The 54547-nt window shown below is 53.2% G+C and overlaps 3 protein-coding genes across 6 annotated transcripts; 2 read left to right on the forward strand and 1 right to left on the reverse strand.

Annotated features, from left to right (window-relative positions):
- Nucleotides 1–305: 305 nt before the first annotated feature.
- POFUT1 (protein O-fucosyltransferase 1) lies at nucleotides 306–27668 on the reverse strand. 3 transcript variants are annotated; one of them, XM_066384091.1, is made up of 7 exons: nucleotides 27468–27666; nucleotides 25531–25652; nucleotides 21375–21557; nucleotides 20085–20197; nucleotides 10502–10694; nucleotides 8736–8978; nucleotides 306–4727 (listed from the first exon to the last, which is right to left on the reverse strand). In XM_066384091.1, the coding sequence occupies exons 1-7, from the start codon at nucleotides 27613–27615 to the stop codon at nucleotides 4539–4541; spliced, it is 1191 nt and encodes a 396-aa protein (XP_066240188.1). In that variant the 5' UTR covers nucleotides 27616–27666; the 3' UTR covers nucleotides 306–4538. The 3 variants fall into 3 exon arrangements, with proteins under 3 accessions (XP_066240188.1, XP_066240191.1, XP_066240189.1); XM_066384092.1 differs by lacking the exon at nucleotides 306–4727 and adding an exon at nucleotides 8378–8595 and having other exon boundaries at nucleotides 27468–27668; XM_066384094.1 differs by lacking the exon at nucleotides 8736–8978 and having other exon boundaries at nucleotides 27468–27668.
- A 112-nt stretch (nucleotides 27669–27780) lies between these two features.
- PLAGL2 (PLAG1 like zinc finger 2) lies at nucleotides 27781–41982 on the forward strand. 2 transcript variants are annotated; one of them, XR_010751464.1, is made up of 4 exons: nucleotides 27781–27912; nucleotides 33989–34361; nucleotides 36976–38434; nucleotides 41364–41982. XR_010751464.1 is itself a non-coding variant. In XM_066384090.1 (3 exons), exons 2-3 carry the CDS (start codon nucleotides 34102–34104, stop codon nucleotides 38207–38209), a joined length of 1494 nt encoding a protein of 497 aa, XP_066240187.1. In that variant the 5' UTR covers nucleotides 27781–27912; nucleotides 33989–34101; the 3' UTR covers nucleotides 38210–40695. The 2 variants fall into 2 exon arrangements, 1 of the variants encoding a protein (XP_066240187.1); XM_066384090.1 differs by lacking the exon at nucleotides 41364–41982 and having other exon boundaries at nucleotides 36976–40695.
- A 1806-nt stretch (nucleotides 41983–43788) lies between these two features.
- On the forward strand, nucleotides 43789–46867 carry LOC136405103 (putative testis-specific Y-encoded-like protein 3). Its single transcript, XM_066384095.1, has one exon. The coding sequence runs from the start codon at nucleotides 44150–44152 to the stop codon at nucleotides 45218–45220; it is 1071 nt and encodes a 356-aa protein (XP_066240192.1). The 5' UTR covers nucleotides 43789–44149; the 3' UTR covers nucleotides 45221–46867.
- The last annotated feature ends 7680 nt before the right edge of the window (nucleotides 46868–54547 follow it).

Below are 54547 nucleotides of genomic sequence, written 5' to 3' on the forward strand. Positions count from 1 at the left end.
TCTACCACTGAGCCAACTGGCCAGGGCCGGGAAATCATTTTACCACTTATGATTTCTATTTGAATTTTTCCATGATGAACGTTTTTATATTTAAGTCTGTGACCCAACAAATCCACTTCTGGAACTTTAGCTTCATGAATACTTTAGACACAGAAAAACCTTATCAAACAGAAGAAGAAGAAAACAACAATGAAAAAGACCTTATAAATAAAAAATATTTAAAAAATAATAGTTGAAAAATTGGGAACATACCAAGTTCTCATAAGAGGACAATATTAACAAAGTATGGGACACCCTCAGTGGAATTTTACATCGTTAAAAATGTTTATTCAGGCCATGTACCAACATGGGAAATAGCATATACTACCAAGTGAAAGACATTAAATTGTATATACTGCATGAGTAAAACTATGAAAAGATTTATATCTTTTAAAAAAAATTGAAATGTAAAAATAATTTTACATATCCAGCATCTGACCACTTCCCCCCCTTCAATGCAGTGACTTTAGCCTGACCTGCTGTCTCTCTTGCCCACATTCCTGCGACAGCCCTGCGTGGGTCTCCCAGCTTCCTCTCTTCCTCCCTCCCATCCCTTCTCCACGCAGCGGCCAGAGATGTCTTTCAGACACGCAGATCCGACCATGACCCTTCTCTGCTCGGATCCTACAAAAGCTTCCCCTGCCTCTCCAATAACAGCCGGGTCTCGCCTACCCACTGCCCTCCAGGCTGAGTGATGAACGAACTCAAACTCATCCACTGCTCTGTTCCTTGCCTCCCCACCTGCCGCTGGGACCACGTGGGCCTCCTTGCTAGTCTTAATGCGCTCATTCCAGCTCCAGGGACTTTGCATGTGCTGTTTCTACTCTCTCCCGCTGGGAATGCGCTAGCTCCAGATATTGGGGTGAGCGCTTCAGAGAGGCCTTCCCTGAGCTCCTTACCTGAAACAGCACTGCTCCCCCCTCTTCACTCTCCATGCCCTTTGTTTTCCTTTACTGTGTCTTCTACTTACTAGGATGCAAATTCCCAGAGAACTAAGACATTATGTCTGCATCTCTGCTGACCCCCTAGGGCCTAGCACAGTGCATGGCACATACTAGTTGATTAATAAATACCTGTTCACTAAAAGGATGTTGGATAACCAGCCAAGGGAACAATAAGCTTCGTGTGGCTTTGTTTCTTGGACAATCTCCCCTTCCCCAAACCCCCTGGAGGTGGCCAGCCCACAGCAGGGGCCCGATGGGAGTAAAGTGCATCTTGTGAACCGGGGCCCACAGAGCACAGTGGCCACCAGTACTGGCTTTGAGGGCTCACATGCCGGCCTACTGCCACCCGCTGCGTGGCCTCGGGAAAATTCTGAGAATCTCCTGAGCATTCATTTTTCCTTGTGCAGAAAGAGGATATCAACAGTTCCTACTCCCCAGGGCTGGGGTGGGGAGGGAACCAGACACTGTCCGTAACTCACTTAGCAAGCACGGTGCCCGGCACAGGGTAGGTGTGTGGCAAGAGGCGGTCAAATGAATCAACAGCCACAGATGTGCCTTTGTCTCTTTCAGGTTTACAATGTGTTCTCATAAGGGCTTTATCTGATCTGAGCCCTTTTAACAGCCCAGTGGGTTTTATCACCGTTTTATAGGAGAGAAAACTGGGTCAAAGAGGAATAAAGTGTTTGGTTCTCTAACACACTGACTCTGACCACCAGCCCGGTGCCCTCTCCCTGCCAGCACATAAACTATGACCTGGTGGCCGGTGCTATCCACATGACTGAGATGGTCCTTGAGAGCCTGGACTCTAAGGCGTGTGCCTCATGTGAGGATGTGATGGGCAAGTGGATTCAGCAAATGAAATCAGCCAGTGAGCTACGCTTTCCCAACCCACTGGCGGCAGGGGCACTCGGGCTGTGTCCCTGAATGCAGCTTGTGGACAAGTCTGAATAGATAATGCACCTCCCAGACTCCACCTAGGACGGGGGTCGGGAACCTATGGCTCGCGAGCCAGATGTGGCTCTTTTGATGGCTGCATCTGGCTCACAGACAAATCTTTAATAAAAAAGTTAAAAATAGAAAACATTCTCATGTATTACAATCCATTCATTTCCTACGGCTCATGATCATGGTTGCGAGTGGCTGGAGCCAATCACAGCTGTCCTCCGGGACAGCACCACATTTTTACTGGATAATGTGTAACGTACACGGGTCATTGTATGGCTCTCACAGGATTCCATCTTAAAATATGTGGCGTTTATGGCTCTCTCAGCCAAAAAGGTTCCCGACCCCTGACCTAGGATGTAAAACATTTCCCTGTTTCCCGAGAGGGAGAACACAAAAGCTCTTTCTGCACAGTTTCTCCTGCTTCGAGTTGGGCAGCAGCAGCTCCAAGCCATAAATGTCACCGTTGTTGTTTGACACCCTTGTTGCCCTGCCACCTCTGACAACAAAGGATCCCTTCCGAAGGGTAACCTGAGGAAGGCGCCCCGACTGAGGCTCTGGGCCTGGCTCTCACGTGTCTCCTCCACCTTCCCGAAATCAAAGACCAAGAGAAGCCACGTGATGGTGAGAGATCAGCACGTGCCAGACTTGAATTCTGGAACCACGAGGCCAAAGTCAGACTCTCAGGGCTCATGGAATATTACAACCACAACCTCCAAGGGACAAAGAAACTTGCGACAGGAACAACCTTGAGCCTCATGGGGTCAGAGATTACATCGGCTAGGAAGGGGCAAAACTTGCTTCCAAACTGGAACTCCAATGGCTCCTGGGGCTGCGGCACCCTCTGTCTGGTCAGAGGCTTCCAGCAGACACTCCCCAGCGAGCATATGGTCAGAGGGCCCGGCTGCAGGACAGAGGCTAGGACAGGCCTTGAAACCGACCCGACGGCAGAATTCTACAACCAGGCTCTTGGGCAAGAGATCAGAAGAGATGGCAGCCTTCGGAAGGGTCCTGCCAGGCCAGTAAGCCCTGGTCCCTGGTGCTGTTGTAAGACCCTGAGGATGCCAGGTCTGTGGCAGGCCACCAACTACCAAGAGACTCTAACCAAGGCCAGTGCCGTGGTGGCCCGGCTCGCTGGCCGGCGCTCCTTGCGGGGAACGCGCTGTGTGAGCAGCAGTCGGCGGCCGTGCAGCTCTGTGCGGTGCCACGACTGAGAACTTGCACCTGCGTAGTGTTTACAGCGGGGGGCAGTGTTCACGCTCCAAACCCTGGGAAAGGGCCAAGGACTGGGGTCGCAGTGGCTCTGGCAGGCAGTGGGGATGAGTCTGAGGGCCAGCAGGGGGGTCATATGGAAGAGGGGTGACTAGCCTGGCCCCACCTCTGGCCTCATCTACATTCCATTAAGGTCACTTTAGGTACCTCTGTTAATGAACTTCACTGATTTTTTTTTTTTAAATGAGAGCTCTAAGGTAGTCATGACCTCGTATCAAAACTATAAAAATATCTCTATGTGTATATATATATAAAATCTCTCTCGTCCCAGGCTGCTTTGCTGGTGTGAGACACCCCCAGGAGAAACAGCCAGAGCACATGAGCAGGGGAGACGGTCTGGCTCCCAGGAGCGTGGAAGCGCTGTACCCTGGGAGACAGGCCGTCTTCCTCCTCCAGGAAGTCCCTGGTACTTTTCTCTGTCCTTGGCAGCCGAGAAGAGAAGCTTGTTCCTGTGGGGATCGATGCTGGGGGCGTCTCTGGCTGCCAGGCCGGGCTGGAGGGACCCGCTGGGCCTGGTGAGAGGCTCCCACCCAGGTCAGAACTCGTCCCGCGGCTGTGGGGGTCTGTCCAGGGACTGGTGAGAGGCTCCCGCCCGGGTCAGAACTCGTCCTGCGGCTGTGGGGGCCTGTCCAGGGACTGGTGAGAGGCTCCCGCCCGGGTCAGAACTCGTCCCGCAGCTGTGGGGGTCTGTCCAGGGACTGGTGAGAGGCTCCCGCCCGGGTCAGAACTCGTCCCGCGGCTGTGGGGGCCTGTCCAGGGACTGGTGAGAGGCTCCCACCCAGGTCAGAACTCGTCCCGCGGCTGTGGGGGCCTGTCCAGGGACTGGTGAGAGGCTCCCACCCAGGTCAGAACTCGTCCCGCGGCTGTGGGGGCCTGTCCAGGGACTGGTGAGAGGCTCCCGCCCGGGTCAGAACTCGTCCTGCGGCTGTGGGGGTCTGTCCAGGGACTGGTGAGAGGCTCCCACCCAGGTCAGAACTCGTCCCGCAGCTGTGAGGGTCTGTCCAGGGACTGGTGAGAGGCTCCCACCCAGGTCAGAACTCGTCCCGCAGCTGTGGGGGTCTGTCCAGGGACTGGTGAGAGTCTCCCGCCCGGGTCAGAACTCGTCCCGCGGCTGTGGGGGCCTGTCCAGGGACTGGTGAGAGGCTCCCACCCAGGTCAGAACTCGTCCCGCAGCTGTGGGGGTCTGTCCAGGGACTGGTGAGAGTCTCCCGCCCGGGTCAGAACTCGTCCCGCGGCTGTGGGGGCCTGTCCAGGGACTGGTGAGAGTCTCCCGCCCGGGTCAGAACTCGTCCCGCGGCTGTGGGGGCCTGTCCAGGGACTGGTGAGAGGCTCCCACCCAGGTCAGAACTCGTCCCGCGGCTGTGGGGGCCTGTCCATGCCAAAGAACGAGGACGGCCTCCCCTGGAGGTCTCGCTCCCGCTTCACGAACGCCGTGAAGGAGGAGACACAGTTGCCAATGAAGTGGTCGGCTTGGCCAAGGATGTACAAGTCGATCTGGGCCACCTCGGGCCTCAGGCTGACCACCTTCACCTGCGGGAGGAAGGGCAGGGGAGTTTCAGCCAGGGTGCAGCCATATTCCCAGGTGTCTGCGTCTGCCCTGAAGTTACAGACACGGGAGGAGGGGCAGGGAGGATTAAGAGGCGGGTGGGCAGGTGAGAGAGTGTTGCCAGGCAGCTGCCTGGCCCACCCCACAGGAACCAGTCCGGCCACTCTTCCCACCGCAGGCTCAGCTGCAAACACTCCACGCCCTCACGCAGGCCTCCACCTGAGTCCCCTCTGCACGGAAAACCTTTTCTCTGCCCACTAAAATCCCCGCACCCTCTCACGTCCCCTTTCAAAACCTGCCTCTCTCATGCAGCCCCAGGCGGGTGGGCTTGGCCTCCCGCACCCACTGTGACCTGCCCAAGGAGCCTTCCCCCGTCCAGTTCTGCTGCCCAAGGCCTCCGGCCTAGAGTCCTGTCTAATCTATTTGCCAAGATGGTCCCCAGAGGCGAACCCTTCTCCTCATGGACTACCACTTCCTGGCCAGACTTCACTTTTCTCACCTCTTCACTGGCCTCCCTGCTGCCTCTCCAGCTCCCAGAGCTGTCAGAGCAAGCCTTTTTTGATACCTCTAACCCCATCACCCTCTCCACCCCAAACTGAATACCCTAAAATGGTGCCTGACTGCTCTTCAGATCAAGATGACAAGTCTCAACTGTGGCCTGTAAAGCCCTGCTCAGGCCCCCTTCCTACCCCTCAGACCTCCAGCAGATACGCACCAGGCTCCCACCTACCTCAGGACCTTTGCATATGCTCTGACCCCATTTGGGGTGCCTGTCTCTGTGCCTGGTTAACTCCTCCTTAACCTTCACTCTGCAGCTCAAGTCTCATCTCCTTGGGAGGTCCTCCCTGGCCCCCCAGGCTAGGCAGGGGCCTCTGCTCTGCACTCTCACAGGATCACATTCCTTTACTTCGGAGCACGAGGCTCAGCCTCCTGTAGCTTCTACTCTGATGAATGTCAGCCTCTGCGCCTGAGGGCGGCTGGGCTGGGTCAGTCCCCGTGCTTGTTACTGCTGCCGGGAGCCTGCCTCAAGGAGCGTCTGGTGACTGGGCAAGTGAATGAATGAGCTCTTCTCCTCTCAGCAGGTATTATAGTTCTCTACAAGCTTATGATTTTTAAATTTATTGATTTTTTAAAGAAAGAGGAAAGGCCTGACCTGTGGTGGCGCAGTGGATAAAGCAAAGACCTGGAAATGCTGAGGTCGCAGGTTAGAAACCCTGGGCTTGCCTGGTCAAGGCACATATGGGAGTTGATGCTTCCAGCTCCTCCCCCCCTTCTCTCTCTTTGTCTCTCCTCTCTCTCTCTCCCTCTCCTCTCTAAAATGAATAAATAAAAATAAAAAATAAAAATTAAAAAAAAAAGAAAGAGGAAAGGGGAGGAGGGAGCAGAGAGAGAGAAACATCAGTTTGTTGTTCCACTTATTCCTGCCTTCATGCTGTTATTGGTTGATTCTTGTATGTGCCCCGACTGAGGATGGAACCTGCGACCTCGGCATGTGGGGACAATGCTGCAACCAACCGAAGTGTCTCTCCTTGAGTCGAGACTGTGAGCCCTGGAGGGCGGCACTGGCCAGGCTTAGTGGGGGAGCCAGGCTTAGTTCGGGAGGAAGCGGGGATCCAAGCCCAGGGAGAAGGGGGCTGAGGAGTGGGGAAAGGCAAGGACAGTGTCACAGCAACAGGAAACAGAAAGTGGCAAGAGGCTTGAGGCGTAACAAGCACATCAACTCTAAGAACTCACAAAAAACTCCCTGGGGCTCTCCACATGCTTCAACTTAGTACCGAGGTGGTGGTGTGGGCAGAGCTGGGGCGGAAAGTGCTTTGCTGTCACACAGAGATTTCTGATGTAACAGAAATCATCATCTTGCTATTTGGATGGCAGCAGAGAAATAATAGGAGTTTAATCATGGCCAAAAACCCCTGAAGAATTCCACCCACGCCCTGAAACTTACCCACTCTGTGTCACGCCCACTATAATTAGCTCTGCGCCCTCTTGGGTAAATTCTATCCCTTCTTGGGACTTTGCTTTTCTCGGCAATAAAAGGCAGGGTTTGGGGGCTCTGGCCAGGCAGCTCAGTGGGTTAGAGCAGTGGTTTTCAACCACCAGGCCACGGACTGCTGCTGGCCTGCCAGAAGTCTAGTGCCCATCCGCGAAAGAGTTAACCACCCTGATGTCATCGATGTTTCTCTCTCTCCCTTCTGCTCTCTCTAAAATCCATCTGTCTGTCGACCCATCATTAAAAAACAACAAGGCAGGGTTGAGTCAGAGGTGGACCCAGGGCTCCTATCTCTGAGATTCTTCTATAAAGTGGGTGGGAGACGACAGCACGCACTCTCAGTACTTTTGTTACAAGCCTGTGCCCGGGGTAAGAGAAAGGCACTCACTGCTGGAAAGTGAGGGCACGCACTCCCTTTGAAGGCTGCACCAGCATTCAGGGCCCTGGTTCATTCAAGCAAAATCTTATTGAATGATCACTATTAATTGAGTCATTTGATGGAAACGGGCCCTCCACGCTCACAGCACCAAGCACATTCTACTGCTACGCGTACACTGAACACCTACTGTTCGTGGCTTCCTCAAGCACGCACCAAGCACCAAAGGTCCTTCCCTTTATTCATCAACCGCCAACTTCCGCTATCAACGACAGCTAACATCACTGAGCACTTTCCGTATTTTTCGCTCCATAAGACGCACTTTTTTCCCCCAAAAGCGGAGGAGAAAATGCCTGTGCGTCCTATTTTTTTAGCTGCTCCGGGTTCCTGGACAACTAGAAGAGTATTTGAACATTAAAGCCTCTTCTCATTTGTTAATAACAGTGCTAATGGTTGTTAATACTGCTGTTGAGTTTACATTGTTGAAATATCATTGTGGTATATTTTATTAAATATTTTAACACATCATTTGGCTCAGAATATATATATATTTTTGTTATTTTCCTCCTTAAAACCCTAGGTGCATCTTATGGAGCGAAAAATACGGTATTTTGTACCAGACAGCTTTAACTTCCTTATGTCTGACCGTCACCGTCACTCCAAGTTAGGAGCTAGCCTCAGTCCCAGCTCGGAGGTGAGGACACGGAGGTGGGGACAGGCAGCGACTTGTGTTGGCTGCACAGGGACAGGGAGTAGAGCCCACGTTCCCCGGCTCCGGAGTCCCCGCTCAGATCCCTCCGCTGCTGGCTGGCCCCCAGGGGCCCGCTCTCTGCACCCTTATTCGGCAAACGTTCACTGACTGTCTACGGTGTATGAGGCACTGTCCTAGACACTGCTGATGGCGAGGAGGGGTCTTGGCCCTGGAGGACGTCAGAGTACCTGGCTACACACTGCGGAACAGGACAGTCCATCTTGGATCATGCCTTCCAGGGGACACAACCCCTGGGAAGAAACAAGACATATTTCTACACTCATCTTCCACAGTCTAGAACAGGGGTCGGGGACCTATGGCTCGCGAGCCAGATGTGGCTCTTTTGATGGCTGCATCTGGCTCGCAGACAAATCCTTAATAAAAAAAATAATAACATTAAAAATGTAAAACATTCTCATGTATTACAATCCATTCATTTCCTACTGCTCATATTTATGGTTGCGGGTGGCTGGAGCCAATCACAGCTGTGCTCCGGGACAACACCAAATTTTTATTGGATAATGCCTAACGTACATGGGTCGTTGTATGGCTCTCATGGAATTACATTTTAAAATATGTGGCACTCATGGCTCTCTCAGCAAAAAGGGTTCCTGACCCCTGGTCTAGAAAGTGTCTCAGAGAAGGCTGGATAGAGCTCTGTGACAGCTCCCAGTCGGGGTACATTAGCTGCAGGAGCGGAGGGAAACCTGGAGAGGCTCTGCGGTGCGGTGTGAGCTGGGGTTTGAATAAAAGGGCAGGAGCTGGAGGTCCCAGCACAAGCGCAGTGGTGGGCGGCCACAAGCATGGGGCAGGAGCGGGCCGGTGGGGACCCCCTGGCGCCCTCCCAGGCTCCCTGCCGTAGGGCCCAGGCCTACCTTCCCTCCGAAGAGCTGCTGGATCTCGGGCACGTAACTCTCGGAGTCGGTGGCGATGTAGACAGACTGGGCGTCGAGAGCCGTCGCCCAGAGCTTCACGGCCCTCCTGATCTCCTCCAGGTCCGGGAGGCACATGGCCATGGTGAGCGGGGCCGCTGAGCTGCGGCTGTAGCCCACGCACTGCGGGGAGGCCATGAAGTGGGAGCCGGCCGCCCCGTCCTTCAGCATGTCACACGCGTTCTTCTGCAAGGTGGGGCGGGGTGGGGCGCAGGGTGAGAGACAGCCACGGGCCAGGAACCCCCAAAGCCGGGCCGGCAAGGGCAAAAAAGGCACTTTTTTTTTATGGGAGGAGTTCAACTAGGTGGTGTTTTTGTTGTTGTTGTTGTTGTTTTAAAGGCTTTGAGGAAAGAGGAAAATGCATCAGAACAGTAACAGGGCTAGTTCTGGGTGGTGGGATACTGGCTTTTTACAAAGGTGTTTTTTGTGTTGTGTTTTTTTAACTGGTTTTACTGCATTATCTGGGACACCCAGCAGGATTCTGAACTGTGGTGGTGATAACGGGCGGCCTTATCTGATTTCTGGCTTCAGCGGGAACACTGCTGATAGCCCCCACCGAGTCCCTGTGTGCTGTAGGTTTCAGAAAGATAGCCTTTATCAGGTGAAGGTGGGTCCCCTCTACTCCTGCTTGGTTGCTTTTTTAAAATCATAAATGACTTGTTGACTTTTCTCAAAGGCTTTCTTGGCCTCGACTGAGGTGATTATATGATTTCTTCTTCCTTGGGTGGTAACATAGTTAATACAATATAATTTCACTGCATTCCTGGGGTACATTTGACTTGTTTGTGTTGTGTGTTATGTAATACGGATTTTCCTTGCAAATATCCTACCCAGGATCTGTGCATCTACGTTCATAAGGCAGAACAGGCTATATACTTTTCTAATTTGACTTTATCCGAGTTTGGTATTAGCGCTATGCTAGCTTTATCAAAAACAGCATCTTACATCTTTACACGGTTCTAGGAAAATCCAGATGAGAACTAGCTGCTCCGTGGAGGTTTGGCTGAAACCACTTGGAACACACCCTGGGCCTGGCTCCTTCTGTTTGAGGAGGGAGGCCAGTGGGTGAACGTGACTACTCTCTCAGTGCCTCTGAATAAACTCTGATCTAATTTCTGAATTTTTCAAGTCTTCCACAATGAGCCTTTCTAACATATAAACGTGCATTGATCTTCTCACGTAAATTAAGGAGACCGTCTGTACGGCTCCAGTTATGTTCACACGGAGGGTAATCGGATGAGGTTTCGGCACGTTTGAGCAGCCTCCAACTTCAGAGGATGACATCTTCATTTCTTAAGAGCCGCACCCAAACTCCAGAGCTTGTTTTTCAACAAGTAGTCAACTGACTAAGCCCTGGGCTGGGACAGAGGACCACGGGGCTGCGGGTCCGAGCTCTCCGGCTTGCCGTCTGACCTGGAGTCTAGCTTGGTGCCTCAGTTTATCCAGCAGCGAAATGAGGATAAAAATGGTAACCAACCGTTAAAGCAAACTGGCAAGCAAGCACTTGGAGCCACATGAGTAGGTGTGCCCACAGTGGGATCGTGAGCTCCAGGGGACTCTCCTGTGGGGACTCCGTGGACTTGGCTGAGTAAGCACTCTCTGGCCTGGCAGGGACGTGGTGCAATGGGTTCAGTGTTCAGTGCCCCCCCCAGGAACAGGCCCCGCTCAGGGCCACGTCCCACCTGCCGGGAGGGGAAAGAGGGAGTTACCCAGTCGGAGCCAATGCGCAGGTGAACTCCCACGTAGGGCCGCGTGAGGTGGGCGCGGATGTGGGCCTCCCCTGTCCTCACCATCTCGTCTGACCACACCACATACTTCTGCAGCGGCCGGTGCTCCTCCAGGACGGGGAACTGGGCTGGCGCCCCCGGCAGGGCCAACACTGGGTGTTCCTTCGGAGAAAATCTAGACACCAGACGGGATGAGGGGAAGTCAGACAGAGAATGCACAGAGAGCCTGTGCGTTTTCCCGCCACCCCCACGGGAAAAAGGATGGCATTGCACCATGCCCCTCACGACTGCAACGTGCAAGGAGCACGAGAGGTTGTGAAACCCCAACGGGCTGATAAGAAACGGCGGCGGCGGCAACAGGCACAATATGCAATACTGTCTCGCTGCCCGGAATTTACAACCTTCTTTGCTTGTTTAACAATTAAAAATTTCCAGTAGAGCATTCCAAGCTTTTGTCTATCGTGCTGGCTTCCAATCTGTGGTGTAATTCACTCCGGGGTGTGGTGTCTGGACGGAGCCTTGCCCTTTCACCCACACGGCGGGGCTGGGACGTGCAGCTGCTTCCAGAGGGCAACGGACAGGCCCCGCTCGCTGGGAATGTGTACGCGGGGCCAGCGCATCCACTGACCACCTCACACCTATTTACTGCCTGCCTACTAGGTGCCCAGGGGAGGAGGAGACAGGCATGGCCCCTGTCCTCACGGAAAGCACCCGAGTTCAACAGACGTCCACCGTCAGACCGTCCACAAAGGCTTGTTCTCCCCGGTACACGGTGCACCTTGTAACTATTTCTCCCGTCTTTTTGGTTGGACTCGTGTGTCTGCAGGCAGTGCTTCCACGAGCTCAGGACAGTGTCTGGCACGCGTAAGTGCTCAGTAGAGGTCTGCCCACCGAATGGATGAGGAGCACACCTGGGTTCCCTCTCGAGCTAAGACCAGAGCCCAGCCCAGCAACGTGAAACTCCCTGCTGGCCCATAAACTCTAAGTGCCGGGCCTCTGTGACTTCTTCCCTCTACCTGGAAGGCCTGGCTTTGCCAGCCGAAATCCTGCTCTTAAAAGCAGGAGACAGGCACAGAACTCTGGAAGACGGTTTAGCAGTTTCTTGTAAAACTAGACATGCAACTACCATACGACCCAGAAATGAAAGGCTACGTTCACACACAAACCAGCAAGATGAAAGTTCATAGCAGCTTTAGCCATAAAAGCCAAACACTGGAAATGCCTCAGATGTTGTTCAACAAGAGAATGCCTGAACACCCAACCAGTGGAACACCACAGCAATGTAAAGGAACACACGATCGGTTCCGGCAACCACGTGGCTAGATCTCACGGGAATTACACCGAGTGAAAAACGCCAATCCGAAAAGATTACCTGCTGTATGGCCCCATTTATATACAGTAACATTTCTGAAATGCCACAGTGGAGAACAGAAATAAAAGCCAGGGCCAGAATGTGTGTTTGTGTGTGTGCTTGTGTGTGTTTAGGGAAGTCAGTATGATTCCAGGCTGGCCATGCAAGGATCCTGTAATGTTAGAACTTGACTGTGATGGTGGATACATGAACATACACACGTGATACAATTGAACAGAACTACACACACACACGCACACGTGAGTCCAAGTAAAACTGGGGAAATCTGAATAAGATGTGTAGATTGTATCAATGTCAACATGCTGGTTGTAATACTCTATATAGTTCTGCAAAATGTTACCATTGGAGGAAACTGGGCAAAGGGTCTGGGGGGTCCTTCTATATTATTTCCTTTTTTTTTTTACAGGGACAGAGAGAGAGTCAGAGAGAGGGATAGATAGGGACAGACAGACAGGAACGGAGAGAGATGAGAAGCACCAATCATCAGTTTTTCGTTGCGACACCTTAATTGTTCATTGATTGCTTTCTCATATGTGCCTTGACCATGGGCCTTCAGCAGACTGAATAACCCCTTGCTCTAGCCAGTGACCTTGGGTCCAAGCTGGTGAGCTTTTTGCTTAAGCCAGTTGAGCCCGCGCTCAAGCTGGCGACCTCGGGGTCTTGAACCTGGATCCTTGGCATCCCAGTCTGACGCTCTATCCACTGCGCCACCGCCTGGTCAGGCTATATTATTTCTTATAACTACATATGAATCTACAATTATATCAAAAATTTTTCAGTTTAAAATTATAAAATATTGCCGGACTGGGATGTGGAAGGACCCAGGTTCGAGACCCCGAGGTCGCCAGCTTAAGCACGGGCTCATCTGGCTTGAGGCAAAGCTCATCAGCTTGAGCCCAAGGTCGCTGGCTCGAGCAAGGAGTCACTCGGTCTGCTGTAGCCCCCCCCCCCCAGTCAAGGCACGTATGAGAAAGCAATCAATGAACAACTAAGGAACTGCAACGAAGAATTGATGTTTCTCATCTCTCTCCCTTCCTGTCTGTCTTTATCTGTCCCTCTCTCTGACTCTCTCTGTCTCTGCCACAAGGAAAAAAAAAATATATATATAAAGTATTTTATCAATACAAAAAAATACAAAAATAATCCATATACCCGGGACCCAAATTAGCAGATATTAATACTTGGCTTCAGGATGAAAAATTATGTACAACTTAAATAAAAGCTCTGTTCTGTCATCTCTTCCCCTCTTGCTCGTCCCAGATGACACTGTGGTTTTGTGTGTGATCACACTTTACAATTGATTTAAGAAAGTATTACACGGTGTGCTTTTTACACAGTGTAACGACAGAAGGTGGCTGCTGAGCCAGATGGCCTTGTTCTGGAATGCTGACTGTGCCCCTCAGTCACTTCCAGTTCTGTGCCTCAGTTTCCTCATCTGATCATGGTTCCCACCTCAGGGGCTGTTGAGAAGATTAAATGGACTAATACAAGCCCAGGTTAATTTAGAACAGCGCTTGGCACACAGGAAGCGCTGAGAAAATTCTGACAATCATCATCACCACCACCACCACCAGACTGCAGGCAACCTATCTCTCAACTTTTTCAAAATTCAACTTTGAGAGATTTGGCCATATTGATCATGTGAGTCACGTGATCCCGTTAGCTTCTGAAGTTCTCTATTTTGCACGAGTAAACAGCAACGGACCCATCCAGTCCCCTTTCTGCTGGACGGTGCGGCTGTGCCAATCTTGCCCTCTGCGACAGTGCTGCAGTCAACAAGCCCCTTCCTTCACGCCCGGCCCGAACACCTCGCTCCACGCACACCTTCCACACCTCCCAGACTTCCAAGACCGGTCGCCAGCCCCAAGCTTCAGCTTCCCAGGAGGGCTCCCTGGTCCGCCTTCTGCTCTGCTGCCTTCTGCACACGGATGTGTTCAGCAACCGCCTTCTGCACACGGATGTGTTCAGCAACCGCCTCACCGACTTGACCTAATCAGCCCATGAGGGTAGGGGCCCAAATGGCCTTGTTCCCTGGGGTCCCCACACGCCCGGGGCCAGGGCCGAGAAGGGGACAGCAGGTATTTCCTGACAGCCCGGCTCCATAGGACACCTGCCTTGTCAGACTTTAATTCTACATCAGATGCTCCTTGACTTACAACTGGGTTATATCCTGGTAAACCCACCATAAGTTAAAAAAAATAAAATACTGTACGTTGGAAATGCATTTAATACACCTCTCCTTCTAAACGTCATAGCTTAGCCTGGCCTACCTTAAATGTGCTCAGACACCTACATTAGCCTCCAGTTGTGTGACACCATCTAACACAAAGCCTATTTTATAATACAGTGCTGAATACTGTGTATTACGCATAACACTTTCACACCGTTGGAAAGTAAAACAAAACAAAAAAAAACTATGTCAAATCATTGTACCTCATTTACGAAGCCTTATTATGTGACAATGTTCCAATTGCCCTGTGTATATTATTAACCCATTTGATCCTCACAGGGGCCCTGTGAGGTAAGCAGTATTGTTATTCTTACTTCACAGATCAGGAAACTGCAGCACAGAAGGGTTAAGTAACACGCCCATGGTCACACAGCTGGAACGGGTGGCGCTGCAATTTAAATGCAGGCAGCCTGCTCCAGACCTAACTCTTAACCACAACTCACCCCCATCTCCCCTGCCCCGGTCTGCGAGCACCTTGAAAGCCGAGTCTGGGCTGTCCTCTTCCAATTCCCAGCCCCACCGGCCTCAACACACAGCAGGTACAATAACTACTTTTAGGAGGAATGAGGGAATGAATGAGAAGGATTCGGGGATCTCAGAAGACCAGACGAGGTTGAGGGGTTAGAGGAAGAAGTGAGAGTTAACAGGGCGCCCAGGCTGGGCCAGGCCTCCAGCCAAGCCCCTCAGAGGCCACCTCAACGGACTGCCAACGTCTGTAACCTCCCAGAGGGCTGGCACTGGAGGGTCAAGTCAGTGCCCGCACTTCCCTGCCCTCTGGAAAAGACCTTGCTGCTGACACTGGCGAATTCCAGTGGGAGGTCACCGCCCACCTGACCAGCAGCAAGAGGCCAAGACTCGCCTGAGCAGTGGATAGAGCGTCAGACTGGGATGCGGAGGACCCAGGTTCAAGACCCCGAGGTTGCCAGCTTGAGCGCGGGCTCATTTGGTTTGAGCAAAGCTCACCAGCTTGGACCCGAGGTCTCTGGCTAGAGCAAGGGGTTACTTGGTCTGCTGTAGCCCCACGGTCAAGGCACATATGAGAAAGCAATCAATGAACAACTAAGGTGTCGCAATGAAAAACTAATGATTGATGCTTCTCATCTCTCTCCATTCCTGTCTGTTTGTCCCTATTTATCCCTCTCTCTGAATCTGTAAAAAAAAAAAAAGAGGCCAAGACTCATGGGCTCCTTTGCTCCCAGCGAGGGAGGAGGGTGTTGTCTGGAGAGGAAGCTGACCAGCTCTACCTGCCCCTGACTGTCCACCCTATGTCAGGCCCTTAGCCTGGTCACTGTCTAGCTAGAGGGGTTCCGCTTTCCTGCTGCTGGGCGCAGTGAACCCTGGTGTTCTTCACTGCTGCACCTCCTCTAAGGAGCCTCCCCCAAATAAGATGGGGGTTCTCTACACACAGTGTCCGCTTATGTGTCCAGCAGCCGTCTGTGGACGTCCATCCACCGGTGGGTGTTCACCACGCGCGTGTGGATGATGCAGGGGATGCAAGCAAGGCAGAGCCTTGCTCCTGATGTCCCTGCCGCGAAAAATGACCTTTCCTCCCAGCTGTTCCTATGGCTGGCTCCCTTCTCACTCTCCCGGTCCCGGCCCTGCCAATGACACACCGCCCGTTTCTGTCCTCTCGGGGGTCTGCAGCCCTGCCAGTGACACATCGCCTGTTTCTGTCCTCTCGGGGGTCTGCAGCCCTGCCAGTGACACACCGCCCGTTTCTGTCCTCTCGGGGGTCTGCAGCCCTGCCAGTGACACATCGCCCGTTTCTGTCCTCTCGGGGGTCTGCAGCCCTGCCAGTGACACATCGCCCGTTTCTGTCCTCTCGGGGGTCTGCAGCCCTGCCAATGACACACCGCCCGTTTCTGTCCTCTCGGGGGTCTGCAGCCCTGCCAGTGACACATCGCCTGTTTCTGTCCTCTCGGGGAAGAAGCTGTGTGCTCCGAGGCCTGTTATCTCGTGCCCCAGGGACGGCCTGGCATGATGGGACACAGCCTTCCGACGGTAAACAGGCAACAAATGTCGGTGGAATCAAACCGACACCAGGGTATCCACAGACTCAGAACCAGCAGCGCTGGAAGGACCCTCAGAAATCACTTGGTGGAGAAGAAATACCTCCCCTCCTCCTCTGGAACCCAACTTTAGCTGGATACACAGCAGCCCAAAATAGACATTTCTCAGTACTTCTTCTTTTCTTTTTTCTAGAGAGGCGGGGGGGGGGGGGGGGGAGAAGAGTGACAGGAACACCGAGCCGTTCCTGTCCGGCCCGACCGGGGCCGACGTCAGTACTTCTTGTGGCTAGGTGTGGCCCTGTTACCTTCGCCCGTGAGGTGACACTAAGGATGAGAGCCAGCAATGGGACAGCTGAGCAGAGATGGTGCCTGATTCCTGGCGACCCCATGCAGCTGCCAGCCAGGGTCGCACACCCCGCTCCTTTCTCACTGAAGAAAACACTCAGCTTCTATCTTTTTAACTTGCTGTCATTTTGGGGTTTGTTACATGGAGCCTAGGGGAGGCTTGAAACGCCTGGACCTGTGGCCACCCAAACTTCCGGGTGACATACAAGAGGGTTACTGGTGGAAGGAGGTGGGGCAGGACTGTGCCCCCCCAGCCTGGCCCCCCACGGCCGCCCCGCAGGACTAAAGACACTGCTCAAGAACACCATGGACAGTCAAGGACCACCGCCTTGCTGACCCCTCTACTTTACAGATGGAACACTGTGGCCATGGGAGGGAAGTGACCCGCTGAGTTTTGGATGGTTTATTATCCAGCAAGATGACAGGACCGGACCGTCCTACATTCTCTTCCTCCTCCTGCACTCGCACCAGCCACACTGGCCTTCTTCCTGCCCCTTGGCCGTTCCAAGCTCGTTCCTGTCTTAGAGCCTCTGCTGTCTCTGTCCCCCCCATGCAGAACTACCTCTCCCCCCATCTCTTTGCATGACTGGCTGCTCATCCCTCAGGTCTGTGATAGACTGAATGTTTGGTCTGACCGGTGGTGGCACAGTGGAGACAGCGTCGACCTAAGATGCTGAGGTCCCAGGTTCAAAACCCCAAGGTCACCAGCTTGAGTGAAGGCTCATCTAGCTTGAGCGCAAGGTCTCCAGCTTGTGAGTGGGATCATAAACATGATCCCACGGTTGCTGGCTTGAGCCCAAGGTGGCTGGCTTGAACCCAAAGTCGTTGGCTTGAGCAAGGGATCACTTGCTGTGATGTAGCCCTCCGGTCAAGACACATGTGAGAAAGCAATCAATGAACAACTAAGGAACCACGAGTTGATGCTTCTCATCTCTCTCCCTTCCTGTCTATCTCTCTAAAAAGTTAGATTGAATGTTTGCATTCCCCTCCACCAATTTCTATGTTGAAGCCCCAATCCCTAAGGCACTAGTATTAGGAGGTGGGGCCTTTGGGGGGTAGTTAGATTTAATGAGGTCATGAGGGTGGAGTCCTCATGAAGGGATCTGTACCCTTGTAAGAGCCCAGAAAGCTCGCTCTCTCCAACATGTCTGGGTACAGCAAGAAGGCAGCGCCTGCAAGCCAAGAAGTCCTCACCAGAACCCGACCATGTCGGCACCCTGATCTCAGACTCCCCAGCCTCCAGAGCTGCGAGAAAGCAATGTCTGCTGCTTAGGCCTCCCAGTCTGTGGATTTTGTTGGGGCAGCCCAAGCGGATGGAGACAAGGTCTCAGCGCTGCCAGTCACCCGTCACCTGTTCATGTCCTTCACAGCTCCGTGGCCTTTGGAATGATGTATGTAATCCACTGTCTGCCCCAGCAGACTCGCCTCCACCGGGGCAAGGGCCTTACCTGCCTTATTCTTGCCTGCATGCCTGGCACCTGGCACCCAGATCCAGACCAGTGTCTGATACTCGGGAGATGCTTCTTTATGTACTTATTTAGCGAGACAGAAACTGAGAGATGGAGAGAGACAGAGACAGAGACAGGAAGGGAGAGATGAGAAGCACCAACCCGTCGTGACGGCACCTTAGTTGTTCATTGATCAATTGATCGCTTTCTCATCATACATCCTTGATTGGGGGGGGGGGGCTCCAGCCAAGCTGGCAACCTCGGGCTTTCAAACCCGGGACCTCAGCGTCCCAGGTCGACACTCTATCCACTGCGCCACCACAGTCAGGCAGGAGGTGCTTCTTAAATATGTGTGGGAGAAAAGCAGCTGCCCAGTAACCCAAACTCTCTCAAATGGCCTCTAGGGCCCTCATCTCTGTTAGTCTTCCTTTCCTCAACTTCTGGCTGTAAGGCACACGCTTCCCCGGGCACTTACGCAATTCCTACGACTCAGTGAACCCCAGCAAGACTGCGGGGCAACAAAAAGGTGTTCAGCAACATCGCTCGCCTGACGCCTCTAAGCAGCACAGCCCCTTCCCTTCCAGCCAGGGAAGGGCTTTTCCCAGCATCCTGGAATCTGCCTGCAGAGCTGGTGTCACGCGCCCCCCCTTTCTGTGATAAGGGGTCAGTCTCTACCCACTCAGGGCTGGCCTGTGTTCTGCTGACAGCCCCCGGTCAGAGCTGAATGGGGAGCACCAAGTAGCTGACTAAATGGGACTGGCCTCTCCAGGGTCAGAGCGAGGGGGGTGAGAACTGGCCGTGACCAGGCTCTGCAGGCCAGTCCCAGACTGGAACTGGCAGCTGTTAAAGTCACAGCCGGCTGCCCCTCCAGGCCATGTGACCTTGGGCGAATGACTTCACGCCTCTCTCCTTCGATTTCCTTACCTGTAAAGCACAGGCGACAATAACAGCTGTCCCAAGAGACTTGCGGAAGGATCAGGGGACTTAGAACAGCCCCAGGCGTGCAGTAGGCACCAAATAAATAAACCTTATCTGTTACAGGCTTATGCAGAGACCCCAGCTGTCCGCTCCACAGCTGCATCCCCTTGGGCCAGTCAGTTAACCTCCCTGAGCTCAGTTTTCCCACCTGTCAAATGGAAACGGCCCGCAACACCCACTTTCTGAAACTTCTCAAAGGCTTCAATAAAATAGAGGCTAGTGAATAATCACAGGCACACCTGACACTGGTCGGCCCCCTCCCGTGTGCCCTGCGCCTCACACGCTAGCAGGCAGCTACCATCATGCTCCTTCCACTGAACCAAAGAGGAACCTCGGGCCAGACAGCGGGAGGGGTTTGCTCAGAGTCCCCTGGGGGGGGGGGGCGGGTCGGCACCCCGTTTCATCCTGTGCTGGTTGCTCTGTCAGTCTATCCTTGGCCTGCTGGATGCCACGTGCTGTGACCCCCCCATGGATCCGTAAGTCCCCTGTAGCTCCTAACCCAGGTCTGACCTCTAGGCCCACGCTCTCCCTTTGACGCCACACGACAGCATCAAGGGCAAGTGCGCGGTGGCGGTCATCATTACAGCGAGACGGTAGCCGGCCGAAGGCTGAGGCCGGGTCGGCCTCGTTTTTATACGTCACCTCTGGCCTCTGAGTACCATGTCTCAGACACGGCAGACGCTCTATAAATAGTTCACGGCCTGTGCCTGTGCCCTGCTAACCTATTTTTTTTTTTTTTAAAGTAGGGCCTGCTGGAGCGTTACTAATGAAGCACATCCAGTTATTATCAGGGTGACATCATTTTTCAGGCGGCACCTAAGGTTGTTCTTCTCTAAAAGCGGCTTCCAATCTTCACCTTGTGAAGAGGAAGATGACTGGAGAGTGAGTCTCACGCCCAGAGGAGGAAATCGGGACTCATGGGACTGCACAATACTCTTTTTTATGACACCCTTTATCGGCCGATAAACTCCTGCTCAGCCTCGTGGCAGGTCAACGTCCACTGTCCGGCGCTGAGACGGGAACAGAGCACATAGGATCCAAGTTCAGCAGACAGAGCAGCTGCACCTTGGCCTCCTGCAGCGGGTGTGGCAGAGCGGGAGGCCAGGAAGTGCCGCATGCCCGTAGGCCCCTTCCTTTTACCCTTCCCCTTCCCCACACCCAGCGTGCCGCCCCCTCCAAGTACCTCTGGATCCACTGGTCTTTGTAGGACGGGCTGAAGGAAAGGCCTGCAAAAAGCTCCGACCTGTTGAAACTCACATGAAACTGATCCCAAAACGGGCCAAAGGGGTTTCCTTCCTGCAGAAAAAGAGCGGGTCCAAGGCTGACTGAGGGGGAAGGGAAGCCAACCGGGGATGGGGCCCAGGAACTGGGGGGGCTCTCTGGGGGATCTGACTCAGGCTGAAACACCCCCATGAGACAGCCCCGTAGGAAGGCCCCTCTGTAATGCTTGGTCTGGGGCCTGCGGGACGGCTGTTCCGCCTCCAGCCTGGTTTCCAGCAGGAGACGTCACCAGGGTCCGCAGGAGTCTTTCCCGCTCCCAGGCCCCATCCTGCTGACCCTGCGGCACTGATGTGGGCCTGGGGAGGAAGTGGAGCATGGATACGGGGCCACGGATTATAAAGTATCAAGAGATTTTCCAGACTGGCTCATCCAATGCCGTTACTTCCAATGTGGAAACGAGGGCCCAGACGGGGTAAGACACTTGGCCAAACTCACACAGCAAGCGAGGGCAGCATTGGGACTGTAAGCCGCCCCCTTTCCTACGTTTCATGGCTCCTCCAACCCTGCGCCCCAGACGTTAGCTTAAGAACTGAAAGACATATTGAGGACTGTCTTATTCCCAAAATGCCAGAAATCTGTAAGTTTATAAATATGTACTGATAAATCCGATAGGTTCTCATTTACCTACCGAAGGCCAGAAAATATACAAGTTCGGAGAGTGGACAACGGAGCCAAATGACTTAGGGTTGAATCATGGCTTCACTACTTGTTTGCTGTGTGACCTTGGGCAAAATATTGAACTTCTCTGTGTCACACTCGGTGTCCTTTCTATAAAACGAGGATGTCAGTAACAGTCCTCCCTGAGCAGTCTGAGGATTAAATGGGTTAATACCTGCGAAGCTCTTAGCACAGTACTGCATGCAGTGAGTGCTATGTGAGCATCAGTTGCTATTACTGATGTGGCGCTTTGCTGTTTCCAAACACTCCTACCCCTTTGGTCTTCATGACACTTCATGAGTGAGACAGAGCAAGGACTGGCATCTTTATTTTGTAAGTGGAAATAAAGTAAAGTCTTCTGCCCAAAGTGACACCGCTGACCAATGCCAGAAATGGGACTTAAATCTCCATCTTTCTATTTCCCACCCTGCTGGTTGGTGCCTCCCCTCCCCACCCCCACAGGGCCATCACGCAGTGTCTCAGGAGCTGAGAGAACACAGAACAGGCAGAAAGCCCCCCGAGCCCCACAACCCACCTTCATCGGGCACGTCTTCTTGTCAGGGCTTCTCTGGGCCGCCACTTCAAAGCAGTAGGCCACCCGCTTCTCCGGGGGCCAGTGGGTGGGCGCCAGCTTCTCCATGAAGTCCTCCAGGCTGATGACCCGGTGGTAGGCCTGCAGGGGCTCCAGCTTGAAATACTTCTGGTAGGACACATGGATCTAGGAGAAAAAGAAGGGGCAGGCATTTCTCCTCAGTACCCTAAGTAGCTCTTTTACAGACATTTATTAAAACCATCCATTCCAAGACAGCTCAGACTACGGGTCAATGAAAAACTCTTGGCAAAAGACAACAAATTAGGGCAGGAACCACAGATTGGGACCGGATATCCGTGAAGTAAAGAACGAAGAGCAGTTTCCCTTGGGTTAGAAAATTGAGCTATAAAGAAAAAAGACAAGTGATGTAAACTAAAGTGTGGGCAAAGAACAGGCGTGAACAGCTCGCGGCGAAGAAAACCCAAACGGCCAACACGCTCAACAACAGACGGTCAACGCCTAGTAATTAGGAAAAAAGCAAATTACAATTGTGAGGCATCGCTTCTCAACCACGAGACCAACAAACACTGAGAGGCTTAACTCTAATTGTTGAAAGAGACACTCAGAAAGGGGCCTTTTCGCAGCTGGCTAGAGCAGAAGCCTGCGTTTTGGAACAACATGATCTGGAGTTTAAAATGCTCCTCCCACCACCTCTAGTTATTTGCCCTGGAGAAGTCCCCCGCACGGGGCACCAGGAGCCGGGTACAAGGACTCTCAAATACAGGAAACAGTTTGGAGGGAGTCACACTGAAGACACTACATCTGTGACAGTGGTTGCCGCTGGGGGGAATGGGGGTGGAGGGAGAGATGAGGATTAGCCTCAGGAGCCAAGAGCAATTTCATCTTTGAGCGACTTTATCCGTAGCAAAGATGAGAAACTGGTAATGATCACTTCTGGCGGTGGGTACCCAGATGGTGACTGCATTTAACCTCTGTGTTTTTCTAGATTAGAAAGAATTTCTTGGAATAAAATTCGGACTTTATCTCATGGGTCAGGGTCCCCGAGCACGTTCCATTAGCTCTGGTGGACAGGATTCTGCACTATACGGACTCCAGAGTTAAACAGGCCTGGGAGATCCTGCGTCCAGCTGACTTCTCAGGGCCTTTAATATGCTCGTGTGCACTCTGAACCCCCACTTTGGGGGGGATGGGAAATCAAGACTTCCACTGCCCCTGAAGTGATTTAACCACTTCACACCTGTATGACTTATTGGCATTCCAAAGAACAGACTTTGGGACCCTTCAGCTATTAGCAACAAGGTCTTGCTGAAGGATTTTCAGCAGAAATAATATGAGATTTGCCTTTTTTTTTTTTCTTTTTTTCTTTTTCTTTATTTTTCTGAAGCTGGAAACTGGGAGAGACAGTCAGACAGACTCCCGCATGCGCCCGACCGGGATCCACCCGGCATGCCCACCAGGGGCAACGCTCTGCTCACCAGGGGGCGATGCTCTGCCCATCCTGGGCATCGCCATGTTGCGACCAGAACCACTCTAGCGCCTGGGGCAGAGGCCAAGGAGCGATCCCCAGCGCCCGGGCCATCTTTGCTCCAATGGAGCCTTGGCTGCGGGAGGGGAAGAGAGAGACAGAGAGGAAAGCGCGGCAGAGGGGTGGAGAAGCAAATGGGTGCTTCTCCTGTGTGCCCTGCCGGGAATCGAGATTTGCCTTTCTTAAAGGTCACTCTGGTGGTGGAGGAGAGAATGCACCGATGGGGAGATTAGACGGGCAGTGAGGAGGCTACCGCCACGGTCCTTATCTTTGTTCGAGTACTCATTCAACACGTGTTTTTCAGCATCCATTGGTAAGTCCACGTGAAGAAGGAAAGGCAGGCACGGACGTGCCGGAAGGTGTGAAAGAAGGCGAAGCAGAGGGCAGAGGGAGGCGTCTAGGGTGGTCTGTAGATTCCTGGCTTGGTATCCAGGTGAACGAAGGCAACATACACTAAGGGGACGCGAGTGTGAGAGAGAAGATGCCAAGGGCTGGCTTTGAGAACGTGAGATGCTGTGGAACACCCAAGCTGACTCGAGGGCCTAGGAGTTAGAAACAGAGGCCTCCGGTCAGAGGAGGGTCTGGGCCAGATAAATTTGGGAGGTACGTGAAAAACAGTGGAAGCCACGTACTTCAACAGAAACTTAGAGCAGAGCAAACAACCGTAACAACAGCAACAAAGATTTCCTGCGTGCGACTTAGCACCAGACGCTGTCAACGGACTCATCACGTTTCATGAGGAGGAACATCACCGTCTCCAGTCTACTTATGAAGAAAGCCCGACGGACAGAAACTGGGTAAACACACCACCCGAGGTCCCACAGCCAATACGCACGCAGAAAGAGACGGCACACCAACACTGCCACAGCGGGTCGAGGTGGGGCGGCCCCAGACGGGACAGCGAGGAGAACGCTGAGCGGTCAGGACTGGAGCAGGAACAGGCTGTGTCGTGGGCGCCACGGGAAGTCCCACAGCCGATACACAAACAGAAAGAGACGGCACACCAACACTGCCACAGCGGGTCGAGGTGGGGCGGCCCCAGACGGGACAGCGAGGAGAACGCTGAGCGGTCAGGACTGGAGCAGGAACAGGCTGTGTCGTGGGCGCCACGGGAAGTCCCACAGCCGATACACACACAGAAAGAGACGGCACACCAACACTGCCACAGCGGGTCGAGGTGGGGCGGCCCGAGACGGGACAGCGAGGAGAACGCTGAGCGGTCAGGACTGGAGCAGGAACAGGCTGTGTCGTGGGCGCCACGGGAAGAGGGACGCTCGGGACGGAGAGGCTCGCGGGGCCAGGTGCCACCAGGAGGTCAGCTGAGATCAAGACTGAGAAAGGACCCTGGATTTGGCAATTCTGAGGTCACGGGGGACCGCTGTGAGAACGGTCCCAGCAGGGAAGGGGAGCCTAACTAGGGCGGGTTAGGTAACCTGCAGAAAGCAAGAAGCTACTGGGAAGACTTGGCTGAGAAGGCAAGGTGAGAAAAAGCAAGCCAGACGGAGATGAAAAAACCATGTCTAAACTACAACAGGGAGCGCAATAAAACCAGACCATCAGTGGCTTCCGGTTACTGAGGGCCTCTTGTGTCTTAAGCGCTTTACACTGATGACCTCAGCTGACTCTAAGAGAGAAACATATCAATGTTCAAGGCACACCACAAATCACTAACTCATGGTGGGAGGCAGCGACCATTAGTACCAGCCTATTTGAAAAACAAGGCAACCAGGACACAAAACGACCAAGTACTCTGCCCACACTGCACAGCTAGTAAGTTCGCCAAGCCAGGCTATGATCTCAGGTACTCTGGCTCTTAAGCTTTGTTAAAAACATCTCTAAATACGGGCATGCAAAGGAAGAAAGCTAAATCCTATCCAGAGAAAAGACGGTAAAAGTGAAACACAATGTTTTGTACGCACTAAGGATAGTTTTTTTAAAGTTTATCAAAAACTTTTAAAGTCAGTTCATTAAACATTAATTCAGTTACTACGGCCAGGCCACAGTGTGAACAAAGACAGACAGGACCAGTGGAAGACACAAAGAATAAGCAAGGAAATTAGAGGATGCGGAGCATTACTATGCTGGGAGGCCCGTGCTGGTGTGAGAGGTGGCGCTGGAGCCGGGGCCTGTGGCCTTGGACACGTTATTTAACTACCTCGTGCTTCGGTTTATCTTTCAAAACTGATAATAGCACCCATCACCCTTTGACCAAGGGGATACACAAAGGGGGGGGGGGAATAAATCTGGGCTGGAAACGAATGGGGCTTTTAGGTTCAGGTCACAGGGTCCAGAGTCGGACAGCATGGGCTAGCATTCCCGCTCTGCTATTCACAAGCTGTGTGACCTCGGGCAAATGCCCTAACCTCTCTGAATCAGTTCCCTCATAGGAATGTGATGAGGGAGAAGAGAGCTCATCGTCACGCACTGCTCAGAACAGCACCTGCAGGTGCAGGATAAACATTAGTTGTTTTAGTCCAGGGAAAAACGGTTCTGGACAGAGGGAGAGCAAGCACAGAGGGGTGGACGGTAAAGCCCAGAGGACTCGGGGTCAAGCAGAGATAAACAGGACTGGGGAAGGGTCAACGAGGGCCAAGGTCAGCAGGAGGTACTCACATTGGTAAAGGGAGGCTTGTGATGCTGGTACTCAATCCAAGGGGGCACAGCCAGGGTGCGGTTCAATAGCTTTGCAAATGCCAGGGAGCCCAAGAAGTGATCAGCCTGGTTGCCGAAGCGCCCTGGATGATGGATGGTATATTGTGAGAGGTGAGGCCCGGGTCATCAAAGGCATGGGGAATGCAGGGCTCATAAAGGATGTAGAGCCAAGGTTGGGGACAGCCAGAGGAGCTGGTGGTATGGGATCAAGTCTAGATTCCTGGGTGTTCCAGTGCCCCTTCTGCCTCTGTCACTCCAGGCCCCCGGCTGTTTCCCAAGCATGCTCTATACTCCTACTCTCTACATCCTCGACCCAAGCCTTTGCTTTTTGCTGTTCCCTCTAGGAGTGCCTTTCCACCTCTTATCTCCACTCACCTGTGCAGGAAGGGCCAACTCCAATGAATCACTCACTGGGATTCTCTCACCAACCTGCTGCCGTTCCTCAGCCCCCTTTCTCTGCTCCCCTTCTTGGATGTTATCCTTTCCTACTTCCTGGCCTTTGTCCTGGCTCTTTCCTCAGCCTGTGAATGCCTCAGGGCAAAGACCCTGTCTGACGCTTTTTGTTATCCCTAGCTCGGCATCCTTTCCTTCATCCCACAAATATTACTGAGAGGCCACAATGCTAGTAGCCTCTCCGCTAGGTGCTGGAATACAGGAGGGATCAAGAAGGACAAGGCCTCTCTGCCCTGAAGGTCCTCACAGCCCAGCCAAGGAGGCATTAAACATGTAAATAAACAGTAGGTACATTTTGATAATTTCAAGAATGCAATGCAAAAAGCTTGGTGATGGAAAACAATAAGGAGATCATTTGGGTTGAGGTCAAGGGAAGTCCTTTCTGGTGACATTTAAGCTGTGACCTGAGGATGGGAAGGAGTTGGTCTGGCAGAAGGGAAGGGGGCGGTGTCCCAGGCAGAGGGAATAGCACAGGTGACAACAGCATAGGCTGCAGGACCTGAGTGTGTGTGAGGAACAGAAAGAGGGTAAGTGTGCCGCTGGCGGATCTGGGAAAGGTGCAGCGTGTGAGGAAGACGGGCAGAGGCCCAAATCATCCTGGTTATGGGTCTGGAGGATTTTAAGAAGGCATGACTTTTACAGTGATGACTCATCACCCCGTGTATTGTAAATTGCAACCCTCAGCTGGCCATTGGATTCTCTCTTACCTTTCTCTAATTTTCCCATATGTAATAATATGTAACTATTTGTTTTTATTTTTTTATTTTTCTTTTTTTTTTTTTTTAAATTTTATTTATTCATTGTAGAGAGGAGAGAGAGGGAGAGAGAGAGAGGAGAGAGAGACAGGGGGGAGGAGCTGGAAGCATCAACTCCCATATGTGCCTTGACCAGGCAAGCCCAGGGTTTCGAACCGGTGACCTCAGCATTTCCAGGTTGACACTTTATCCACTGCGCCACCACAGGTCAGGCTAACTATTTGTTTTTATGTTTATCTCTTGTTAACTGTCTTTCCCAACGAAAATGGGGGCTTTACAAAGCCACGGAGTGTTCTGTCTCATCTATCACTGCAGAATCCCGAGAGCAGTGATAGGCACAGGGCTGGGCGCAGAGTTAAGCGCCCTGTAAATATTTGTCGAATGAATGCAAAAGTCGCCCAGAAGCAGCGTTGGGTCAGTGGCATCAAGCCCTGCTCTACAAACTCCATTCTCTGGACTCCGGGTTAGCTTAGCCCTTGCGCAAGACCTGTAACCCCTCCCGGGCTCAGTTTTCTCATCTGCTGCCAACTGGCAGGTTGGACACAGAGGCCCCTCAAGTGCCCACGATGGGGTTCTCTCCTGGCTCTGCCAATGTGTCTCTGGGCGCCTCTGAGAAGTGGCTCAGAAGAGTGGCTTCGCTTCTCTGAGCCTCAGTTTCCTCATCGGAGCAGAGGGCTCGGGAGGCCTTACCCATACATGGGCAGTAGAGCAGGTAACCGGCCGGATCCCAGGAGCCCACGGGCAGCCCCGGGAGCGGCAGAAGCAGCAGCAGCAGCAGCAACAGCAGGGGAGACACACGCAGCGGCAGGCGCGGCCATGCCCACGCGGCGGCGCCCATGTCGGCTCCGGAGCCCGAGCGCGCCGGGGCGCGGAGGCGGAGAAAGGTAGGAGGGGCGTGAGCGCCCGCCCCGCTCCCGGCGCGCCCCGCGCGCCGCCCGCGCACCGCCCCGGCCGCTCTAGCCGGCGGGCGGGACCATAGAGAGCCCGCGGCACCGCCCCCTCACGGCCCGAGCGCCCGCTCGCGCGGCTCCCACAATGCACCGTACAATGGCCCGACCGCCGCCACTACCGGGGCCTGAGCGGGCCTGGCGGAGCCCGAGCGCGGCCCGGCCCGCAGCGCGGGGTCCCGAGCGTGGTGAGTGCCGGCGAGGGCCCTGGGGGACGGCGGGGAGCGGGGCGGGAGACCGTCTCGCTGCGCCCGCGCGCCCAGCACCCGGAGCGGCGGCGCCCCTCTTCTCGGGCCCCTCGGCGCGGCCGTCCACACCCCCGGCCGGGGCCCCTTCTGCGTCAGCCCGGGCCCAGATAGGCCCCAGGGTGACGAAAACTCTCTCCGGACCCGATACTTGGGTCTAGGGGACGCGAAGAAACTCCACCGGCCCCCCTCCCTTCCGAGATCGGGAGACGCAGCCCGAAGGGTCCCCTACCTCCAACCCCCGGGGTCCCTGGAGACCCAGAGAGGCTGCACCTGCTCCCTCTCTTCAGACACGCCTACCCGGACTCACAGAACCCCCTTCCCTGCTCCGAAGAGTCCGCTCTTTACCTTCTGTTTCACTTTCCAGAACCTCGCAGTCCTCTTTGAGGTTCTTCTCAAATACCTGGTTCTGGAGAACTCCGATTAAGACCTGCCCAGACTTCCCTCCGCAGTAACCATGCGCTCTCACCTTTGATATCTTTCGTCCCGATACCGATCCGCACTCTGGAAATTCGGGGGATTGACTTGTGACTATCTGGACCCATCCCCCTCGCCCCCCATCTCTTTTCTTTCTTTTCTTTTTTCTTTTTCTTTTCTTTTTTTTTTTGGTGGGGTCCCTTAGAGATCCAGTTCGCGTGCCCATTATTCCTGGCCCTATACCTGCGCTTTCCGTCCCATCCCTGAGCTCTCCAGACCCGTGCCTGAATCTGTTCCTTCCCCAGCGGCCGTCCACTGCCATCTCGCCCAGCTCCCCGGGCAACGTGACCTTTCCCACCACGCAGCTGGGTGGTCTAGATGCGGTCGGAGGAGCCGGGCGGTTTCCTGCTAGTCCAGTCCCGCACTATGGCCCCATCTTGGTGGGGGAGAGGGACCTGGAAGGTAGAAGAAGATAAGGGGACCTCAGTGTGAGGGAGTTGTTGGTGCTATCACCTGCCCCTGTGGCCTGTCCCCTGGCTTCTGTATTTTCCCATCTGTCAGTAAAGGACCGTGATAGAGGCTAGCCTTGGGTTTCTAATAGCCACCCCCCCCCCCACCACCCACCTCCCAGGTGAGGCCACCAGATTGGGGCGGGGGCGGGTGTGGGTCTCTAATCAGGTTTCTTCTGCATGAAAATGGGGCTGGAGTGAGGGGCAGCCCTTTTTTTTTCAGGCCTCCCGGAGAGTGTGAGGCCGAGGGAACGGGAGGAAATAGCGACTCAAAGGGACTTGGAGTTAGCCCATCTAAACGGACAGAACTAACATAACAGCCCGCCCGCCCGAGAGCAAATCCAACCCCTGTTAATCCAGTTTGATGTCTGTTGGAATGATGCAAGTCACTGAGACTCTCCAGCCGCTGTAATTTAATTCTCCCACCACGCTGGGGTGTGTGTGAGAGCGTGCGTGAGGGGGGTAGCCCGTCTCCTCCGCGTCTCACTGTTTTTCTGCCAGTCACTGTGTCTCTTGGATTTGTTTCTGGTTTCCAGGTCAGGTCCTGTTGTTGTTTGTTGTTGTTGTTTTTCCTCCTTTAAATCTATTTATAATTTCCCCGTTGCTATTTTGGGTTCTGCTTAAGAGAAGATTCTATCCACCCCAAGGAACGGGTTCCAGGGCGTGTTTCCTCCTCGGCAGGTGTTGAATTGAGTTCTTCAGATCCCCAAGTAGCTCTTAGGCAGGAGGGATAAAAGCTATTTTAGGGTAGTCACTGAAGTGGAGCTGTTAATCCTCTGTGGGTCTCTCTAGTTAAGAACACTTAGGGATTAACCCTTTCCTTGCTGCAGGAGGGCCATTTCTCAGCAGTTTTTCCAAAGGGTTAGAATTCAAGTGTGGCAGCAGAAGGTGGGAGCATGCAACTCAATACAAAGGCAAAGATAATCACTGCCCTTTGTTGGGTACCCACAGCAAGCCCAGCCCTGCGCTGAGCACTTGCGTACCTGGCTAACATAACCCTTACAGGCAAGCCCGTGAGGTAAGGATTTTTCGTTTTACAGATGAGGAAACAGGCTAATAATGGAGAAAGAACGCAGTTTCTATAGAGATGATGTAACACCATAAAAACTAGTTGCATCAGAAGGCAGCCAGCATCATGGCTCACGACAGGACAGACAGACTAGGGAGCCGTTCGTCTCCTGTCAGCTTCCAAAGAGGCCACCGAGTTTTTACCAAGCGTTTGGATTTGGGGCATGGATAGTAATATCGGAGTCTCCTGAAGGGAGAGAAGTCAGGCCCAGGATGTGGTCCTGTGGGACGGTGAAGTAGAGGGGGCTGGTGCGGGGATGTCCGAGGCTCGCTTTGAGGGGAAAGGGGAAGGGTGCATTCGGCGGAGATGCTGGGAAGGGAAGGAAGCTGAGGTCTGGAAGGTTAACACTGAAGGTTAAGAGGGGTGGGGAGGAGAAGTCCTACTCAGGCCGCACGTGGAAAGAGGCCGACGACTCAGATGTCGGAGCGGGCACTGCGACCGCGTGCATCACACACTTTACATGTCAGACGCTCTCAAGACTGTCGTTTCACTTAATCCTCCATCAGAATATTGTAGGTTAGAACAAGGAGTCTCCATTTTATTTTGGTTTAGAATTTTTATAAGCATTTACTGGAGCGAAACCGAGGACAATGTCAGGAAGCAAGATCTCAGATGCTCCCAGTACATCTCTTTTAGAAATTGAGGAAACTGAGGTTCAGAGAAGCAAAATAACCTGCCCACGGTGTCACAGCCAGCCAGGGCAACGCTTTTGATAGCAGGTCCAAGGTTCCTTCCGTGCGACCTCCCTCTCCAGATCGGCGCCAGACGAATCTTAGGATGAAAATACACTGTCACTTGGGAGGGATTGATCGTGCTGTTTCATGGGAACAGGTTCTGTCAGCTTCTCGATGGTTACAGTTAGTGAGTGCGACCAGAAGAGCAGCTTTGAAAGAGAAGCAGGCTTCTCTGACAGCCTGGCGGAGGAAGCGGTGTGAAGGAATGGGCCAGGTCGCGCGAGGGAAGCCCAGTCCTTCTGGGTGACAGGAGTTTGCAGACAAAGGACGGAGAGAGGGAGACTGGATTCCCAAAAGGGTTCCTAAGGAAAAACTAGCAGCTTGGGTTATTGGGCAGCCTTTCAGTGACTGTAGGTAAGGACTTCCGCTGTGCCTTTTTAAAAGCATAGGGGGAATAGGATCAGGGTGTTGGCCGTTTTCTTTTTAAAGCCATAGCCCCATTAAACGCAGATCAAGGCAAGCACATGGCTGCCGCCTTGCTCCTTTGGTTCTGAGTACAGCCTCCTGAGCTCTTAGCTGCCGCCAGCCTGTTTCCTAGAAGCCCATTACTCACTCTTTCAGTAGCAGCGCGCTGAACTGCTGTGTCTTGTTTGTGCTTGTTCAGGAGAACCGATGAGGTGGACGTGTGGGAGGTGGGGGATGTACTGTTCTCTTTCTGAGTTTGTGTGGAATTTCCAGGGCTCGGCTCCCCTCGCACAGGAGCCAGCGTGATGCAGCCAGCTTCCCTTTGGCTGCCTTTCCCAGCTTTCCAGAGGCTGAGGCGCACGGATTCAGAGACCAAGCGAGAGCAGCATTTTGACTTTGAAGGTGGGGGAATCCCCTCCACACTAGACATTCAGACTCCCGCTTGCTGGCCACCCAATTCCAAGGTGCATAGAAATCGCTGGTATTGTAAACAGGTAATTCCACCCCTGTGAAGAAGGAGGCGACTCAAACAATGAAAGCCAGACGTCAGAGGCCTTTGAGGTTTATAGTGAAGCAGGTCAGTATGCCTTGACTCAGGCTCAAGTGGGACTAGTTTTTAGTGCTACCTACGCCTCACCAGCACGTGACTCATGCAAATGCAACCACCTTTGTGCAGATCTTTCTAAAGGCAAATCTCCACTTGTGATGGGGAAATGTTTATCATGTTACACTGAATGTTTCTTCAACAAGTGGAATGGTTCCTGAACAGGACATAGCTCATGTTAATGATGAGCAAAGCTCTCTAGGGCATGAACCCGCTGATCCCATCATCTCGTCCACGGCCGGTCTGTTGGATGAATGGTCACTGTAAGCAGCAGGTGCTGATGAGCTGAGCAAGCGTTCTGTGGGCCACAGCTAGTTTGTGTGGTTGGAGCCCTCCCCAGATTCTCATGGACAGTCCCCGGACACCCCCCTTTGCTCCCTTCACATGGAAAAGCCTCATGACCATATTTTGGCATGACCCCTTCAAAGGGAACCCCTGTTGTAGCAAGTTGCATTGCGATTGGTAATCTGTGCTGAGCTTGTGAGTGTGACTGTGGGTCTGTTGTCCCCCTTTTGAGAGTCAGTTTGGCAACTCCTATCCTCTTTCTCTGAGTTGATGTCAAGACAGAAGTAGTGTCACCTTGTTTCAGCTGTCCCCTTCCCCACTCCTTCTACTCAACAAAAGAAAGGATCAGACTTCAAGATAATGGCTCCACACATTGGAACTGCTGTCAACTCAGTTTAAACTAGAACTTCCTGAGAATCAACTTACATTCAACAACCAATTCACCCATCTAAAAGAAAGCTGAGGGTCCTGTTTTAGATGTTAGGTGTGTGGAAGTGCAACAGATATGATCTGAGTCCTCAGTAAGTTTAGTGGAGGAGACTAAATTGTAATGCAAGTGTTACTTGCTTGTCATAGAGAAATGCGTGTGTACTGTGAGGGTCTGTAGGAGGCGCTGCTCAACAGCTTGGGGAGTGGGACAGGCTTTGCTAAAGACACATGACCTGGGTCTGACCAGGTGGTGGCGCAGTGGATAGAGTGTCAGATTGGGATGCTGAAGACCCAGGTTCAAGACCCCGAGGTCACCAGCTTGAGCGTGGGCTCATCTGATTTGAGCAAAGCTCACCAGCTTGAGCCCAAGGTTGCTGGCTTGAGCAAGGGGTTACTCAGTCTGCTGTAGCCCCACGGTCAAGGCACATATGAGAAATCAATCAATGAACAACTAAAGTGCCACAATGAAAAACTGATGATTGCTGCTTCTCATCTCTCTCCGTTCCTGTCTGTCTATCCCTCTCTCTGACTCTTGCTCTGTGTCCGTAAAAAAAAAAAAAAAAAAAAAAAAGACACATGACCTGGGCCTGAGACCCAGAGACGTGGAGGAGGGCCGGATGGGACAAATACTGGTTTAGGGGAAATGCTGGACTCTATTGCCTCCTCAGAACTTCTTGATGTTGATGTGCTGCTGGCACAGGGGCTGTCTTTTCAGGGTGTAAACTTACTCCCTAAGAAAAGGTTTTTCTTCCTCTTCTGTTGCTTTCTGGGCATTTTATTGCTCCTTAGCACCTCCATGAGGAGGAGAATAGTGGAAAGTAGTGGGTGGCGGGAGTTAGGAAGGGGGGAGCCGCTCTTCCTAAGTTTAGTGGAAAGGATGTGAAAGAGAAGTTAGAGGAGAGAGTTTGGAGTTTAGGGCTTGTGTGTTCTCAGATTATCTTGTTTCCTATCAGCCTAGGTGGTACTGATAATAATGGATACCACGAAGTACTATCAGCCTAGGTGGTACTGATAATAATGGTTACCACGAAGTACTATCAGCCTAGGTGGTACTGATAATAATGGTTACCACGAAGTACTATCAGCCTAGGTGGTACTGATAATAATGGATACCACGAAGTACTATCAGCCTAGGTGGTACTGATAATAATGGATACCACGAAGTACTATCAGCCTAGGTGGTACTGATAATAATGGTTACCACGAAGTACTATCAGCCTAGGTGGTACTGATAATAATGGATACCACGAAGTACTATCAGCCTAGGTGGTACTGATAATAATGGATACCACGAAGTACTATCAGCCTAGGTGGTACTGATAATAATGGTTACCACGAAGTACTTACTAGATGCCCAGCCTTCTGATGAATGCTTTGTGCTCATCTCATTTAATCCTCAAAACATTCTTCGGATTCAGGAGATTATTAAGCCTGTCTCTGTAAATGAGGAAACAGTTCAGGGAAGGAAGCGATTGGAAGGGCTGAGATTGGGATGGGCTCTGTTTGCCTCCAGAGGCCATGTTTTCGTGGTATTGGGCTCCCTAACCCCGGTGTCCTGATGTTTCAGGTGAGGAGATTGTTTTCTGAAGGCTGCGTCGGAGGCGTGACCGAGCAGAGAGCCCGCGCGGAGCCGATGGCGAGGCTTTCTGGATAACATGGCCCTTCGCCATTAGCCTTGCCATGACCACATTTTTCACCAGCGTCCCCCCCTGGATTCAAGATGCAAAGCAGGAGGAGGAAGCGGGCTGGAAACTAGTTCCCAGGCCCCGGGGCCGGGAGGCGGAGAGTCAGGTGAAGTGCCAATGTGAGATCTCGGGGCCGCCCTTCTCCAGCGGGGACAAGCTGAGGCCGCACAGCCTCCCCGCCCCAGAGCAGAGGCCGTACAGCTGCCCTCAGCTGCACTGTGGCAAGGCCTTCGCCTCCAAGTATAAGCTGTACAGGTAGGTGGCACCCTCATGCCTCTTCCTGTCCTTGGTTTCCAGAGGACAAAGCCAGAGAGACTCCACTGAATGTGTCCGAAGAGTGGGGTTTCATTTGTCCTATAAGTGGGTCCTGAGTGCCCACTTATAGTGAGGGGGGGGTCACTCACTAAAAAATAATGGTGGTGGTTTTTATTCAAACACTGGACTCGGATGGGTACAGTATCAGACAGCCATGAAGAACCTAGATTGAACGTTTTTTTCTATACCACTTTCCCCACTCCTTTAAGGTAATGGTGAAAATCTCGGCCAGAAATGAGTACTCCGTCTTAGAACTTTGGCAGGAAAAGGAGACGCTTGGTCCAATCTATAAATTATAAAGTGGAGGCTCAGAGTGGGGAAGGAACTTACCCAAGGTCATGTAGCTTCTTAGGTCCTACAGTGCCTCTTCTCCTGAGCCAGCCTGTCACTCAGATGACTGCTTCTGTCTGTGGAGTCCCCGCTGGCCTCTGGGTCGGTAAGCCCAAGAACCCCTGCGGCAGTGACACGGGCCTGGGAAGCCCTGGTGCATGCAGACACAGAGCAGCCTGAAGGGAAGAGGCCTGAGAGCAGTGCTGACTGCCCAGCGTGCGCATGCCCCGTCCAGCTGCAGGGCCTGCCTGCTGCGCTGTCCTCCGGCGCCATGTCCGCCACACCGTGGCGTCCTGAGCTCCCGCTCCACGCTGGGCGCAGGTGCACAGGCCGGCTGGCCCTCCTGGAGGTCACTGTCTCAATAGTGGAGATAGACAGCAAACAAGGAACTATGTGAACAAGACAACCACAGAGCTCCAGTTCCTTGTCTGGATGGGGATGAACTCAGACAGGTACCAGGTGGTGTGTGACCCGGCCTGCCCTCACGACAGGTCCGTGGTCCTCAGCAGGGCTTTGATTCCGGGCGCTCCTGTGTCTTCGGTGGACTCAAGCTGAGGCTCCCCTCTTAGACCATCATTTTTTTTTTGGAGAATTTTTATGCGTTTATTTGAGCCAGACTGATGATACATGCTGAGGAGCACGGTCTCAAATGCCCTCTGGGACCCTCGTGGTGACAGTCTGGGTGCTGGAGCGGGGCTGCAGAAAGGTCCCAGTCAGAGAGGCGGGCCCTGCTCTCCCCGCGCTCATCTGTGACCCGAGGTGGGTTGCTGTGCCTTCTCGTGCAGAATGGGGGAAGTGGACTGTGGGTCCCTTGTCACTTCCCTCGCAGACAGTCACATCCGTTATGTCACAGGAGGTCAGTAGTGACCCTCACAGGCGTGGGCGTGGGCCTCGCATGAGCTGTCACGGGGATGCTTGATGCCCTCAGGTAGAAAGGCTTCCTGGGTGCCATGCTAGAGACAGCGGGCCTCCTGCCAAAGTGAGCCCAGTTCTCAAGGTCTGTGTTTAAAATTAGCCTTTGCCACTGACAGACTGGTGGCCGGGCCTGCCCTGTGCTGCAGCCCCTTACGGAGAGCAGGTTCATAATTCAGCTCCCAGAGGGCCTGGCAAATACTGGGCCCGCTGTGTCTTGCTGAGCCGATTCTGAACGTATTAAGGAGCTCTGGACTGAATTCCTAGAGTCGGAGCTGCTGCTTAGCCAGATGGCAGCAGGTGAACCAAGGGGCACCCTGAGCTGCCACACCATGAAAACAGGTTTTCAAAGATACTGGTTTATATTGCAAACAATTTCAACTGTACAAATGGGCACGCAGTGAAAAGCGAATTTTCCTCACATTGAAGTCATTCTCCCCAAAGGCAGCTGCGGGGACAGTCCAATGTAGACTCCCTTTTTATTTTCAGGGGTTGTATTACTATACTGTCCTGAAATTCCTTTTTGACTCAGCCCCAGATCAGGAAATTTAGATATATTTCATTTTCCTTTTATTGTGTCATTTAATCCCTTGAAAAGGAAATACACTCACATAATTCAGAATTCCAAAGGTACCAAAAGGTACACATGGAAGTTCTCCATCACACCCGTAAGATGTATACTTGTTCTCCCCCAAGGTACCAGTGTGGTCAGTTCTTCCATACCCTCCCAGAAGTATTTCCAGCACACAGGCACACTTGCACCATCTCCCTCTTTTCTCTGCGTCAGACCCGTCCATCTGTACTCTTCTGTGTGGTGTCGTTACTGGTTTTCACTTACTGTGTTTTAGGAGCTTGTTGCCTGTGGGTACATAGAAAGCTGACTCATTTTTTTGAAAGTTGAGTCATTTTATTGATTTATCATAATTTATAGAACCAATCCCCTGTTGAGCATTTAGCTTGTTTCTGATGTGTTGCTACTATACACAGTGCTGCAGGGAAGAGTACATCCGGGGCGGGGCAGAGCTGGGTTACAGTTGGGAGTATGCAAAACAGTGTATTCTTGTGTCATTATTTACTGATTATTGTATTGGTTTTTCGTATAAACAACTGTAACCCTACTCTTGCTCGTCCCTATATGTGATTCTGCAGGTGGGCAAGGATATCTAGAATGTGCTTGGCATGGTATCCCATCCGTCCCATTGCACGGCCCTTCCGTGATTTTTACATCTAGTGCCCTGTGGATGGGCACCTCAGTTGTCCGGCCAGCCCTTGTGACCCTGTCTCTCTCCTCTCTCCTCCATCCCAACCCCAGGCATATGGCCACCCACTCAGCCCAGAAACCACACCAGTGCATGTACTGTGATAAGATGTTTCACCGCAAGGACCATCTCCGGAACCACCTGCAGACCCACGACCCCAACAAGGAGGCCCTCCACTGCTCCGAGTGCGGGAAGAACTACAACACGAAGCTGGGCTACCGGCGGCACCTGGCCATGCACGCCGCCAGCAGCGGCGACCTCAGCTGTAAGGTGTGCCTGCAGGCCTTCGAGAGCACCCAGGCGCTGCTCGAGCACCTGAAGGCCCACTCGCGCAGGGCGGCGGGCGGGGCCAAGGAGAAGAAGCACCCCTGCGACCACTGCGACCGGCGCTTCTACACTCGGAAGGACGTGCGGCGGCACCTGGTGGTGCACACGGGCCGGAAGGACTTCCTGTGCCAGTACTGTGCCCAGCGGTTTGGCCGCAAGGACCACCTGACCCGGCATGTCAAGAAGAGCCACTCGCAGGAGCTGCTCAAGATTAAGACAGAGCCAGTAGACATGCTGGGCCTGCTCAGCTGCAGCTCCACAGTCAGTGTGAAGGAAGAGCTGAGCCCCGTGCTGTGCATGGCCTCCCGGGACATGATGGGGGCCAAGGCCTTCCCCAGCATGTTACCCATGGGTGTGTATGGTGCCCACATCCCTGCCATGCCCGGAGCGGGCATGCCACACTCCCTCGTGCACAACACACTGCCCATGGGGATGGGCTACCCTCTGGAGTCCTCACCTATCTCCTCTCCAGCTCAGCTTCCTCCCAAATACCAGCTTGGATCTACCTCATACTTGCCCGACAAGTTGCCCAAAGTGGAGGTGGATAGTTTCCTGGCGGAGCTCCCCGGAGGCCTGTCTCTCGCGTCCGCCGAAGCCCAGCCCGCCTCACCTCAGCCGGCGGCAGCGGCGGCAGCCCTCCTAGACGAAGCACTGCTCGCCAAGAGCCCCGCCAACCTCTCCGAGGCCCTCTGCGCTGCTAACGTGGACTTCTCCCACCTCCTGGGCTTTCTGCCCCTCAACCTGCCCGCCTGCAACCCGCCCGGGGCCGCGGGGGGCCTGGTCATGGGCTACTCCCAGGCCGAGGCGCAGCCCCTGCTCACCACACTGCAGGCCCAGCCTCAGGATCCCCCGGGAGCTGGGGCGCCGCTGAACTTCGGGCCTCTGCACTCCCTGCCCCCCGTCTTCACCTCGGGCCTGAGCACCACCACCCTGCCCCGTTTCCACCAGGCGTTCCAGTAGCCCCCGAGGCCCGAGCTCCGGCCCGGACTCCCAGACTCCGTTCGGGAGCTGCCTGTCCATCCCACCTGCGTCCCCGTGAAGGCCGCTGAGCATTCGGAGCTGGAGTCAAACAGAAGATTCCAGTGTCTGTGTGGAGCACTTGGTTTGGGGGCTCGGGCCCCAGGACGTTCCGGGAGGAGCCTTGAGCCCAGCCCCGTGAAAAGGTCGCATACTATAGGACTTCAGGTATCTTTCCTCTTACGTTTTTGATCTGAATCGGGAGCCACATTTAGTCCTCTCCTTCTCCAAAGTGTCAGAACCTCCTTCTCTGTGGGGAAGGGGAGACCTGTTAGGGACACAGAGGGTTTCACTTTGGATGACCTCGAGAAAACTAGCTGAAGAAGCCCGCCTTCTGGTCCCAACCTGCAGACCCCACGGCAGTTGGTCACGTCCTGCTGCAGGGGTTCCCTCGGCTCCATCACCTGCTTCCAAACCCCAGGCAGGGGAGAGGGCCTCTGTGCCCCCCACTCCCGTACCAGCACCCGCTCTCAGTGTTGTCCCACAACGGTCCTGTTTACACGGTCGCTTCAGACACACCACTCCCCGGCCGAGCTGTCAGCCTTAGCGTGATTGCAGTGCACATTGTTTACACACCGTGAATCCATTCCCACCAGTCTGTTCCGGTTGGCACCAGCTGGAACCTTTTGGTACCTGGTGTTAACTGGAGCCTTGTTTACAAGGCGGAGTCGGGTCTCGCTGACTTCTCTTCACTTGAGGTCCTATTTTTCCCCCGTGGGGAAATAAACTGACTTTGGACTGCTCCCGCCCCCGCCGCTGTCCCTGGCTGTGTCTGTCCCTGCCCTCCTTGGCAGGGGCCGCAGGACACAGGCAGGGGGACAGGAGCAGCTTCCTCACAGGTCTGCAGTTCTGTTCTCCTCCAGGGACACGTCGTGACCCCGCGTCCTCCTTCTGGAGCAGGGAGGGGAGAAATGAAAGGCATACCCACTTCTCTTCCTTCCCATTCCCTGACCCTCGCCCCGAACATCATGTGCTGTGATCACGAGTCTTGGGAGGGACTGGGTTCTAGGCTGGTGCGAATAGCAAAGGAAGGGGTGTGAGCCCCTCATTCGTCTCCCTCCTACTCACCCCTTCTCCAGGAAGTCGTGGAGTTGTTGGAAGAAGAGTTTTCAGAAAGTTAGGACTGGGCAGATAGTTGAGCCCGAATCTGTGGGTGCGTCCGAGCCCTCCACCCCAAACCCTCTTCCTCACAGGGTCCCCCTGCTCACCCCCACTTCGCAGTTCCCTTGGACTCAGGGCCACTGTACATAGGCTTCTCTGCTCTCCATCCGGCAACTCCCACCTTCCTCTGTAGCCCCCTCAGTTTTGCCCCTGGTACTCAGCAAGGATTCTTGCAACAAATGACGAGTTCCTCTGACTGGTGGGGCTCTGCGCGGACAGCACAGCCCTGGCCCGGCGGGCCCCGGTCCCTGCTCCGTCTCCGCTCTGCACAGCTCTTCCCGCAGCAGCTCAGGGGCCACCAGTGTGGGACCCTCCCGAGGTACCTCCACTCTGATTCAGAAACACACTTCTACCTCTTTACTACAGATGCAGCCAGCATTTCTGGGCACTTCCCTGGGGGGAGCCTCCTGCTGGCCTCTCCGCTAGGGTTTCAGGACAAACTACCAAGGAACTGCCTCAGCGTCCTCCCAGTCCCCGCCTCTCCCCTTCCGTCTAGAAAAACTTCGGTCACAGGCAGATCCAAGCCCCAGGCCTCTGCTTCAGCCCGGCCAGTACTCTGAGACGAAAGCCTGCAAGTGGAGCTCCCCAGCCCTTGATTAGAAGCAATGTGCAGAAGAAGCATGTTTTGATTTAGGCAGGGTAGCCTGGGATACCTTTATAAGAATAAACCAGATATAAAAATGTCTGGCAAGGTTAGAATCAGACTCGGTGATTTGCTTCTATAAATTAGTTTCAGTGAGTCCCAGGGACTGATTAAGATTTATTTGTAAAGCGTCCACCTTGGTACGCAGCCACCTCCTGCATGCTGTGCATGTTGTTGGGACTCGTATGACAGGAAATGGTACGTGGGGTCCAGGCCACCTCTGCGCTGCCATTCTCCTCATCTCTGGTCTTCATCACTAGACTCAGTGGCTCCGCCCCCGCCCCACCTCCTTAGGTCCCTGATCTCCTCGTGTGCAGAGGCTGTTAGAGGAGACCCCTCTTCTCTGCCTGTTCTTTCCTGGCCCTCCCTTGAATTCTAGCCCCCATCAGTGATGCTGGGAAACTCATAGGACAGGCAAAGCAACTCTGGAGAACCTGGAACGAGTCTTGCCCCCCCCCCCCCCTCCAGTGCCCTCACCTGCACAGGACTTTCCCTATCACTGTGAACTTGGCTGGTGCAGAGGAACATCTGCCTTCACCTTTTATTTTTGGACCATAGCCACCCAGCTGTTTCTTAAACCTCCCTTTCCATAATTAAAAAACAAAACAAAAAAAAAAACGCCTTATCGGCCTGATTATTCAAAGGATAAGAATAGCTTTATCCTACACTCAATACCAAACCCACTTTGGTACCCATATTGAGGTCATGAGAGCCTGAGGGACATCTGTCCAGGACAGAAGCCATGGCATGTGGCAGAGGCCAAACAGGGACCAGGAGAAAGGGGCGACGTCCCTTCTCCCACCATCCTTAACTGTGCTCAGTGATGAGCTGCCTGGATGGGGCAGCCCCCTCCCACCCTGCCTGTAGCTGGTAGCTGGTCACAGCTGAGTGCAGTCCTGGGGCCAGAGGATGACATGCCCAGCTCTGTCAGCACAAAGGATGTGTGCATCTCAAACAGGTGAGAGGGAGGGACGGGACCGATGAGTTTCTCCTCCCCTCCCCCGCCCAGACCTTTTGCAAATGGCATTTTCATGGAAATCCGGGAAGCAGGTGTGATTACTTTTTTGCTCGTAGATATTGTCCTAAGTTGAAATTCTCCCACTGCCCTAAACTTTCCCCTTATAGCCCTTTCTATCTCTCTCCCTTCCTTTTGGTAGCTGCCCCCCCCCCCCACCTCCCCTTTTATCTAGGAGCTGTTTGTAAGCACGACCTTTTTTTTTTAACAGGTTATATTGTACAGGATCAATATTTTGCTTTTTAACAAGGATATTTATGTAATAAACTTTGCCTTAGGCAGGTGTTGGCCAGCAAAATCCAGATTCCTCTGGGATCCCACCCTGGCCTCCCCTGGAGCTCTGAACCTGCTGTGGAAGGAATTGGCTGTGACCTTCACCACTGGCGAGGAGGGCTGTGGCCAGGGAAGAGGGTGTTCTGGTTCTGTGGTTCTGGGAGGAGAAGGATCCACCATGTTAACTAGTGCCTCTGTGGAGGGGTCTGGAAGCATTCCAGGCCAAGTCAGATGTAAGCGGACCTCCTTAGCCGATCCTGCCTGTGCACCTCTCCACCTCTGAAGACCCAGCACTAGAGACCCCGGCCCGAGACACCGCTTCTCCTGCGGCTCCCTCCCTCCCTCCCAGTGGTCAAGGCTTTGGAGCCACTCTTTTGTAACGCCAGATTATTTAAAGAGAAAAATACAAGACAAAAACCTTCTAGCACTTTGTAAACACAGTGAATAACCTCTTGGAGTATTTTTGGCTTTATATAAAACAAGGTTTTTAATTGTAAAATATAAGTGCCATTAGAAAATGCACAGGGCGTATCTTTGCTAAAGTAGATTTTTCAATGTTTTACAGAATTACATTTTCAAAAAAAGTTTTTATAATGAAGTTGTTTATTAAAAACTTCTGAATGATGTGGCTGGAAGTTGTGAACCTGTCTGATTGGGGAATGGGTTGAAGAAAAAGCCTGGGGAAGAAATAGAATCTCCAAACATCTTTGGTGTCCAAGGGAATGTGAGTGTAGGACAGACGGTGACAACCTACACTTGTCACCTAGAAACTTTGCACTTTGAAATAAAAGATCTTAATAGGATGCCTTTGAAGTAAGTGGCATCATCCTGTCAGTTAATCTTGGATGCAGGGGTCGGAAAAATGAAATTGGCTTAATGAAATTTCATGCAACTGAAAATGTCAGGTATGGATTAGTCTTTAGGTTAGTATTGACCCAGCAACTCAGATGGTTGGTGTTGGCATTCTGATTTCTCTCTGCCTTATCTTGCGCAGTGGTGACTTCATCCTCAGGGTCTACAAAGTGGCTTGTCCCTTTGTGTAGCAGTAGAATGCTGCTACTCTCACACAGTGCTGACCAGGAAGAGAAAGGGAACCTTGACAGGCTCTTAGGAGAGGGGAGTCCTTTTATTCACAGAAGCCCCCGTAAGCATCTCCTGTCTCACTTGCCTTTATGGGTTTCTGTGTTATCCCCAAAGCAGTCATTATACGCCAGTGATGACAAGGTTGAGGCAGGAAAATTGGTTTCTCAAAGGGAATTTGGGGTACTATTAGGAAGAATGGATTTTGGTTGTCAACGAAAAATGTCATCTACTGCCCTCAGTGCACAGCTGGTAAGTGACAGAGCTGGGACCTGCCCTTGCCCATACTTGTTCCTATCCACTAGGTTCAGACAGACTGTTGAGAGGCCAACAAGGCTTGGCCAGTCGCTAATAAAGGTGCCATAGTTCCCACTTTCCTGGGCCCTACCCCTCTGCTGAGATCCTCCCATCCAGGGCTCAGACCGAGCTTGCTTCTCCACGGTATGGAGCCAGTGTCCATAGCTAAGCAGTACAACCCTGGAGTCCAGCCCAGGAGTCCTTGGGGCACTAACACGTGTTAATGTAACAGGTGTTTTGTGTGGCCCTTCATCTCTTTGGCCTTTATTTGACAAATGTTCACTGTCCACTCCAATGGGTCAGATTGCTGGCTAGGGCCCCAGGGGAATCCACCTTGCCCTCTAGGGGTCTGGGGTCTCAAAGCTGTCTTGTCCACTGGGCCAGAGGAGGCTGAAGGCTTTCTGGAGGAGATGGCAAGGACTTCTAGGTAGAACAGAAGCGTAGGTGTATTGACCTCCGCAGGCCACATGTTTAGAAGCCAAGACCACATGAACACAGATGCATGTGTGAGATTAGGGCTGCAGCGGCTGGTCCGTTCAGGCTCTTACCTGTCCAAGCACAGACCCTTCAGACTCGAGTTCACATTTGTGAAATGTCTGGTACAGAGCCAAGCGGTAGCCCCTGGGCCTAGAACAGTGTCCACCTTTCAGCTGAAGCACACAGCTGGTGTGGGGAGCCGGGCAGATGCACCTTTGGTGCCCGGTTGGCAGTATTTGAGACCTTCCCTTGCCCCAGATCCTCTCACTCGGACCTTATTTCTCCTTCACCTATTTTGCGCACCTCCGTGTGCTCATCAATTACCATCAACTGCGGCTCCCAGTTTTGAGTGGTTAGTCTTTGCAAATTATACCTCTTGGGCCCTTCTGCATAGGCCTGAGTAATTTATCCAGCGCAAAGCTGTAAGCGTCCTACAGCTGCCCCAGAGCCGCAGGCGACTGTGGGAACAGGAAGACTCCCACCTGCCCACCGCCGATGCGGGGAACGGTAATCGCCCGGCGTGGTGGCCGGGCCGTGGGCCTGACCCCCGGTACCTGCTCCGGGCTGCTCCTTGCTTGGCACACCCCTGACCCTCACCGCCTGCGCCCCACTAATCTGGGGCCAGCTCTGTCTGGCGTCCCTGGCTGCATCCCCACGGGAAAGCGCGCCGCTCCTCCATCAGGCCTCCCTCGCCCCCCGCAGCCAGGCGACCCCAGCGAATCACATCCGGAATGAGGGGGCGCGAGGGGCGGGGCGCGCCGGAGGAGGAGAGCGCGCCTCCCGCATCCCGCCTCCCGTCCGCGGACGCGCCGCAGCAGCCCGCAGCCCGCAGCCCGCCGCCCGCCGCTGGGACCCGGGAGCCCGCCGCCCCGCTCGCGGAGCTCGCCGCGTGGCTCGCGCGCCCCGAGTCCTTGTAGACCAGAGGCTCCCGCAGGCGATGGCCGACGAAGGGGCGGGGGGCCCGGGGGCCGCCGCGCGCCTGCCGCCCGGCCCCGCGCAAGATGGGGGCTCGCGCCCGGCCTCGGCGGCTTGGGCTCGGGGAGCCTGGGGATACGGGTTCCCCGCGGCCGCCCCGCCCGCCCCCCGGCGCCGGGAGGCGGCCCCCGCGCCTAGCCCGGAGCACGGCCTCGGTGCGGGCGAGGCCCCGGGAGCCTGTGACGCAGCGGGGCCGGGGGCTCGGGCCGAAGCCGGAGGGAAGGCCGAGGAAGTGACGACCGAGGAGGGCGCCATCTTCTCGGGGCAGGCGGAGGGAGAGGTGCCGAAGCAGCAGGTGGGCGAGGAGATGGACGCGGCCGGGCAGCCGGTCGGGGAGGAGAAGCGGGAGGAGAGAGCGGAGGCGTACTACGGCCCGTGGGCCCTCAACCTGGACGCGGTTCTGGACCCGTTCGAGGCCATCCAGTGGGAGCTGGAGGCCGTGGGGGCCCAGGCCGACTGGGCCTACCTGCAGCTGGAGCGCCGCTTCGGGCGCATGCGCCGCTTGCACCTGGCGCGGCGGAGCTTCATCATTCAGAATATTCCCGGCTTCTGGCTCACCGTCTTCCTGAACCACCCGGAGCTGTCAGCCATGATCAGCCCCCGAGACGAAGATATACTCTGCTACCTGATGAACTTGGAGGTGAGGGATCTCAGGCATGCCAGGAGTGGCTGCAAGTTCAAGTTTCGCTTCTGGAGCAACCCCTACTTCCGGAACAAGGTGATCGTCAAGGAGTACGAATGCAGATCCTCGGGCCGGGTGGTGTCCGTCGCAACTCGCATCCGATGGCACCGCGGCCAGGAGCCCCCTGCGCTGGTCCACAGGAACCGGGAGACCGTCCACAGCTTCTTCAGCTGGTTCTCACAGCATAGCCTCCCAGAGGCAGACAGGGTGGCCCAGATCATTAAAGATGACCTGTGGCCCAACCCCCTGCAGTACTACCTGCTGGGCGATCGGCCCCACAGAGCCAGGCGAGGCCTAGGAAGGTGGCCAACAGAGCCCCCTGCTAGGCCTTACGGCTTCCAGTCTGGCTAAGTCCGGCCTTGGGACCTGGCCCCTACCTATGTAAGATTTCCTTCTGTCTCCTGTGGACCCACACCTGTGCTCTGCCATCTGCTTTCTCCTCTGTGCACTCTGGCCCCCTGGACATTGAACAGATGCAGCTCCAAGACTGGCCTTCACGGCCCAGGTTGTCTTTCCACGTGGCCCTCACGCGTCACGGGACTCGTGGCACAGTGTCTGTCCAAGTGGCCAATGCTGTAGACATGTACTGCCACCATCTTGGATCGTGGCCTTCCCACCCATTTTTGAGACGGGCATGCACAAGTCATCAGAAGGAGGACCAGTGCCTCTTCAAGGCCATAACCCGCGGACCTTCCCCTTGATGCTGTCCCTGCACTTTGGCTGTGGCAAGCTGGGTCTGACCTCCCATGATGAAGTGGGGGCGTTGTGCTGGCTGTCATCTGGACTGGGATCCTCAGAGCTTCCGGATCACAAGGCTAGGCTACCCCAGGCTCCTTGACTATTGGGCATCTGGCAGAGGGGGCACATGGCAGATGGCTCTTGGGCACGAGTGCGGTCAAGGACACGGAGCAGTGGGTAACGCAGTCTTTGTGGTTACACTGCTTTTACCCACGTTGGTCCTACCCTGCAGCCTGCTATCTGGGAAGGTCTGGCCATCACTCTTCTCACGGGTTTGGCCCAGGTTGCCACCAACCTTTCTGCTAACTCCCAGGTCTATAAGGACCTCAAGAACTCCCTGTGGACGTGGACGCAGGTGGGCCACCTGCAAATGCATACGAGAGCCCCCAAACTCCCAGGAACTCTGCTGTGCTGGCACAGCGGGACATGTGCTCCGGGCAGGGGCGATGACAGGGTCTCTTCCGGAAGCCTGCCTCCCGGAGTCCGTCACTGGAGTCCCACTGAATCCAGCCCCCCCTGTCTCTACCTGGTTCTAGGCTGCTAGGTTGGGAGTGCTGGGGTGGTTCTGATCACGGGGACTACACCTGCCCAGAGCTCACATTTTGTTTTCCTTAAAGTGACAGCTTAGAAACAACATAAACTACTGAAGTTAGGTGTTTTTTATAAACAGCTGAGGAAAACAGGCTTTCTTGTTGAATTTGTCTCCAGAGAGAGAGGGCTGGCTCAGAGACTGCCCGTGCTCTTTGTCCCCGCTGCTCCCCTGCCCTTCCCCCTTCAGTGAGGTCCTGCCTCTTCAAAAGGGGACTGCTTCACGGAGAGACCCGAGGTCTGGGCCACCCGGGATGGGGATGGTTCATTGTCTGTTTATGCCGAGTTCCTTCAGACTAACTGTAACCAGCTCCTGCAGGCACCAGAGCTTAGCTGCCTCCCCTCAGCGTCCCCTTCCCAGGCTTCTGTGGCTGTTTCCATATTATTTGGGGGGTGACAGTACCAGGCCCTTTCCCATGGAAGGCCTTGTCTTCTTCCCAGGACTTGGGGAGGTCTTGACACAAAATAATGGGGGTGCTCTTGGTAGGGGAGTACAACAGAAGCTGGGGCCAGCTAGCTGGAAAGGCAGGCATGCCCGCGAGCTGGTGGAGCAGAGGAGAGAGCCCCTTGACTCTGCCTGACTTTTGATTCACCAGTGTGTTTTTAAAAATGAGAATGATTATGAACAGAACACTGCAACTTGAGTGGTTCTCTCCGTCCAGGAAGAACCTTGGGTTTGTAAAAAGTTAATGCTATATGTTTCTCATTTTACTGCTTTTAAGTAAGTCCCTATCTGTCCCCTTCTCCCTGTCTACCCACTGGGGAAATTGAGTTGACAAGGCCTGTTTGTTGCTTTTTGTTGAGAACACTTACAAGAAGGTCATTGTAATTTTTTGATGTCATTCGGGAACTTTTGTGGCTATTCATGATTGTTACCAAATTGTTGTGGCCTGTTCATATAACTCTGTACTTAGAAGTAGTTTAAATATGGTGGCTTTTGTAGGACTTTTGAGTGGAATTTGTTACCCTGTTCTGTGAGGATGACCTCCAAAAAGAAATCTGTAACTCTGGTTTTTATGATTCTGTGCTTCAGTGGCCATGTTGTAATCGACATCACTGTAATTGGTATCTCTGCTTCTAAACAAATATTTGTGAGGTGGCTTTGTCCAATCAGAATAGGATTCATGGCACTTTGAATCTTCCATATGCATGATGAAAAAATAAATAAATAAAAATCTTTCAGTCTGGGGAAAAAATAACTCCGATTGTGTCACTCTCCTTTTTAAAACCCTCCATGGGCAGAAAGACCTAATTCCTTATTGTGGTTGACAAAGCCTAGTGTTTTGTGGTCCCTGCCGACATCTGCCATCAATTGCCTCGACGTTCCCCCTGCACCCGCCTCTCTGCTCCTTAAATATAACTAAGCACACTCCAACCTTGGGGTGTTCGCACCGGCTCTTCCCTCTGCAGTTTCCTTCTCCTCTCCGGCTCGCTCAGTTCTGTGGCCGCAGACACTTCCCTACCCCGGCTGTCTGCCGTCAGCCTCTGCCCCTCTCCGTCCGCTGCTTTGCATCTTAAAACTGACCTCACCCCAGAAGTCGCTGTGTGAGTGAGTGACTTCATGCGTGTCCGAGTACTGTGACAGCATGCTTCCTACCCAAGGATTTCAGTGTGTGTGTGTGTGTAGGGGGGGGACGACGACACCTTATCACTTGTCATCTAGCTGGAACACATCTGGGAGTGAAAGCAACGCTACTAATGACTACATGGGGACAGGAGGCCTAACCAGCACAGAACAGTCACCCCAAAAGGACAGAGCCCAACTAAGGCCAGCTCGGCATCCAGCTCATCCCAACTGTGTGTGACGTCTGGTCAGAGGGTGGGCTTTTCTGACGTCGGGAGACAACGCTGGGGTTTGACAGACGGGCAGTTGTTTAGAAAGTGGGGCTGGAGAAAAGTTCCTGCCAGTATAAACAACCTGACCAAAGGCGCTGAGATAGAAGATGCAGGGTGCGTTCAGGTCACCATGTGCCCTGTTTGGGAGGGCAAGGCATGGCGGGCAGGTGAAGGCCGTTTTCTGGAAATAGGGACTGACACAGAAATGAAGGCATGATCCCCTAGATCGCAGGGAGAGAGCCGGATATGGTTCAGAGGCAGAACTTGGCAGCTCGAGGCAGGGGAAGGTACCAGCTCTGTAGTATCTTCACTGAATCTTCCCCATCTTCCAGGAAGCCCTCCATGATTGCCCTAGCTAGCCCACAACAATCTCTGCCACCTCCCGAGTACAGCCTAGGACTGGAATTTTTGACACCAGTGCCTGGGAGGGCTGCACCCACTGGGTTTCCCTTGTGCCAAGCACTAGTCCTGGACGCTGCCAGGGGAACCGGGGTGAGCCTCCAAGCACCCTGGAGATCCTAGAAGCTGGTCCCGCATGGCTTGCCTGCCCCGTTCCTACCTGCTGACTGGCAGGTGTGCTTTGGCTCCTGAGGCCCAAATTCAGGCCAAGTTGCATCTTGCAGGTCCTTAGGCCCAAGACAAGGGCGCTTACCCACAGAGGTGCTCACCTGAACTTCCCGCGGCGTGCCCCACCGCGAGCTCCTTCCCAGGGACCGACCTCGGCGGGGCTCTGTCGCCGCGTCCTTTACACTCGCCTTGGGTGGGTGAGGAGGGATAACGGGGTGAGCACCTGCTGAGTGAGCGGCCCCTTCACTGAACCCACTCCTGCTTGCTCACTCCTTCAGGTCCCGAGTCACTCACTCTGAGCACCCCTCTGTAGGGCCCTGGGGGCACGAGGTGACTATTCAGGTCTCTGCCCTCAGTGATCCCAAGAGTCCAAGGAGGCTGAAAGTAGTGACAGCCGCTGACATTTAGTGGGCACCTACTACTGGGTATGGCAGGGGCTTACACGGGGACAGCAGCCAGAGGGACTCCCCACGCCTGTGTGGGGCCATGTCCTCCCTCTGCTCCACACCCTCCAACGGTCCAATCGCATGCAAGAGGAAAAGAATGTGTCCCTCAGGGCTGGCCAGATGCACGTGATCTGACCTCGTCACCTCTCCAACGTCACCCCCTTGCCTCTCCTCCTCCCAGTGACACCAGCCTTCCGACGGCCTTCCAACCTGTCTCAGGACCTCACCTGTTCTTCCTTCCACCCTTCCTAAAAAAACAGCCTGTCACTCCCCGTTTCCCGATTTGGATTTTGCCACAGTACTTACAGCTATCTGACACTATAGGGCATATTTACTTATCTGCCTTTCCTCCACATGCGTGTGGATTGTTTTATTCACTGCTGAACACCCCTCCCCTAGCACAGAGCCCAGCACGGGGGGGGGGGGGGGCAGAAACTCACTGGAATGAAGGGATGTTTACGTCCTCAGGGCTCGGGAGGGTCTTCCAGGTGGGCAAGGGGAAGACTCTCTCTAGAGATCGGAATTCCATACGGCCCGAGGCTCTTTTCCAAGCAGTGTCTGGACGTGAAGCAATGTCTTCCGAGTCCCTTCTACTGACAGCTGGCCAGGTGGCCTACACATGCTCCCAGGATGGACGACGGTCAGGGTGAGGAGAAGCTTCCTGCTCTAAGAGGTCTGCCCCGTTCTGTTGGCCCAGGAAGGACCTTTTGGCCAAGTTCTTTTCAATCAGAAGGATCTATACAGAAACTGCTGCGGTTACCTGTTACCGTGCTGGTTACAGCTTGGGGGACTTTGATATTTTGCCTCCCTAGACGTGATTTCAACACACAAACGAAAGGAAGTCTCTGGTATCTGCTTGCCCTTGCTCAGCACAACGGAACACTGACTCGGGCCAGCGAACTCTGAGGCCCCCACATCAGAGCTGACCTGGGAGCTCGGGGCTGTGGCGGGGCCGGCACCTGCCAGAAGGCCGACTGGCCGACCGCTCCCCACGCCCCCCGGGTGGCCTTGGACACGTCTTTTGACAGCTCTCAGCCGGTTTCAAGGCCTCCAGCCTCCAGGTGGCAGGCTCAGTGACAGTCCTTTTGGTTGCATCTAAAAGAAACTTGAACTTTGACTTAAGAGACTTTTTTTTTCCCTTTATGAGACCATCTGGAGCTCTTCCCATGACATGCTTAAAATGGAGGAAATCTCTCCCAGAAGCCACTCCAGACTTTCAAGGTCTTACATCTAGAACGGGGTGCCATGTCGGCTCCTGAATCAGTTCTCGGCAAGGGGAGCACGGTGCTGTGCCTTGTTTGAGCCAAGCCTCGGGGTGAAACGATGTCTGCCTGCCACGTCTACTGGGATAACGGCATCTCTACGAGCTCACAGTCCTGATTCGGCCCTTCTAGGGGACCCAACATGGCACTTTTATGCTATTCTGGTCCTCAGGGTTAGAGGGCACTGATTTCTGGGCTAGCATAGCTCTAGCTGCAAGGTTTCTGGTCTGAGAGTTCCTTAAGTCCAGCCACGTCACTGCCAAGCTAAGATTCCTAGGAGTCAGGCCTGTTAGACTCACCTTTGGTGGGTGACGAGGGAATGGCCAATTGAGCACCTACTGTGTGCGTGACCCTTCCACTTAACCGCTCTTATACAGTGCTTCCCAGAGACCCTGTGATCTTACAGGTAAAAGAGTCAGCAGTAAACACTTCTGCTTTTATCTTTTTTTTTTTTTTTACAGGGACAGAGAGAGAGAGAGAGAGAGAGAGAGAGAGAGATAGGGACAGACAGACAGGAACGGAGATGAGAAGCATCAATCATTAGTTTTTTTTGTTGCAACACCTTAGTTGTTCATTGATTGCTTTCTCATATGTGCCTTGACCACAGGCCTTCAGCAGACCGAGTAACCCCCTTGCTCAAGCCAGTGACTTTGGGTCCAAGCTGGTGAGCTTTCTTTGCTCAAGCCAGATGAGCCCGCACTCAAGCTCGGGGTCTCGAACCTGGGTCTTCCGCATCCCAGTCCGATGCTCTATCCACTGCACCACCGCCTGGTCAGGCTAGACACTTCTGCTTTTAGCCAAACGAGTGACAGGGATCAGACTTACCCTTCTGCCTGAAGCAACCAGAGGAAAACAGACCAAATACATAAAACAGTGACTTTCTTCAAGGCTCTGGATATAGACCAATATAAGGACAGTGACCCCAGACAGATGGAAGACAAGGGAAGCCCCGTGACTGCCCTCACTTCCTGCCGAGAGTTTCTGGGCTGCGGCACGAGGCGGGGACACTGACGCGGAGCCCCGCGCACTGAGCTGAGGAGACAGTGCTGAGAGTCTGGGCAGACCAAGGTAACAACTTCCGGGGACAGAACACCACAGAGACTGTCCTCTGCAGTGGCAAATGATTAGTCCTAGAATGAGCACTGCTCTGGAATTACCTAAAAAAAAAATCTCATCAGCAAGACCCCCCCAAAAAGATTAAACTCTTTCCAGTAACTGAACTGTCACAGGACAAAGCTCAAGAGGATGTATAAGAGCACAGAAATATTCGGCACCCAACAAGGGGACACTTAATTAACAGTGTTCGGCAGCCAAAGATTGTCAGGCCTGTGAAGTCACAAGCAACACGACCACCACGAGGAAAACGAGCAATCTAAACCAACCACAATGGGGACAGCTGAAAAGGAACAGATAAGAACATTAGGAATTATGTTGTACTGGCCAAGAGTTTGCTTAAAGGCTTTAATCACTGTAAAAAAAAAAAATAGAAGACTGGATAAAGAAGATGTGGCACATATACACTATGGAATACTACTCAGCCATAAGAAATGATGACATCAGATTATTTACAACAAAATGGTGGGATCTTGATAACATTATACAGAGTGAAATAAGTAAATCAGAAAAAACCAAGAACTGCATGATTCCGTACATTGGTGGGACATAAAAATGAGACTAAGAGACATGGACAAGAGTGTGGTGGTTACGGGGGGGAGGAGGGAGAGGGGAAGGGGGAGGGGGAGGGGGAGGGGCACAAAGAAAACTAGATAGAAGGTGATGGAGGACAATCTGACTTTGGGTGATGGTATGCAACATAATTGAATGACAAGATAACCTGGACATATTTTCTTTGAATATATGTATCCTGATTTATTGATATCACCCCATTAAAATTAATAAAAACTTATTTATTAAAAAAAAAAAGAACATTAGGAGTTATAACTGCATCCTACATCTTAAAACGTTGGGCCTTCCATACAGGGTGTGGCGAAAGTAGGTTTACAGTTGTTTATATGGAAAATAAATAATGAATAGATAATAATACAAAAATAAACTTTTTCATGTAATCACAACTGTAAACCTACATTTGACCCACCCTGTATATGGCCAAAGGATTTTTTTTCTTAACTTTTTAAACAGATTTGAGAGAGAGAGGAAGGAAGAGAGAAAAAAGAAACATCAGTTTCTTGTTCCCCTTATTTGTGCATTCATTGGCTGATTCTTACGTGTGCCTGATCAAGGCCTGAACCCACAACCTTGGCACATTGAGATAATGCTCTGACCAACTGAGCTACCGGCCAGGGCTCATCAAATGATTTTTGACAACAGTGCCAACACCATTCAATGGGGAAAGGACAGTCTATTCAGCAATTTGTGCTGGGAAAACTGGATTCCTATACAGAAAAAAGTTGGACCCTTACTTTATCCATATCACATATAAAAATTAACTCAAAATAGATCAAAGACCTAAAACTGTGAAATTCTTAGAAGAAAACCGGAGAAGAAATACTTCATGACATGGGCCTGGAGATGATTTATCAGCGATGACACCAAAAGCACAGGAAACGCAAAAAAATGAGCTTCGTCAGAGTTATATCCAAGGGCACTGTTAACAGAATGCACAGGCAGCCCACAGAATGGGATAGAATAGTTTGCAAATCATCTATCTGATGAGAGATTAATAGCCAGGACATATAAAGAACTTCTACAACTCAATAACAAAACATAAACAACTTAATTAAAAAATGGGCAAAGGTAGGCCCTGGCCGGTTGGCTCAGTGGTAGAGCATCGGCTTGGCGTGCAGGAGTCCCGGGTTCGATTCCCGGCCAGGGCACACAGGAGAGGCACCCGTCTGCTTCTCCACCCCTCCCCCTCTCCTTCCTCTCTGTCTCTCTCTTTCCCTCCCGCAGCCGAGGCTCCATTGGAGCAAGGTTGGCCCAGGCACTGAGGATGGCTCTATGGCCTCTGCCTCAGGAGCTAGAATGGCTCTGGTTGCAGCAGAGCAGCACCCCAGATGGGCAGAGCATTGCCCCCTGGTGGGCATGCCAGGTGGATCCCGGTCGGGTGCATGCAGGAGTCTGTCTGTCTACCCGTTTGCAACTTCAGAAAAATACAAAAAAAAAAAATGGGCAAAGGACTTCAACAGACACTTAATCCAAAGAAGATACATGAATGGCCGACAAGCATATGAAAAGGCGCTCAACATCACTAATCACTAATGCAAATAAAAAATATAAGATACCACTTTACATTCACTAGGATGGGTATTATATATATTAAAAAAGTAACAAGGTCCTGACCAGTTGGCTCTGTGGTAGAGCATCAGCCCAGCATGTGGAGTCCCAAATTCGATTCCCAGTCAGGACACAGGGAGAAGTGCCCATCTGCTTCTCCACCCCTCCCCCTCTCACTTCTCTCTATCTCCTCCACTCCTCCTGCAGCCATGCCTTGACTGGAGTGAGTTGACCCTGAGTGCTGAGGATGGCTCCATTGCCACTACCTCAGGCGCTAAGAAGAGCTTGGTTGCTGAGCAACGGAGCAATGCTCTAATGGGCTTGCTGGGTGGATCCTGGTCAGGGTACATGCAGGAGTCTGTCTCTGCCTCCCCTCCTCTCACTAAAAAAAAAAAAGTAACAAGTGTTGACAAGGCTGTATAGAAATTGGAACTTTCATGCATTGCTGGTGGGCATGTAAAATGGTACAAATATTCTAGAAAACAGTATGGTGGTTACTCAAAACATTAAACATAGGCCCTGGCCGGTTGGCTCAGTGGTAGAGTGTCAGCCTGGCGTGCAGGAGTCCCGGGTTTGATTCCTGGCCAGGGCACACAGGAGAAGCGCCCATCTGCTTCTCCACCCCTCCCCCTCTCCTTCCTCTCTGTTTCTCTCTTCCCCTCCCACAGCCAAGGCTCCATTGGAGCAAAGTTGGCCCGGGCGCTGAGGACGGCTCTGTGGCCTCTGCCTCAGGCGCTAGAGTGGCTCTGGTTGCAACAGAGCAATGCCCCAGATGGGCAGAGCATCGCCCCCTGGTGGGCGTGCCAGGTGGATCCCGGTCGGGTGCATGCAGGAGTCTGTCTGACTGCCTCCCCGTTTCCAGCTTTGGAAAAATGCAAAAACAAACAAACAAAAAAACCCATTAAACATAGAATCACCACAGGGCCCAGCAATTTCATTCCCAGGCATAAACCCAAAAGAACTGAAAGCAGAGACTTGAACAGATATTTGCACACCCACGTTCGTGG

Source organism: Saccopteryx leptura, chromosome 5 (assembly GCF_036850995.1).
Source record: "Saccopteryx leptura isolate mSacLep1 chromosome 5, mSacLep1_pri_phased_curated, whole genome shotgun sequence".
Lineage (NCBI taxonomy): Eukaryota > Metazoa > Chordata > Mammalia > Chiroptera > Emballonuridae > Saccopteryx > Saccopteryx leptura.

What these genes read in the sequence shown, in the direction of transcription:
- LOC136405103 (XM_066384095.1), top strand. Translation starts at nt 44,150, where the DNA reads ATGGCCGACGAAGGGGCGGGGGGCCCGGGGGCCGCCGCGCGCCTGCCG.
- PLAGL2 (XM_066384090.1), top strand. Translation starts at nt 34,102, where the DNA reads ATGACCACATTTTTCACCAGCGTCCCCCCCTGGATTCAAGATGCAAAG. An exon ending in TCCAAGTATAAGCTGTACAG is followed by an intron (nt 34,362 to 36,975) that starts GTAGGTGGCACC and finishes TCCCAACCCCAG; the next exon opens with GCATATGGCCACCCACTCAG.
- POFUT1 (XM_066384091.1), bottom strand. Translation starts at nt 27,615, where the DNA reads ATGGGCGCCGCCGCGTGGGCATGGCCGCGCCTGCCGCTGCGTGTGTCT. An exon ending in AAAGACCAGTGGATCCAGAG is followed by an intron (nt 10,695 to 20,084) that starts GTACTTGGAGGG and finishes TCTGGTGTCTAG; the next exon opens with ATTTTCTCCGAAGGAACACC. An exon ending in TGCGCATTGGCTCCGACTGG is followed by an intron (nt 8,979 to 10,501) that starts GTAACTCCCTCT and finishes CCCACCTTGCAG; the next exon opens with AAGAACGCGTGTGACATGCT.